This window comes from Lolium perenne, chromosome 5 (assembly GCF_019359855.2).
Source record: "Lolium perenne isolate Kyuss_39 chromosome 5, Kyuss_2.0, whole genome shotgun sequence".
Taxonomy (NCBI): domain Eukaryota; kingdom Viridiplantae; phylum Streptophyta; class Magnoliopsida; order Poales; family Poaceae; genus Lolium; species Lolium perenne.
In genome coordinates this window covers 15,738,603-15,810,691 of record NC_067248.2, presented here as the reverse complement: position 1 = coordinate 15,810,691, position 72,089 = coordinate 15,738,603, and the positions used below count along the sequence as shown (strand labels likewise).

Here is a 72,089-nt window from a genome sequence, read left to right as displayed (position 1 = left end):
TTTGTGTACTCATGAAAATTATTCGAAAAAATCTAATGTGGCATTACACCAGGTCCCAATTTGCTTACTCGCTGATGAAAATTCCTTACTTTGAAAACTAGTCACTAAACCATACTATGAATTCTAGATATTTGGACGGGGCTGAGGAGAACCACACACATTTTGCAATTCCATGTCAAGGTTATTTAATATTTTATACCATGTAGCGTGCATAAAAAAACACATTCATTTTTATTGATAAAGAGAATATACTAATATCGAGCTAATACTACTTACACATGTCATCTACAGTATCATAATGTTAAGAGTTAGTCAAGCCATCAAGGATGCACGAGATAAAGGAGCACAAAATTTAAAAAAAATAAAGGCCCATCCGAGGCAAACAATGCATCGCGGCTGCAAGAACAACCATCATCATTGACAACAACTGGAGTAATAAAAATATTCTCCGAAAGTGACGCATTTAAAAAGAAACAATGGAAAAGCATCGTTGTCCCCCCGAGAGAGGCCCGAACATTGACTTAAACAAATCATCTGTCATTGTCAGGTACAACCAATGAAAGTTGAGACCCAGTATTTTCACCCCCGAAATCAATACTCGGTGCTCACCAAAAAGCAATATCACCTTCTGTTTTCCCCTGCTTGTAACATCACATTTCAACCAAATAACAACTACATGTATTCCTGACACCTCTCATGCCTAGAGATTTTTTTCGTTTTATAGGAAGGAAATGAGATGGATGATAACAGATTATTTCTCCTAACCCTAGCTAGAGTTGAGTAGTCAAGCCTCACAAGAAATAGGTGACTTCATGCTACATATAGAATGCATTTGTAGAAACGCTATCCGACGCCTAAGGTGCAGCCAAGTAATTTTGCACTTGGCATATATTTGTGATGTTATATTCATTAAATTTTGTATTTGTACACAAATAATTACGTTCATATTGACTCATAACAGAAAAAATTGATATAAAAAATGCATTCTATGAGTCAATATAGTGTAAAAACCATCCAAAATAAGTATTTTACGTCATTTTTTTACATCATGTAAACAATAAAAAGTATGCCATGCCTATTTTTTCTTATGTTATACTCAACTTCTGAAGTAAGAAAAAATTTACGTGGCATAAAAATCATTTACGATTTGTAAGATACAAGGTGGGTGTAGGATTATTATTCTACACCCTAGGGTCAAATAGCGTGACTCTATATACTCATCAAGGCTGGGGAATAAAAATTATATGTATGAAAGGTAATCTAATCTCATCAATGAAATTTATACAATATGTGAGAAAACTGATATTCTGTTACAAATTTATTTTTGCGCTCCCAAAAGTTATTCAAAATAAAATCTTATATTACTTTCCACTAGTGTAAATGGAACCAGGTTCTAATATTTTTACTCACCAAAGAAAATTCATTCTTTGAAAATTCATTGCTAAACCATATTGTCAATTTTAGGGACTGGGGAGAACCTCGCACAGTTAGCATTACCATGTTGAGGTTTATGACTTATGTGTCATATATACCATGTAGTGTGTGTAAACAAAGCACATACCTTTTTTTTGGTATAGGGCGCGTAAACAAAGCACATACTTGAAAAATCTTTTCTTCTTTTAACTAGGGAGTGATGATTTTGTTGAGAACGACAATGGGTTACTGAATTATTTCTCAAACTTAATTAGTTTGTGAGATAGTAATTGTGATGTATTTAGCTCTTGGGCTTTGTATGCATGTGAAGCAATTGTACCAAACCTCTTGTTTGTGCCCAGCAAAGGTGCAAGGCCGACTACTGAGTACAACACGCTAGGTGAGTTGGTGAGTTCATCCAATCCACACCTGATCTTGGCACGGACTCTGACTTATATGTCTATTTGCCCACGTTGCGGCTTCGTGTGTGTTGGGTTTCGAACTGCATTGCGTTACGCTTTTGATGGGAGCGGCTATGGCAGTGCCATGATGGATGTATCCGACAAGAGCGCGGGTATAAACTATGGCGTCACTTATCAATGCACACACACACATAAACCCTGACCCTTCTCATCCCAAAGTAAGCATCTGGCTGACAACCTGTGGAAGGAAGGGTTCCTCAGGATCCTAGCTAGAGTTTGGAGTTCAGTATCATAGAGAGTGGTAGAAGAGGATTGCCACACGAGGAGAAGGTGGCGTTTTGGGAGTCAATAACCTCCAAAATAGGATACTTTCTTTATATACAAGAAAAATAATAGTTGGTAGGTGAAATATGATCTGAACACATCAAACGGAACATCCACACCGGGTGAGAATTGAGAAGGTCTTGCCTTGCAACATTTTTCAACCCCTCTAGGTTTGCTACAACAAAATTATTATTGCGTCGCCGCTTGTGTAAATGGAGGTTGTCATAATTTACATGCAACTCGTTGAACTTTTTCTCTTTAAGTGTCACTTGTCGTCACATTTAACAAATCTAAATTTCAAATTACTTGGGTCGCAGAAAAGAATAAGGGTATGTATCGAGAATGCGAACACGTGGCGATTGCCTTATATTTATTAGAATTAATTTAATGTATGCTACAGATAAAAATTGATACTGCTGGAAAAGAGTCGTATTGATAGAGACTAGCGGTTGATTTGTTGGGCATTATCGACATTTTCCTAGCCTATTTTTCTCGGGGGTAAAGATATAGTCCATAGACCGAGTCAAGACATTGTTATACTCCGCCGCACTACCCTCCATCCCTGATCGGTCGACGCGCTTTACCTGCACCACTGTACCACCGTGTTTGCCTAGTATCTCTCAAAGCGGTAAACAAAGTGTGCCAATATCTCTCAAAGATAACCAATGTGCATCTAGAGACTATGAAGAGGATTCCTCACTTTGTGAAGGGAACTATTGATACTAAGGTCTGTATAGTGATTAGAAAGATGTTGATTGGGTAGTGTGCGCAACACCATTTGCATGGCCATTGTGGTATAGTAGATCGGTATGATCCTTGCCTAGGCATCGAGTGTGCCATCGGCCGTCGGAGCACACACACACGTGCTCCCGACACCCAGGGCAAGCCCGGGGGGTGGGGGAGGGGGATGGAGGGGCAGCTTCCCTGGACCCATGAAAGTTTGGGGCCCCTTCCAGGTTGGCCCTTTCTTTTCATGTGCACGGAGACGGAAGGAGTAGAGCGCATCGAGCGCCTGGGCACCACACAAACACGTTTAGGTACCGGTTTTAATTCGCCATGTGAGACTCCTCCCTTTCAGTGATTGCATGCGCCCCTACTTGTTCGTGAATTTTGATACGAGGCCCGAAACTGAAAGAATCAATCACAGCAGTCAGAGGGTATAGTGATCTGATCTCTGAATTCTTGATGCTCTTCCACATGTAGTCTATGGCTTTATGCCCTAATTTCAGTTACAATCTCTTCTTATTTGCAGCTAGCTTATGTCTCCTAGAAAGCCTTTATCGGGTTGTGCCAAAAGGAAGTTGAGAGAGGGAAAAAAAATAGGCTGATGGAATCAAAGAGATGATCTCTTCACAAATTTTTGAAGAGTAACAAGAGCACTTCGAGAAATCCAGACGAGTTGGCACTAGTTCTTTTGGGGATCAAGATAATTTTGATCTAGAAAATGAGGTCCCTAAAGACAGTGTTAACATCGACACGGATGATAACAATGTGAGTGATCATGAGAACTTTTAATTCATCTCCAATAGAATCTCATAGTGTTGATGAGGAATCGGTTAGTGTGGATCTTTATGATCCGGTAAATTGGGCAAATCTTGATGACAAAGCAAGGGACACATTAGTAGAGAAGGGGCCTATTTAAGGTAAGATGTATGGACATGGCGTGTTTGCACCCAGGTGCACATGATCCTGATTTTTTTAGTGCATTTTAAATCCATTTAAAAATCTCAAAAAATGATGGAAAAAATGTCGCGAGTACGTCTTGATGTTCTATGTCCTAGTAAAGTCATTTCACGAAAAAACTGACATTGTCATATGTAAAAAAAAGATAAAATTTGGTGCTAATAAAAGGCTTTTTGTGAGATATTTTTTATCTTTTTTACACACGATATAAAATAAGTCGATTTTCCACGAAACTTTGCATGTGCACATAAAATGTCAATATGTGCGTGCCAAATTTTTGTTCGAATTTTTTGACACTTTAACACATTTTTTAAGGTAGCAAGAGCATATGCACATGAGATCAAATATGCATTCCAAAGATGTATACATTGTTATTATTACTGTATATGAATATGTTATCACCAGATTTTGGCCAAATCAGGAGGTGGGCCGTAAGGGAGATGGGCTTGGAAGGTTACATGTAGAAGATCTCTGAAGCGGCCTTGCACGAAGACTTTGGGCTAGATTGCCCGTGTATCTTTAGTTATAATAGATCGCATCTTAGATTAGAAGATAGAGTTTTACCTGTGCACGGTTAGGTGCACGCCTAAATTAGAAAGTCCCCTGGACTATAAATATGTATCTAGGGTTTATGGAATAAACAACAACACACGTTCAACCCAAACAAACCAATCTCGGTGCATCGCCAACTCCTTCGTCTCGAGGGTTTCTATCCGGTAAGCGACATGCTGCCTAGATCGCATCTTGCGATCTAGGCAGCACAAGCTCCACGTTGTTCATGCGTTGCTCGTACTGAAGCCTTGTTGATGGCGAGCAACGTAGTTATCATAGATTTGTTAGGGTTAGCATAGTTCTTCGCGTAACATGCTAGCGTAGTGCAACCCTTGCATATCTAGCCGCCCTCACACCTATCTTAGGTGTGGGGGCGGCACCCCGCTTGATCATCATTGAGTAGATCTGATCCGTTACGATTGCTCCTTGTTCTGCAAGGATTAGTTTAATATCTGCAATAGTTAGGCCTTACAAAGGGGTGGAGGATCCAGCGGCACGTAGGGTGTCGTTCGTTGGCCCTAAACAGGATGTTCCGGGGATCAACCTTGTGTTGGTTTTTAGGCCTTGTTTAGGATCGGCTTACGATCACCGTGCGTGGCCGCGAGGCCCAACCTGGAGTAGGATGATCCGATTACGCGGTGAAAACCCTAAATCGTCGTAGATCTCATTAGCTTTATCTTGATCAAGCAGGACCACCATATATTCGTGCACCCCGTACGAATCATGGGTGGATCGGCTCTTTGAGCCGATTCACAGGATAACCTGAGAGCCGATCGAGGCTCGTATTTAATGTTTACATGTATGCCATGCAGGAAACTAAGCGAGGCATCTCCATCACCTTCCTGACCAGGTATAGGTCAGGTGGCACGCCCTTGCACCCAGCATCGGACGTGTGACCAGAAGTGCTTTGCGGGCCGTCGCTCGGAGGGACCTCAGCCAGCCGCAGCTCTAGGTTGTTCCCGGCTCTACGGTGTTGATAGCCGCTGCCCGCCGGTGGGTTTTGGCAGTCAACACATTCTGGCACGCCCGGTGGGACCATCTTCTACATCAACCACATCGCCATCTACATCTGAGATGGCGGACGGCACGCCAGTCACCTACGAGGAGCTGCCCGACGAGCTCAAGAAGAGGTATGACGAGATCAAAGTCACCCTCGAAGCCGACCTCATCGGCTCTTTTCAGAGAACCCATTCCCATGGCATCAGATGGAAGGGGTTCTCACCGCAAGGTGCACTCGATGGGATAGACCTCTCTGCCCCGTCAGAGGAACGCACCAGGTCCCTGCGGCAGGAGATCAACTACCTGGTGGCTCACTCGCTACACCGCCACTCTGAGAACCTGTTCAACACGTTGGAGCGTGTCGCTCTTCGCGTGATCCAGGAGATCATGAGGCACCAGTACTCGCCGTCAGGACCAGCTCTCGGGACACATCAAGGAGAGTTGCCACTCCAGTCCCGTCCACCGCTGCCATATGCGTTGGCAGCACCAGAAGTGCCGGCTTCACCGGCATTCGTCGTCTACAAGATCGGTGGTGACCCTGGTGACTACCAGTTCTTGCCTGAGGCGCCTAAGGAGATCCCTCACGGGTACACGTGCACGTATGTGCCGGATTGTGTGCTTGGGCACTCACAAACCAGGCCACAACATCAGGGACTTCTGGGAAAACAGGAGGGACGTCAGCGACAGAACTTGAGAAGCAGACGTGGCTAACTAAGTACGCCACCTCGACGAACCTCCAGAGCCCAGCTCCTGCAGTTGGCTCAGAGCTGGAAAAGCAAGCATGGCTGGCTAAGTACGCCACCCCGGCGAATCTTCAGAGTTCAACTCCTGCAGCCAGCACAGCGGATCAGATCAGCACCATACTAAGAGACCAGTTCGGCATGGTGCCGAAAAGGAGGGCAATCGGCTATTCCAAGCCGTATCCCGACGACTACGAGATGATCCCACTACCACCCAAGTATCGGCTCCCTGATTTCTCCAAATTCAGTGGATCGGATGGTTCCAGCTCCATCGAGCACGTGGGCCGATATCTGGCACAACTAGGACCGGCTTCAGTGTCGGATCAACTACGCGTGAGGTTCTTTTCACAGTCCCTCACGGGATCGGCTTTCGGATGGTACACCTCGTTGCCACCAGACTCCATCCGGTCTTGGAAGCAGTTGGAAGAGCAGTTCCATACGCAGTACCATTCAGAAGCTTCCGAGTCCGGCATTGCCGATCTAGCACAACTACGTCAGAAGCGCGGAGAAACTGTGACAGAGTACATCCAGCGCTTCAGGAATCTTAGGAACCGATGTTATTCGGTTCGTATAACTGAAAAAGAAGCAGTCGAATTGGCAGTAGCAGGCCTTGCAACACAGCTCAAGGACATGGCCTCCCAAGCAGATTATCCCTCACTGGCGCACATGGTTCAGAAATCACAAGATATGAACAGCGCCACCCGGACCTGTACCAAGACAAGTTCAAGCGTGCAGTAGTCCTGGTCGATGCAGAGGAAGACGAAGTTCCTGCGGGAGACCAAGAGGTAGCAGTGGCTGAATGGGCTCGGGGAGGAGCCCCCGTGCCCTGCAAATGGGTAAAGCCACCAGGCCCACCCAGGGGATTTGATTTTGACGTGATCAAGACTGAGCAAATCTTCGACCTCCTGCTCAAGGAGAAACAGTTGACGATTCCTGAAGGTCTCAAATTCCCCACGGTGCAAGAGCTGAACGGAAAGCCATACTGCAAATGGCACAACTCGCTCTCCCATGCCACCAACGACTGCAGGGTATGGCGTCAGCACATCCAAGCGGCAATAGAGAAGGGACGACTTATTTTCAACCAATACGCCATGAAGGTTGACACCCAGCCCTTTCCCGCCGTTAACATGGTGGAGTGCACTTACCCTGAAGGTTGCCAGCCAGGATCCTCGTTCAGCATCAACATGGTAGGACCTGGAAACCACTCTGGCAAAGATGAAGACGAGGGCAGCTGCTCTCGTAGCAAGGACACAGAGGAGGCCGCTCCACGCGATCGGCTCCGTCATGATGGCAGGCGCTACGTCACAGAGGGAGAAGTGAAGAACATCAGATATCAAAGACCCCTCTCTGATCACCTCCTCAACAAGTATGTGAGTCAGTATGACCAACGCCGACGATCCAGCGATGATGATGAGAGAAACCGTCCGGCTAGAGAAGCCGGAAGACATCGTCGGCACGATCACGATGAGGAGGAGCACGAGCGCCGTGCCACGGAAAGATCAAGGGAGCCTGATGACAACGCCAGGCACTGGGACTGCCCCTTCTTCAGGCACTGCTGGGATTCAGGAATGAGCCGATTGCCCACAATCGGCAATTGCCCAGAATGCAACCAGAAGAAGAAGGAGGCAGCCAACGTATCTGTGTTTGAGCGCTTAGGGCCTCTCCCGCCACAGAGCAAACGTGCTGAGTCCCCTCGGTGGGCAGATCTCGAGGATTCCGAAGACGAGGGACAAGAAGAAGAAGAAGACAGGTACCACCGTCCAAGGTGGTGCCCTGATGGACTCAGCCGTTCACAAAAGCGCAGGGTTCAGCGTTTGCGTGGTCTGGAGGAAGCCGAAAGGGTATACTTGCATACGTTAAGGAAGGCACGACCTGATCTGGCTGCGAAAGTTCAGCGAACCCTGGACGAAGAGGGTCGTCCACGGAAAATGGAGTGGCGCCCCAAGCAAAGGAAAGCCGATGATGAAACATCGGCTGGTACAAACATGGTGCTTGTCCTTCCGACGGAGCTTAGTGCTCCACGATTCTACGATGCACTCAAGGTGGACGACAGCAGGCGCATCAAGTCAGAAGTTGGGCTGGTTTTATCCACCAGCCCGACTGCGTAGCTGAAGCAAACCAATGAGCAAACGTGGCGAGGCTGATCCTTGTGATCGGCCCCAAAAATTATGAAGGAGCATTACAGAACCTTCAGTCAGCGCTTCAAATCGATATGGAGGCCGATTCCAGCAATCGGCTAAAATTATCTTCACCACATGTTCTGCTTGTGTTCAGCATCGAGCTAATGGGCAGCGGCCACGTCGGCGGATGAAAATCAGCACGAATCCTCGCGGAGCCGATGTGCAAGTGCAGTGCCCTGGCTAACCACAAAAGCCGATATCTGCAGTCATCTGGCAGATTCGGCTCGGGGGGCATATAGTCAGATGAACATGTGCAGATAAACATGTGTAAACATGCGTGCAGTGAAACATTGGGGGCCGATTAGGAAAAATCGGCCAATAACAAAAAAAAAATTGCACAAGAAGCGTAGCCGATGCGCAGCCATCGACTCTAGTACAGTTACACAAGACCAAGACCTACTGGCTATGTGCTCAAAGTTCACATCAACATCGACATTCAGTAGGAGAAAGCTGATCAACGACCTGTGCGTCCTCGCCGGTATTCTCGCCTTGATTAAAGGCTCGGGGGGCAGCTAACTTGGTAGATGTTCTGTTTTGGGAGCCGATTGGAGTTGCATCGACTGACCCTGCATCGTGATCTTCTCTGAAAGCAGTTCAGGTGTTGCAGAAAGAAAACTGCTAAAGCTACGGAGAGGAACCGGAAAAGGAGGCCGTCGGCTTTACAGGTTTTGGACCGTCCTGTCGCTGCAAGAAAAGGAAAGGGACTCGATTCTCAAAATAGCCGATGAGTAGTCATCGGCTAAGGGGTTGCGAGAAATCATGGTCAGATATCAAATCACAGCCTGAATTTGAGAAGTGCTTGACTGGCGGTCTAATCGACATTTGAGTCCGGCTTCACGGGCGTCCAAAGGAAAAGGAATCCGATACGTTGCTATCGGTCTTGGTATGACTAGCGGAAGGAGTGAAATTGGATTAATTGAAAGAACAATTTCATTAATTCAAAGGAGCGGCTTTACAAGAAAGAGCCGATGGCTCTCAAAAGAGGGATCTGGTGCCTAGTGCACTGCTACTACTAGTCCTACTCTACTAGTCGTCGCTGTCCTCATCGTCGCCGTCGTCGAGGTCGTCGGCGCTGCTCCCAGGCAGCTCCTCGTCGCTGCTACCCCAGCCCTTGGCCGGAGCTTCGTCTTCCTCGTCATCATCATCATCCTCGCTGTCCGCCCAGGAGCGGAAGCGCTTGGTCGGCGGATACCCGATGGAGGAGGAGGATTCATCCTCCTCCTCTTCCTCCTCGTCATCATCATCGTCTTTGCTGTCCGCCCAAGCGCGGAATCGCTTGGCCGGCAGAAGCTTAGCGGGGGGAGAGGGGCCGCCCTCCTCTTCTTCTTCCTCTTCCTCTACTTCTTCCCCCTTCCCGTCGGGGGAGGTGGGTTTCGCCCAAGGATGGAGGTCGTCTTCATTTTCGCTTATCAGCTCCCCATTGATGAGGAACTTGAGGTCCTCTTCCCCATCGGTCAGAGGCAGGTCGCCCTCTGGCGCGTGATCGGAGTTCCACTCCGGCTCGCTCGAAGAGAAGGACTGGAGGGAGAGGCCGGAGGAGACAGAGGAAGAGGAAGACATCGTTACAGGGGAAGAGGGTTTTTTGGTGCCGATGGCTGGAACAGAGGAAGGGGACGAAGGGAGCTAATCGATCGGCACAGTTAAATAATGAGAAGCCTGGTGGAAATTTAATGCCATTGCAGTTTCCGAGGAAGTGATGCCAAAGCTATCGGATTTTGCAGAGAAGCAGGAAAGACGGGTCATCATGATGAAGAATACTGCGCCAGGTCTGCTCTGCCACGACATGACCCTTCGAAGGAAAAACAGAGTGGTTTTGAAATTATCATTGCCAAAACCAGGGGGCATGTGTTATTACCAGATTTTGGCCAAATCAGGAGGTGGGCCGTAAGGGAGATGGGCTTGGAAGGTTACATGTGGAAGATCTCTGAAGCGGCCTTGCACGAAGACTTTGGGCTAGATTGCCCGTGTATCTTTAGTTATAATAGATCGCATCTTAGATTAGAAGATAGAGTTTTACCCGTGCACGGTTAGGTGCACGCCTAAATTAGAAAGTCCCCTGGACTATAAATATGTATCTAGGGTTTATGGAATAAACAACAACACACGTTCAACCCAAACAAACCAATCTCGGCGCATCGCTAACTCCTTCGTCTCGAGGGTTTCTATCCGGTAAGCGACATGCTGCCTAGATCGCATCTTGCGATCTAGGCAGCACAAGCTCCACGTTGTTCATGCGTTGCTCGTACTGAAGCCTTGTTGATGGCGAGCAACGTAGTTATCATAGATTTGTTAGGGTTAGCATAGTTCTTCGCGTAACATGCTAGCGTAGTGCAACCCTTGCATATCTAGCCGCCCTCACACCTATCTTAGGTGTGGGGGCGGCACCCCGCTTGATCATCATTGAGTAGATCTGATCCGTTACGATTGCTCCTTGTTCTGCAAGGATTAGTTTAATATCTGCAATAGTTAGGCCTTACAAAGGGGTGGAGGATCCAGCGGCACGTAGGGTGTCGTTCGTTGGCCCTAAACAGGATGTTCCGGGGATCAACCTTGTGTTGGTTTTTAGGCCTTGTTTAGGATCGGCTTACGATCACCGTGCGTGGCCGCGAGGCCCAACCTGGAGTAAGATGATCCGATTACGCGGTGAAAACCCTAAATCGTCGTAGATCTCATTAGCTTTATCTTGATCAAGCAGGACCACCATATATTCGTGCACCCCGTACGAATCATGGGTGGATCGGCTCTTTGAGCCGATTCACAGGATAACCTGAGAGCCGATCGAGTCTCGTATTTAATGTTTACATGTATGCCATGCAGGAAACTAAGCGAGGCATCTCCATCACCTTCCTGACCAGGTATAGGTCAGGTGGCACGCCCTTGCACCCAGCATCGGACGTGTGACCAGAAGTGCTTTGCGGGCCGTCGCTCGGAGGGACCTCAGCCAGCCGCAGCTCTAGATTGTTCCCGGCTCTACGGTGTTGATAGCCGCTGCCCGCCGGTGGGTTTTGACAGTCAACAGAATATTGCTACACTTTAAGTTTATATTGGTAGAATTTTATATGTACCTTTTAAAGAAAATATATATACCAAGGACCCTAAATTCTAGTTTCCCTCGGACCCCTAAAGCACAGAACTGGCCCTGCCGACACCTCCCATCCCTAGGGAAGCATGGATCGGATAAGCCTTGTAAGAAGGGAGATCCTCTCTTGGTCAAAAAAAAAAAAAGGAGATCCTCTTAGATATACTTGTAGTTAAGTATCTTAGGAGAGAGTGGTGCAAAAGAAAGTGTCAGCTTGATACTCAATAACCTCAAAACTAGGATGCTTCCTTGATATACTATGCAAAAAAAAAGGTTTGTAGGTAAAAGACGATCTGACTCATCAATGAAACCTGCATACCACGTGTAAATTAAGATTGTCTTGCCTTGAGACATATTCAACCCTCGTGCACGTTGCCTCCAAGAAAGAGTAACTCTACTCACTGGTATCCTTTTTTGCAAACACTTACTGGTATCCTCCCTTTTATGTAAACGGATGTCGTAATTGACTTATTTCTCGTTGTAAATTTTCTGTTCGAATGTAATTTAGTATCTATAAAATTTCAACTAGATTGGTCGGGAAGGTACAATGATCTTTGTTGAACCCACCTATGTTACACGTGGACAACGGCATCGGCTAGCTGATCACAGTTAGCAGCAGGACACGTACACACACACCAGATCAATCGAGGCAAGGGCATTCAGAGGCACAAAACGGTTCACATCTATGGCATGCCTCTGCTGCATCCTTCTTATCCACCGTCTCCACTGTTGGCACTTCCTCGAGAGCGAGTAGCAACCACGATCTCAAGGGGCCGCTCTGGATGCAGCATGTCCTTAGTGCAACAATCTCCCATTGGTATGTCCCTTTTGGATGTTCTCGATGCTGAAGTCTGATGTGTGGTAAAATTCAAAAATACTTTGCAGCGGCTGTTCAACTTGGTTCAGTGTTTCCCTTCTTAATATCACATTTCAATGGAGCAACAACTAGATGTATTCCTGACACCTCTCATCCCCAGATATTTTTTTCGTTGACTAGGTACGAAATGAGATGGTGGAGGACAACAGATCGTTCCGCCTAATCCTAGCTAGAGTTGTATACCTAAGCCTGATGAGAAATGGGTGACCTTCAAGCTAGCTATATAGGATGCTTTTGGGAACATATATGCTCACCAACGTAGGGGGTAAAAATGTGATGTACCAAAGGAATCCAATCTATCAATGAAACTTATACACCATGTGAAAAAACAGACACGGCCTTACAGATTTATTGTTGCGCTCCTGAATATTAATCAAAAGAAAATCTGATGTGATTTCCAATAAGGCTAACCAAAAAACAGCAGGAGCAGCTGAAAAATGAATTTAGAAAGATAAGCCAGATATTCATAACGGGTCGATTGTTAGTCATAGCAAATCCTTGCTACAGCTACAAGAAAATGAAGTGCCATGGGATAAATGAGCAGTACTCCTAGTCGAATCTGAATTCCTCTTCGAGAAGAGTAGAAGAGAGGTGGCAGCGGCTCCACCCATGATGGTCGGCCGCCACGCTCTGCAGTGTACGCATACAGACACATCCCCTCCCCCTCGTCCACTGTCGTCGCATCGTCCTCCCCGTCTACATCATATCTCTCCCCCATCCACCGCCGATGACTTCTTCCGATCCTTTTCTTCTGTGGCAAATTCCCGAGGCTTGAGGCAAGTCCACCGGTCGCCAACGGACGTCGCACGCCTTCCTTTATTGATGATTCCTAGGTGTAAGACAAAGGCGCGCGGCGCTGGATCTGAGGTGACAAAAACGGGAGAGGTGGCACATATGCTTCTTCTGTATAATTACGAGCAGCGCGCTACAGATTTTCAAGGCCGGGGCTACGTCGCAGTGGCATGATATTGAAGGCGAGGTGGTGTCTGAGCCTTTTAGGGTTCGCTGGCGGCGCCCATTTTTTCGATCACGCCATTGCCAAGGTTCCCCGTATCAACCCGACCGACGTCATGGGGAAGAAATCTTGTCCGTTCCGCAAATCCAAGAACGACCATGAGGCTAGCGACTCGCGGTTCGGCAAGAAGTCGCGAGTTGGGCGATACGTCCGCATTGAGTTTGTGCGCCGCCCCTGGGAGGAAAATCGGCCGGATGCTAGCCTACCTGGAGGAGGTTGGAACCTCAACTCCAGACGTGTGCCAGTCCCTCCCCTCCACGCGAGTGCCGAGAGCACCGTGACGAGGTGTGCCGCCGTCGAGCCATCTTGCCGGCTGATCTCTGAGAAGATCCAGCGTACACGCTCAACTCGTACAACCTGATCTCCTTCGGGACGTAGGAGTTCAACGCGCGCCGCCGAGCTATGCCTCAGCGACCTCGACTACTTCGACCGTGAGATCGCCGCGGAAAAAGACAACAACAACAAGGAGGGCGAGTACGACAACGTGGACGAGGAGGACGACGCCACCGAGGCCAAGGACGAGACCTCGTCGGACGGCCATGTCCAAGGCGGAGACACTGACCACGACGACGGCGGGCCGGCATGGTATCCGGAGACCCAGCCGCAATGACCAACAGCAGCTCGACGAGCTTAACGAGATCGCTATGTCGGACGACCTCACCAGCCAGCTTTGCGAGTCGGCGCTCGCGCAGGGGTGGCCAGCGACTTCCTCCGGCCACACCGATGCGTTCCAATGACCGTGCGTCGAATCCTGCTCCTTCAACGCCCTAGGATCCGTGGCCACCTTCACCACATCCTCCTACGCCGCTGACGGCCTGGCCGAAGTTGCCGCAGGCTCCCATTCCTCCTCCACCACTGACGTACCAGCTTCCATGGTAGACGCCGGAGTTCATCGATCTCGTCAGCGACGACGAGTAGTAGCCCATAGCAAGGTTTAGCTGGCCTTTTGCTGGCCATTTTTAAGTTCTATCATTTTTATGTATTTTATTAATGTAAATTATGGGTTTATCAATGGAGAAAAAAAATTATCCATCGGCCCGCTAGAGACATCCCTATATGCAAACGGACGTGCGGCCCATTTCGACCATTCGACCTGACGACAATGGATGTTTCGCGTTCGTTTTTGTGTCCGAAATGCGTCGTCCCACTGAAGATACCCTCACGCCACAGCTAGACAATGACTGGCCGGTCGACAAAAAACTATGGCCCATTGACAGCGTATATAGGGTGAAGGTGTTGCTCGGCTCCAGCAAACCAGTTCGCCAGACGAATTAAGCGACGGGGCAAACCTTCAGCGAAGCAAAACGAGAAACACAGGAGAGCTCTGCTCGTATAGAGCAAGAGTACTCGCACTTACTTATTCTCAATTTGCACAAGCAAAACAATGGCATCGACTGATCACAGTTAGCAGCGGGACACGCATACAGTTGCATGACATGCATACACATGCACCAACAAAGTAATGATGGAAACGATGCAAACTCATCATTGTGAACATGGAGGCAAGGCATGGTAGTGACACTGCACTGAAGATATGTGGTGTCGAGCCTGTCAGGGGCCGAGGAGCCACCCCTCAGTATTGGCGCTGCACCAAAGACGATTGGCTGCACCGAAGACGAAGGCCCAAGATACCTGATTTCGAGCCCGAGCTGCAAGAGCGATTTCAAGGTGCCGCTGAATGTGGATGCAGCGTGCCCTTTGCGTAGCAATGAGCCTTGGTTGTGTCCTTTTTGCGTGTTCTCCAAGATTATGGGTGTTGTGTGGTAAAATACAAAAATACTGTACATAGGGTCTTCAACCAGGTTCGGTGTTTCCCTTCTTAACATCACTTTTCAACGGAGTAACAATTACATGAATTCCTGGCACCTCTCATCCCTAGAAAATTTTTCCGTGGACTAGGTACGAAATGAGATGGTGGAGGACAACAAATCGTTTCTCCTAATCCTACCTAGAGTTGTATAGTTGAGCCTCAGGAGCATGGTTCAAAAAAGCGTTACTAAGCGTACGCTTAAGCGTAGATTAGAGCGAAGCGGAGCCCTTCCGCTCAGCTTTTGGCCTGAGCGATAGGAAAAGCAAGGAGGGGTTCTGGAGGCGGGCTCTCGCGCGGTTTCGAGGTAGAAGCAAGAGGGTAGTTAGGGCTAGGAATCCCGTACTCGTCCAATTCCACTCACGTGTCGAGGCAGAAGCAAGAGGCGACATCATTGGAGCTCCTCCGCGCCGCTGGTCAATCTCCTCTTCCTCTCTGCCCTCTAGATCTTCCTCAAGGGCGCCTAAACAGGGACCCCTTCCTCCAGCAGCTCGTTCCCCTCATCCACTCCCAGTCTAGATCGAGGGGATTGAAGTGAGAGAGGCGGCGTGCGTGAGTGGCGGCTACGACCTGGGAAGGCTGGGAAGCAGGAGGGGATCGACTTATTTGACGTGCGTGAGGTTATTGGGCCCGTTGGAGGGGATCAATGTATTTCCTCTTGTTGGGCCTGTGAAGCCAGAGGTATCTTGTTGGGCCTCTTGTTGGACCAAAAATAACATAGAACTACCAGAGGTTATTCAATATTTCCAATTTTAGGCTTACATATGTCTGTTTTGCCCTGCACGCTTAAGCGGCGCTTAAGCTCGCTTAAGCAATAGTTCCTCTAGGCAGAGCTTCACCGCTCGCTTAGCGCTCAGCGCTTTTTTGAACCTTGCTCAGGAGAAATGGGTGACCTTCAACCTAGTTATACGATGCTTTTGTGAACATATATACTCACCAACGATGGAGGGCTAAAAGTGCGATGTATGAAAGGAAATCTAATTTATCAATGGAACTTATACACCACGTGAAAAAAAACAGATACCGCCTTACAGATTTATTATCTAGCTCATAAATATTAATCAAAACAAAATCTATTGTGATTTTGAATAGTGTTAATGGAACCACCACTAGTAGAAAAAGAGGCTTTAGTTTTTGGCTTTAAAGAGCATAAGCACCGATTGTGCTACGAATCCAAACTAAAGATGGCATTAGCACCGGTTCGAGAGGCTAGAGTTTTAGCACCAGTTCGTGCGGAACCTTTAGTACCGGTTCGTGTCACGAAGCGGTGCTAAAGGGTTGGCGTCAGTCGCGAACCCTTTAGCACCGGTTCGTGACACCAACCGGTACTAAAGGGTAGACATTTAGTACCGGTTCGTGTCACGAACTGGTACTTTATAGCTCTGCAAAATATAAAAGATAATGGTAGAAAATTTTAAAAATAATTTTTTTGACATTCCTATATGTTACGCAACCTCCTATTAGGGAAAATTTAAAAAATTGAATTTCGAATTTTTTTGCATAAAAAGTTTAGCAAAAGGTAAAATGGCATTAACTTTTGCATACGACGTCGGAAAAAAACGTATAATATATCAAAATGATCGTGAGGAAAAGTCACATCCGAATTCACCCGTGTTTGCCCGGTTAGCCAATTTTTAGATTCTCAAAATTCCAAATGAAAATATGAAAGCATGAAGATTTTAGTTTTTGCTAGAAAATTAGGATTTTATATTTTTCTATTTTTTAAATTAAAGTTAATAATTGCATCTGGCACAAAGATTACTATTACTTTTAGAAAAATTTAGATTTTCAAATTTTCAAGTTTTATGCTTGGCAAAAAATAAATATTTAAAAAATAATACAAATTAAAAAGTTAATGTTTATTTATTTATTCAAGATTATTATTACATCATTACTTTTGTTTATTAAAAAAATTATTTGAAATTAAACAATAAAGAAATGTGACATCGACCAACATATTAATATGATTGATATGATAGTATCACATACATGCGCGTGAAGCACTTGAAAGCGGGACGGGAAGGAACTCGGAAGTTAAACATGCTAGTGGTGGAGTAGTGGGAGGATGAGTGACCGAGTGGAAAGTTTGACCACGAGTAAGTAATTTGACTAGAGATAAGTGTAGTTAGAGACTAATAACTAAAATATTAGAAATTCTAAAAAAATAGAAAAAAAGAGGGAGTGGGAAATAATTCGGAAAAAATTATCTGCCGTGGCAGAGATTTATGCACTTTCTCGGCCGCATCCCCCACCTTTGTTACCGGTTCATGTTACAAACCGGTACCAAAGGTCTCCAGTCCAGCAGGCTCCTCCGTGCCCACGTGGAAGTACTTTTAATACCGATTCGTAAGGTACCAGTACCAAGGGGGGCTTTTAGTGCCGATTAATTGGTACCGAAACCGGTACCAAACCCCCTCTGGAACCGGTACCAAAGGCCGTTTTTCTACTAGTGCACGCCCTAATAGGTTTACTCATTGATGAAAATTCCATATTTAAAAACTCATCACTAAACCATATCAATTTTACATACTTTTTTTAAACTAATTTTAGATAGTTGAATAGAGGCAAATATTATGGTACCTTTTACTCCTCATAAAGAGGCAGCAGTATGAGATCATAAGAACGGATTTAGTAGCAAAGAAAAAATTAGGCCCAACAGACTTAGGAAGGTTGAGAACGTTGCCGGAGCTCGCCGCCGCCAACTCCACCGGCCATGTTGCATTTGTCAATGCTGGATGAGGGACACTGCTGCCTCCACCTCGCATGCGGCCACCTCCCACACAGATGAGCACGAGGCTGCCACCTCGACCACGCAAGATGCCACAGGCGAAACCATAGCGCCACCAGTCTCCCCCTCCCGTGTCTTCTCCCTTCCTCCGATGCCATCGGCGCCGGCCAGGTGGAGGAGAGCCCCGGCATCAAAAGTTCTCGGGTGGATGATTGTGGCAGTGACCCGCGATGGCGGCTAGGGTGGCGGCTGCGGGGTAGGCACGCGCCGTCTTCAGGGTGGCGGCCCCTAGATGTGTGGCGGTTGCTGCAGCCTCCATGGCATGCGCCGCCAATGGAAGGTGGCGGCGGCGACGGATCTAGTGCCCACCTAGATCCATCGTCGGTATGGTTCATGCTATAAACGCGACAATCAAAAACGAAGAAAGAACACACGTAGGTGAGACAAGATTTTAACGTGGAAAATCCTCTCCAACAAAGAGAGATAAAAAATCACGGGCACCAGCCAACAAAAGTTGGAGTGTTTACAAACGTTGTGTGTTATCTTATAATCTGATAAAACCTACCCGGTGACGAGACTCGCTCCGCTCGTCAAAAGTTAGCCTCTCTTTAGTATGAATTTGGATCAGAATATAATAGTTCAACTGGCGCGGGACGAGGTGGTGGCGAGGGGTGGTGGTGCTCCGTTGCCGGAGTTTTGGGATGAGCCAGATATGTTTCGGCCCACCGATTGCTGGTGGCGAGGTCAGCGATGCGTGGCTGCCAGAGAGATCATGGGAGGCGATGGTGGTGTCCATGGGTCATTCCCTTTCTGAAGGCATCGTCGATGCAGTCCTCGTCTGACCACTCGTGCTACTCCAGAGGAAAGGCTAGATTTAGGATTCCCGAATCAGACTATGGCGACGTGTTCAGTGTCTTCTCCCTCATGATCGAATCGTTTTTGGAGCAACAACTGGATGGTGAAGGCTTGTCACTACTAGGAAAAGGCCTAGCCGTAAGACTGCCATCAGTGGCGCACCATGGCTGCCGTGCGCAACTACTACTTAGCAGTGGCGCACCACAAAACGGTGGGCCACTGTTACAAAAGTAGTAGTGGCGCACCTTGATTCTGGTGCGCCATAAGTAAGTGGTGACAGGAGGCCAGATCCTCCCCCAACCTAGTAGTGGCGCACGTCTATGGGGTGCGCCACTGCTACATTCCTTACCTATGGCGCACGTTGTAGAGGTGCGCCACTGCTAGGAGGTGTCCAGAGACCGTTTAGAGATGATAGGCTTAGCAATGGCGCACTGCTGTGGTGCGCCACTGCTACATAGGTTACCTATGGCGCATGTCATTAGGTGCGCCACTGCTAGGGGGTGGCCATAGCCCCTTTTTAGAGATGAGAGGCGTAGCGCACCACTTAGTAGTGCGCCATTGCTATGTCTTAGCTTAATAGGTAAGTGATGGTGAAGCTTTCTTAGCTTAATACCCTACTCAATCTCAACTTTTTACCTCATCCAACACTCTAGGTCTCGCCGTATCGGTAACTTTGTTGGTTTTATGCTTTGTGTGTGACCGGTTCCGATCGTCTTGCACACACACATATGTGCGCGCGCGAAAATCGTCTCGATCACGTGCATGTGTGTTGTATGCGAAGCCTCCACATGTGTTGTATATGCAAAGCCTCCGATCCACACATGTGTTGCATGTGTTTGTTTGCAGGGATTTGAAATGCAAAGGTCACCGCGAAATATGAGCCATGGGTACTAGCTTCCCAAGTGGACCAATGCTTCTTCATTACCGACCCGCAAAAGCCCAGCCGTGTTATCGTGAGGAGAGGCAAAAGGAGCATCATCGGAATGGATGGAGCCGCCAACGAGCTAGACTTTGACCAGTATGGCGATCCGAAGATGGAAGATGACGACGACGATGATGAAGAACCATACACAACAAGAAGAAGCAGGACCACCCTACCTAAAGGCCGTCCATTCAAGAGAAGAAGTCTAGGAGTTCCGGGGCTAAATTATTCAACCGCGAGAAAGAAGGGCAAGAAGATTGTGAAAAGATAATTATGTATCATTTTCTTGTATGAATAACGGATGTCATATTGTTAATCTACACATTGTACCGATCAAAATAGACATATAATTTATATTTTTGGATATTTTATAGATTCTATAGTATTTTAACTATTCTACATAATTATAATTATTTATGCCTTTTATTTTGGTGTATTATGCTATTTATTATAGTGTTAAATCAATTTAATAAAAAAGTGAAAAAAATTGGGGCCGCCAGGGTTCGAACCCGGCTAGCCAGGGGTAAACGAGAACGAGAGGGGGAGCAAGCCAGCTGCGGTACAATTCGGATCTTGTCAGCTGTAGGTGCCGCGAGCCTTTTGACCTAAACCTAAAGAGGCAGTGGCGCACCCCGAGAGGTGCGCTATTGCGAAGCCTCGTAGTGGCGCACCCCTAGAGGTGCGCTATTGCTAAGGGGAGTCGGGGACTTAGCCAAATCCCGACCATCTTCTTCTCCCCATCCCCATTCAAACATTCCCCAATCCCCGCCGGCGCCCCTCTCGATCTCGATCTCGCCCCCATTCACCGGACCCTCTCCCCCTCGAATCCCCGCCGGCGACCACCTCTCCCACCGCCGGCGCCCCATCCTCTCGCCTCGTCGCTCCCAGTGCTGCACACCGTGGAGCAGGAGTAGGAGAAGCGCACGCCGCTGCGACCTCGTCCTCGATCTCACCGCCGAGGAGCCGCACGCCCTCGACCTCGACGCCGCGCTGCGCGACCTCGTCCTCGACCTCACCGCGGAGGAGCCGCACGCCCTCGACCTCTCGACGCCGCCTGCGACCTCGTCCTCGACCTCACCGCGGAGGAGCCTTCGACCGCCGACGCCACACGCCTTCCGTTGCGCATCCTTCCCGTGTAGCCGCCGTGCTCCTCCCTCCTCATCCTCTCGCTAGGTTGATCCAATTCGTTTGCTACAAATCGACATATATTGTATGCCCAACAGCGAAACCGGCTCATTTAGAAAACAATTGCCGCGAGATGTCCTTGCCCTTTGAGCTGTTTATTACTAGGAGGTTGCATGGTTGCGGTTTGGTATTTTCAGGGCAATGTCACCTGAACTGAATGATGTATGTGTAGTACGGAAACCGTTTAACCGGTCTATTGCAAGCTGTTGAACTATTGAATAGTGTGTTGCTTAGTGTAAGAGCTGAGCTCAGAAACCTAGGAAGTAGTGTGATCTTTAAGTGTTCCACGGTCCGATCAACTAAACTACCAAGTTCATATTGTAGACAGAGAAGGATGGTGTTTACGTGTGTTGCCCGACCATCTCTTTACTTTTATGAGTCCGCTTGACACATCAGTCCAATGTATGAGTTAGCACATATCTCTGTTTCATGGATGTAATGCTCTATGTTAGCTTATGATTATCACTAAAATTTGAGGCAATCTACTGCAAATGAAAAAGGAAAATGCTTTTTTTGGCCTCACCTTTGATTATCATTTGCCAACTAATCACCGAATATATTTTTGGTAACAAGGGACATAGTTCCTTAGTCTTTGATCGCAACTAAAAAGGAATTTAAACCAACCGCACTTCTTATGGACACCACATTCAAGCTTGTCAATTTTTTGGCAGGTGTCCTTGTTTGTTCTGCCAGACTATAGGCCTCCTGTTGCTGCATGTGCTATGAACTCCACAGTACCATGAACAAGCTTACTGAATTTTTATTTTTAGCATCAGGTTTCCTTTTGATTTTCTCTGTTTGAACTCCACAGTACCATGAACAAGCTTACTGAATTTTTATTTTTATGTTTTTCAAGGCAGAGTTGAGCACCTGACCGCCGCCCTCGCATCTTCCTCGACCCGGAGCAACAACTCACCTCTCGGAGACTCCACGCGACTCACGGTGAGCTTGATGCTGCTTGCTACCGCCGCTAGCTGCTTGCTGCTGCCGCTTGCTAGTCGCTTGCTGCTTGTCGTCGCTAGCTAGTCGCTGCTAGCTAGCTGCTACATCGCTTGCTAGCTGCTTGTCGTTCTTGCTAGAGTTGCCGCTGTCGCCATCGTTAGCCGTAGGCTGCCGCTTGCTAGCTGCTTGCTTCTTCTTGCTAGTTGCCGCTGTCGCTTGTTGCTGCTAGGTGTATATGGAGGAACAATTGTATATGTGCCATGGTGCTCAGCTGGTGGATTGTTTTGCATGTCTATATGGTGTCATATTATTGTGCAGGGATCGACGAGTTGCCCATTATCGCCGAAATGTTGATTCATTTCCGTTTCGGCGAAAATGGGGCACTCATATGTCCATAAATTAGCATAGGTCATGCCCAATTTTTCCGTGAAATCTTGCGCTAATTTTATGCATTTTTTCCTACTTAGTTCGAACATGACCAACAACGAAGAGGCCGGCGGCAGTGGCAGCAAGCCGTTCTGGATGCTAACCGATGAAATTGAGGTGATGGAGTCACAACCTCGCCGCGACGACGGCGAGGATGATGGCCCGATCCAGTACCGAGCGAACGATGCCGCCGAGGATGACACCAGTGATGGTGCCGCCGAGGATGACACCACGGATGGTGCCACCGAGGATGACACCGGCGCACCGAAGAAGCTACGGAGGGAGCGTCGCCCGAATGTGCTCAGCACCGTGAAGCAAGCATTCACCGAAGTGAACGCCACTGGGCATCCAACGGCGCCGCCTGATTTAGTCAAAGGGTACTCTGCCCAACTCGGGTGCATCCTCCGGAGCACGGTCTCGATCAACACCGAGAACCTCAGGCATCCTGACCGAGCGAATTTGCGCACCCTCCTCTTCAAGAAGCTACACGAACGATACGAGTTCCCGGTGGACTGCTCAGAAAAGCGTCTCATGCGGAACAAAGTGCACAATGCCGCCCTCACGAAGATGAGCACCGCCCTCGCTAGTTGGAGGACCCGAGTGAAGAAAATGATTAATAATGGTGAGAGTTACGAGAAGATCAAGGAGTCAAATCCCTCGATCACCGAGCAAGACTACGCTGATTTCAAGATCAAGTGCGAGAGCGAGTCAACGTCGGATTCTAGTCAGTGGGGGAAGGACATGCGAAAACTGAACTTAGGCACCCACAAACTTGGTCCTGGCGGTTTTAGGGTGGCGCAACCGAAATGGGACGCCGCGGATGAGGAGCGTGTGAAGAACAGCCTCGAGCCCCTCCTCCCGCAATACACAAACAAGCAAACCAGGAACTTTCTCCTGGCCCGGTACCGTATTGACCCGAAAACAAAGGAGCTCACCACCACTCCGGATGTGAAGGAGTTTGAGGCTCTTATGGTAAGGAATGCACCCGCTTAATTAGCTCCTTTATGGTTGCATTCTTATTGTTGAATCCAAATTTCTAAATGGTTCATGCATGTTCCTCCCGTAGGCTAAGGAGATCGAAAGTGAAAAGGAAGCTAGTAGCGGCGCGGGTCCACGAGCTCCTCGCAGTGTGCCCCTTGGGACAACCCTTTAAATAGGGCGTTGAATGCCCACAAGAAGAGGGATCCATTGAGTAAGCCGACGTCGGCTGGTCGTGTGGTCGGCGAAGGATGCTCTATGAAATGGTCGAGAATACTATAAGTCGGGGAAAAAGGAGAGAAAGGCCACCATCGATGAGAAGGAGGTCGCACAGCTCAAGGCACAAGTTGCGCAGATCCCGACATTGGTCGAGGAGCAAGTGCGGCAACAAGTGCAACAAATCGTGGAGACCCAACAGAGGACGCAAAGACAGCAAGTGGAGGACCAAGTGGGCACGACGCTTAGCTCCCTCATCCCTACCTTGGTTGCCGGTGCGGACGCGTGGTATGAGGGGAGGAAAAAGGGCCTCCCCGGTTCCCGGTTTCACGGGCAGCAACTCCCACAGCGTGGAGCCATCGGTGAGTCCGCAGGCGGCAACAATGGTGTCTCCGGCGGCGCCAACATTGGTGGCTCCGGCGGCGCCAACCTTGGTGGCTCCCGCGGCGCCAACCGTGGTGGCTCCCGCGGCGCCAACCTTGGTGTCTCCCGCGGCGCCATTACTTCAGCTCAATGCACCCGTCGCTGCGGATAATACGCCGCCCGGCACCGCGCCAACAAGCGGCCACTCCATCAGTTGCACGCCCGCCGCCGGCGGTGCCTCGACCTTAGCCGAGCTGGACGCCATCACGGTAACCAACCCTTGGCCAATGACTTCCATATATATCCTTGCCTTTGACTAGCTAGCCATCCCTAACGCCCTACATGTTTTCCGCAGAGCTCCGCCGTCGACGTCCCATGCACTCTCCTGCAGTTTGTGAACGGCGAGTTGATCGATGTTGCCAAGGCCAAAATTGTTCAACCGAGCAACCGTCAGTTACACGGTAAACCCATGCAACCCGACGTGTATAGGATTCAACTGGTTCGGGTGCTTAGCGGCTACGACGACGTGCTACCTCCCTTTCAACCCCATGGTGCCGACGAAGATGAGGTCCTTACCCTCCAGCATTGCTTCAATTGGTCCATGGTTTGGCCAAAGAGCCAGATTCGTTTGGGGGCGAGGGACACCACCCCACAGACAGCACCCCCAGCCGTGCCGGTGCCAAGCCATGGCAAGACCACCCCAACGGTGCCGCAATCAGCTGATGTGGACATGCAGATGGCACAGGATCCGAACGAGGACAGTACGTTCGCCAACCTGGACTGCAACTTCGATTTTGGGGTGATGGACTACGATCTCGGTAGCCAACCCTCTCAAGCTGCCGCCGAGGGGAAAACCTATTGCAACAAGCGGCGCCTATTCTGTTCTCAGGAGACGCCTCCAGCTGCCGATTTCACCGAGACTCAGCCGATAGCCGAGGTGAGAAGTGTTATCAGTCCTAACACACTGAAGAAGGCTTGCGAAGAGGAGAATGCAGTCCCAGTAAAAATGAAGCCGAAGGGACGGAAAAGAAAGAAGAAGGATGACAAGTCTGCCAGCCAGCCGTTACCTATCCGTGCTCAGGACGGGCCACCAGTGCCCAAGAATATAGAGGCGAGGGTGCATGTGTCGGGTGAGCGGATGCTAGTTCAAAGATTGTACGATGCTGCACCCGGTCCTATGCGATCTCTGGTTGACGGTGTTATGTTTATGGAGGAGCGGCGTCTCAGGGAGAAAGATAATGGATACCCAGTGTATGTTGCCAAGGTGCCCTCGGGCCATGGCTTTGTCGATAGTGGCTTCGCGGAGAATATCTTCCTGCGGTATGATGACATCTTCGCCATGCTGAACAGTTATCCGCTGCACTACACCTTCATTCGCCTATACTCGCTCAGCAAGGCGATGCGGATCATTAGAAACAAGATCCCGGACATCGCGATAGCCGACCCCTTCTACATGCGTGCCGTCCACTTGGCCACCGCCGGAGACCGGGCAGTCGCGAGTGGATACCTCAAAGACTTCTTTCTAGCGAACCAGAAGAAGTGTAACATCCTCCTGCCTGTATTTCCCGAGTAAGTCACCCCGGCCCTCACCGTACCGTTCTTAACTCGTGATTTTTTTAGATTTCAATCGTCATGTTCTTAAACATTATGTGTTCTACGCAGAGACAAAACCTGCACACTCATCTCCATAACCCCGAAGCATTCCGTGGCCACATACCTCGATGCGGACGGTAAGTCAACCACGGACTACACGAATGTCAAGGCCGTACTTGATGATGCTCTCAATGGCTACGTCAAAGCGAAAGGCAACATGCAGAGGCCAAATGTTAGGTACGGGAAGCATGTGTTCAAGCACCAAACAAAGTTTCCTGCGTCAAGAAGCCGCCTTCTAGTAACAAGGATGCCTACTACGCCCTCTATCACATGGATAAGTTCATACGGGACCAGCAGCAGCCTTACGCTACCCGAGCATCTCGAGACCGGGCCAACAAATTGGCGCGGGTCCCCGACGACGGCATCAAGCAAGACTTCTTCCGCATCCAAGTAGAGATTTGTGAAATCATCCATCAAGATGTCGTTAGAAGCGCGGGGAGTTCTTCGCCGGCTATCACCGTCAAACAGTGACATAGACACAAAGCTCCAAATGCAGGGTGACGACTACCGCTCATGGATGTGCTTGAAGAAAGGCGGCGGTTTTATCCACGCTCCGAGAAAGTCTTGATGTGCGAGCCTAGTTATGTAGTTGTGAACTAAAGACGAGCTTCTGTTGTAATAAACTTTATCCAGCACTTTACTTGCTATTAATTACTAGTTCGGCTATGTTTGTGAACTTATATATATGGCTCTGTCGTTTTCCGCACTTGATTTGGTCGTTAATTTTGTTTGCATATGCCGATGATTAGAATGGTTGGTCACTTGTACACTTGGGGGTGGAGCGAGCGAGCCTGGTGTGATGGCACAAATATCCATGTCTTGTGCATCCTACCTGGCCTCGCTCACTCCATCCCTGAATGTTAAAATTTGTTTTGACCTACAATGTATGAGGCATTCCATTTAGTTCATAGTAGCTACTTATCTCTTGTTTGAGTTGGCACTTCTTAATTGCATTTGGCCGATGATTAGAATGTTCGGTCAACTGTACACTCCGGGGTGTCGCTAGTGAGCCTGGTGTGATGGCACAAATATCAATCTCTTGTGCATCCTACCTGGCCTCACTAACGCCATCCCGGGATGTTCATATTTGTTTCGATCGACAAAGTATGAGGCCCTTGTTATTCTTCCATTTGCTTTCGTATTTTAAAATGCCGATGATTAGAATGTTTGGTCACTTGTACACTTGGGGGAGGGGCTAGTGAACCTGGTGCGATGACACAAGTATCAATCTCTTGTGCATCCTACTTGGTTTCACTTACCCCTTCTCTAAATGTTAATATTTGTTCCGACCAACAAAATATGAGGCATTCCATTTAGTTCATAATAGCTACTTGTCTCTTATTTGAGTTGGCACTTCTTAACTGCATTGGCCTTTCTTCCATTTTAGTGCCAATGATTAGAATGTTTGGTCAACTGTACACTCCGGGGTGACGCCAGTGAGCCTGGTGTGATGGCACAAATATCAATCTCTTGTGCATCCTACCTGGCCTCACTGACGCCATCCCGGGATGTTCATATTTGTTCCGACCAACAATGTATGAGGCATGCCTTTTAGTTCATACTACTTGGATCGTTTTTGAGTTTGCTCTTATTCGTTGCAAACATCTATGAGCGTGCACTAATGTTTCTTTAGCTTGTGCATATGTACGCAGATATGACGTGGTATGTCGTGTACAAGGGCAATGTTCCCGGAGTCTACAACGACTGGGAGGAGTGTCGGAGACAGGTTCACCGTTTTAGCGGTAACAGCTACAAAGGGTACACCACTAGAGCGGAGGCCGAAGATAGATACGCACGCTATTTGGCGGGAGAGAGGAGGGAGCGGAGGAGGAACCGGATGAAGACGACTATTATCGGGATGGTGCTAGTAGTGACTCTAGCTCTCTTCTATGTGATTGTACTTTAGATGATCGATCTTGTGTAACCACTAGCTCATTTGCGACTTTGTAACCCCGTAACTTGCATTGTAACCTCGTAACTTCTCTAATGTGAAATCTTGTGAATCATGTGGGGCTAATGTGAAGAATTATGTATGGATAAGTTGTGCTGTTGTTTATATGTGTTATGTATCCTGTATTGTGCTATTGTACTGTGATATACAACCTGTATAAATACCTGTCAGGATACAAAAAAATTCGAAATTCGTAGTGGTGGCGCACTAGTGGCCCATCGGTGGCGCACGTCCACTAAGTAGCGATGGCGCATCGCGCTGGATCGATGGCGCACCGCCCGTGATCCCCTCCGAGCCTAGCAGTGGCGCACCAGGAACCTCAGCAGTGGCGCACGGCCTGGAGACAGCAGTGGCGCACGTCCACACGCAGCAGTGGCGCACCGCCTCGCTGAAACAGTGGCGCACGCAAAACAGTAGCAGTGGCGCACCTCGTCTAGACAGTGGTGGCGCACTGCCCTTGACCAACAGTGGCGCACCACTTTGGAGTAATAGTGGCGCACTGCTGGACATGTCAATGGCGCACCACGCAGTGCGCCACTGGTATCCAGGCTAGTAGTGGCGCACCCCTAGTGCGCCACTACTAGGAGTTAGCAGTGGCGTGATAGCAGTGGCGCACTAGTGGTGCGCCACTGAAGGCTATATGTGGTGCGCCACTGATTGCCTTTTTCCTAGTAGTGTGTGGTGGAGTGATGTGCATCTAAGCTGCTTGTCTACTTCCTCTTGCTAGCTAGCAGGCATTGGACGGTGGCCAATTCAGATATCCGTATGATCGAAGGAAGAACGATGAAGGATGGCGGATTTGTTCTATCGCGACACTTATCTCATAGAAAAAACTCAATGCAGTTACTGCATATGTGTTTTGCGGTTTGGCCGTTTGCAGTGTTAGAGATGCTCTAATACGAGAGACGTGATGGACAACAGAGTTGGCTAATTGGAGTGGCGTGGACACACAAAAACGCCAAAATCAGGTACTGGGTTGCTCCTATTTTTTAATAAAGATAGAAGATAATTGATAAACTATTTTTTTACTCGGGAACAATAATGTTGTTGACAATGACGATGAATTACTAAATTTGTTCTTAAACTTAGTTCAGATATCCCTATGAGCGAAGGAAGAAGACGATGGAATATTTCATGGATATTCGTTTTTACAGTTTGACGATGTGGGATTATTCGGTCGGGACACTTTTGTCACAGAAAAAACTTAATACAGATAACTACATATGTGTTTTATGGTTTGGCTGTTTGCAATATCTGCTAGAGATGCACTAATATTAGAGAGACGACGGATAACAGAGTCGGCTAATTGGGTTGACGTGGACACACAAAAACGCAGCAAAATTAGGTACTGCGGTGCTCCTATTTAAAGATGAAAGATACTTGACTAAATTAGTTCTTGCACTTAGTTTGTGAGATAGTAATTGTGATGTATTGAGCTCTTGGGCTTTATACGCATGTAGAAGCAACCGTACCAACCATCTCTTGTTTGTGCGCAGGGGCAATGTGTAATGGCCGACTACGTACACGATGGGCGAGTACATCCGATCGACGCCTGAGCTTGGCACCGACTGTGAAGAGTGAGAAGTATGCGTCTATCAACCCATGTTGCGCGTTGGCTGGTTAGGTTTCGAACTGCATTATGTTGCACCCCGACGGGAGCGGATAGGACAGTGCCGTGATGCATGTATCTGTTAAGTGCACAGGTATAGACTGTGGTGTCACTTGTCAATCCACACACATGTAATCCTCACCCCTCTCATCCCCAACTAAGCATCGACCTGTGGAAGGAAGGGTTCCTCTTAATCCTAGCTAGAGTTTGGAGTTCAGTATCATAGAGAGTGGTAGAAGAGGATATCGACAAGAGGAGACGGGGTGACGATTTGGGAGTCGATAGCCTCCAACATAGAATTCTTTCTTGATATACCAAGAAAAATAAAAGTTGGTAGGTGAAGTATGATCTGAACACATCAATGGAACCTCCACACCATGTGAGAATTGAGACGGTACGGTCTTGCCTTGCAACATTTTTCAACCCCTCTGGTAGGTTTCCTCCAACAAAATTACTATTGTGTTGAAGCTTGTGTAAATGGAGGTCGTCATAATTTACTTGTTGCTCGTCGATTCTTTCCTGTTTGAGTGTCACTTGTCGTCACATTTAACAAATCTAAATCTAAATCTCAATTACTTCTGGTTAAGCATTGTAGGAGAGAGTGGTGGAGATCAAAGAGACCGACGAGAGAAGAAAGTGTCAGCATGGGATTCAATGATTTCAAACATGCGATGATTCCTTCTTTTATATACGGCTCAAAATAAAAGTTTGTAGGTGATAAACGGTCCAAACTACAAAAATAAATGAAATATGCACACCACGTGTGAACTGAGATTGTCTTGCCTTGCGAAATTGCAATCCTCTTCTGCTGGTATAAATGGATGCCGTAATTGACCTACTACTCATTGAATTTTTTTTGTTCGAATATAATTTAGCATCTTATATATCAAATCTAAATATCAACTAGATTGGTCAGGAAGGAATAGTGATCTTTGTCGAGAACACACATGGTGGTTGATGTCTACGCCCGCTTCTATTCTTGTAGACAGTGTTGGACCTCCAAATGCAGAGGTTTATAGAACAACAATAAGTTTCTCTTAAGTGGATCACCCAAGGTTTATCGAACTCAGGGAGGTAGAGGTCAAAGATATCCCTCTCAAGCAACCCTGCAATTACGATACAAGAAATATCTTGTATCCCCAACACACCTAATACACTTATCAGCTGTATAGGTGCACTAGTTCGGCGAAGAGGTAGTGAAATACAAGTAATATGGATGATTATGAGTGGTAATTGCAATCTAAAATAAAAATGGCAGCAACCAAACATGTAACAGAACTGGTTGTAAACGGTGTTTCCATGCTTGGAAACAAAGCCTAGGGATCATACTTTCACTAGTGGATACTCTCAATAATGATGCAATAATTGAATACATAGATGTTATCACTTCACGATGCTACTCTGAACCACTCTCCGGTTTGATAATGAACACAAATTCACTATGTAGGGATGCATAAGCATTCCTTAAAGTTTGCATTACCAATCTATGGACACCCCACGCTGTCACTTTGAGCATACCAGGATGGTACTAACTAGACACCACAAATCATAAGTATTTCTGTAAATTAAGCTTAAAAAACAAACATGGTGTGCACACTGTCACCTTCACACCGTTAGACAAGATGTCCCCGAAGATCACATAATAAAACCACTTGTCTAGCACAATAGTTGAAGCATAACATCTACTTATTCAACTAGATTATAAAGCTGATGATCACATAAAGATCATACATGGAGAGATAGATAGACCACATAGCTACCGGTAGAGCCCTCAGCCTCGGGGGAGAACTACTCACTCCTCGTCATGGGAGTCCGCAACGGCGATGAAGATGTCGGTGGAGTCGATGGAGATGGCTCCAGGGGAAATTCCTTGTCCCGGCAGGGTGCCGGAAAAGATACTTCTATCCCCCGGATCTTGTCTTCGTCGGCGGCGGAGCTACGGAACTTTTCTTGAACGGAGGCTTATGTTTTTAGGGTTTTCGCGTCGGGAGGAAATTATAGGCGGAAGGGAGAGGTCGGTGGAGGCTAGGGGGGGCAGACCACCCCTAGGAGCGGCCAGGGCCTGGGCCGCGCCTAGGCCTGGTCTGGCCATCCTGTGGCGCCTCCTCATCTCTCCTATGGACTTCGTCTTTGTTACGGAAAAGTAAGATCTTCGGCTTTTGTTTCGTCCAATTCCGAGAATATTTTCTGTAAAACTTTTCTAAAATATAAAACAACAGAAAATAGGAAACTGACACTATTACATCTTGTCAATAAGTTAGTGCCGAAAAATGTATAAAAGTGCAACAAAGTGAAAGCAAAACATAAATTTGTTGTAAAACAAGCATGTAGCATCAAAAATTATAGATACGTTTGCAACGTATCAGTGGTTCCTCGTTGTTTCCTTAGACTTGAGCCCATCTATGTTACATGTGCACAAGCAACACAACGACATCGACTGATCATAGTTAGCATCGACATGCACAACCGACTAATGATCGACCGATGCAAGGTCATCTATGTGAACATGGAGACAAGGCATGGTAGTGGCGCTGCACTGAAGATATGTTGTGTCGAGCCTGCCAAGGGCTGAGCCACCCCCTCGAGTGGCGCTGCACCAAAATATGAAGGGTCCAAGATACCCGGTATCGAGCTTGCTAGACGCTGAAAGAGTCAGCAGCAGCGATCTCAAGGTGCCGCTGTGGATACACCGTGCCCTTTGCGTAGCAATGAGCCTTGGTTATGTCCCTTTTGCATGTTCTCCAAGCTGGGTGTTGTGTGGTAAAATTCAGCAACACTGTACAAAGCTGTTTCATCTTCCTTCTGTGTTTTCCCTTGTAATGTCCCATTTCAACGGAGTAACAACTAGACGGATTTCTGACACCGCTCATCCCTAGATAATTTTTTCGTTGACAAGGTAGAACAACAGATCGTTCCTCCTAATCCTAGCTAGAGTTGTATAGGTTAACCTCATGAGAAATGGGTGACCTTCAAGCTAGGTATGCAATTCTTTTGTGAACATATACACTCACCTAAAAATGCGATGTATGAAAGGCAATCTAATCAATCAATGAAACTTATACACCATGTGAAAAAAATAGATACAGCCTTACAGATTTATTGTCGCGCACCTGAACATTAATGAAAAGAAAATCTAATGTGAATTCCAATAGCGTTAATGGAATCACATCCTAATTGGCTTACTCGTTGATGAAAATTTCATATTTTAAAACTCATCACTAAGCCATATCAATTTTAGATAGTTGAGAACGCGACTCAGGCGAAGCTCCCTCATTTTGCAATACCATATTGAGGTTACTTGATTTGTCACACTATATAGTGTGCACATACAAAACGTATAAATATTTCGATAGAGGGAAAATATTAATACCAACCTAATACTAATTACACCCTCCTCTGCAACAACATAATGTCGATAGCTAGTCGAGACATCAAGGATGTACTCATGTACACAGCCGGAGGACCAAGAAATAATTTAAAAAGAAACGGGGCCACCGAAGCGAACATCCATCACCATTGACAGAACTTGGAGTATGAAAAAGGTTCTCTAGGAGCAATGTCTTCAAGAAAAGAACAGTGCACAAGCACTACACGGTCCCTCGATCTTTGTGTTTTACCTGGATAGAGTCCGATCAATCTTGAGACAATGCCTTCAACATATAACTGTCATTGTCAGTTAAAACCAATGAAGGTTAAACATATGATTGTCACCCCCAAAATCAGTACTCAACAAAAAAATCACCTTGTGTTTCCACCCCTACTTGGAATACTGCTGCAAAGCACCAATTGCCAGGCTCAAAATCATCAAGCGCACAGGGCATGACCACATAAACAAACAAAAATCAGTATCCACTTCCAGTGTGAACACCCTGGAGCAGCCACACACATGCAAGATCCTAACGTGGGCACCCTCGTGCGACCAAAACCATGTCCATGCAAAGCTAGCTGCCCTGTTGCAATGGAGCTTTCTTCTCGATACCTTTGAACCGCCTTGAAATTTCCCACCTCGACGCCATGGTAATTGCAGCGATGTATTTTCTATGATCGATGTGTCCAATGGTGCCGACATATGTGTGGGTGGAGGTCCATGGACCTCTCCTAGGGCCTCACCCGCATGCAAGTTCTTCAATATTTAGAGAGATAGTATGTGTTAGTACGAGATCGCGCTATCAACTTATTTCATTTTTCTCAATGAATCCGAGGAAAAAAGCACATTATGGCCATGACCAGCTAAAGATCACTAGCCATCTCACGACGTGGACTCGAACCACAATTTCTCCTTTTAGTAGATCGTGATCTGTCGTCCTCCTCATTATAGTCCTCCTAGAATCCATGCCGAGTCTTCTTTAGTAGTAGTTGTCTGAGTTTTTCCGCTTTCTCCGATCTCCACCACTTCATCCGTTGTGGCCCGTAATGTTATAGCTTTCAGGGTTGGGTTCTGATAGAACTCTACCCGTTCCCTCGTCTTGTTCCCACCACCCCAGTTGAGAGTCGCCAGAGAGAGCCCGGCTGGCTCCTCTTCACTCCCCGGCGGCATTGCCGGCCGGCGTGGTGAAAGGAGTACAGCGCGGGGATCTGTATATATTTGTCTAGGGTTTGCTTTCCTTGGTGTTGGCGTTTTGCCGGTGTTTTGGAGTCGAGCGCTGGACCTTCTGGACCAGATCCGGTGCGCTCCGGCGGTTTCTCCTCTTCCCGCGGTGCTCCAGCGGCCGGAGCCGGAGGCGGGGAAGGAGGTCATCGCCGGCATCTCCTCGAATAAGGTCCTTGGTTGCATCTGCGATCTTGCTCTCCTTTGCAGCTTGGTTTTGCCCATCTCCCCATGTCTGCAAGGTGCAGATGGAGGCGAGGGTCAAGCTGCTGCTTGGGGACGAGTTGGGTGGCGGCCAGGAAACTCTTTACTGCAGATTGGAGTTCATCACATGGCGGCCTCAGCTCGCTGCCATGATCCTAGGCTGAGAAGGCAGCCACTCATGATGTCGATGAAGGCATCGGTTCAACCTCCAAGATGGAGGCCCTCCGAGGGATTCCTGCCGGCGTGCGACGCTCTTCTTCTCCCAAGTGGTCTCGTCCCCGGCGAGGAGATGGGCAGCTGGAGGTGGAGTCTCTGCTGTTGTGGTGGAGAAGAAGGGCTTGATTGCTCTTCCTGTTTACTCTTTAGGGCCCTTTGTGCTAATTTACATGACTATGTTGTATTTGCTATTTCTTTAGGTCCTGTTTACAATATGTACCTCCACCGTTGATATTAATGCAGCTATAGGCCTCTATGGGCCTTTCAAAAAAAAAAAAAAAAAAGAAGTGCCGCGACATTGATCATTGAATGGCAGCGAAAGCACATGGCATCTAGGAGGATTCAGTGCGAGCATCCTGTTACGTTGAAACCATGTACGCGGTCCTACACGATCACACATCATTCTGTCATTGAAGCATGCACTTGGTCAGTTTGGCGGGGGCACGCTAGAAGAGACATAACCACTAGATGAGCAAGGATGGAGGAGCACGAAAAGGGAGAAGCCCCGCCACCGCACCATCGGATGACAGCGACGACGGCGACGCTGGATCACGGTTGTGTGGCCTAAGGTGGTGGAGGATAAGCTTTTCACCCGTGTTGCTGAGGAGAACAACATGGGGGTCGATTGCATATGTACAGATCACAATCCCGTGAAAAATCCTACGAATCAAACCAGCACTGATTCATTAAATATTTCCATAGGAAATCAAATGTTTTTTTGGGCCGCCGTGAGCCATGCATGCATAGGCTCGATTGGAGCTTCTAATGATAGCCTCTTTTTTCTTATATGCAATCCAGTGGTAGCTTAATATTCGAACTATTTCAAGTGGTACAGTCAGGGCTTGAACTGACCATCAATCACACATGTATCAGAGATTCCATGATGAGATGTGATTCGATACGCTCTCTGGAGGTGCCACCGATTAGCAACATGTGCCAACCGCATAGGACAAATGCCATATTCGTGGAATTCAAATTTGGATCACTGCTGCTCAGACAGTTACTACATCCCAAATTATTGGACGGGCGATTGATCTAGGCCGGTATATCATCAGATCTCTATTATCTCAGAGTAGTTATGCTAAGCTTATCAAGTGATACTTAATTATATTCACCAGTCAACTTCCAAGGGTGTTTGCGTGTAGACAACTAGAATGGGTTAAATACGAAGTGGTTGAAATCAAGAGTGAAGGCAACAAGTGCTTTGACGCCATTCGGAGCCTCATGATCTAATATAACATTTCCACCACGTAACAACTAGTTCCTACGTTTGTAAATACATGTCTTAGGTTTATCTAAATTTTGATGTATCTGTATGCTAAATAGTGTCTACATACAACAAAATTTTGATAAATCTAAAACATCTATTTATGAATAAAGATAATAGATGTAATTCTAACCCCTCTCATCCCTAGATAAGCATGTGTTTGAAAATGGCGAAAATGAGATGGTAGAGGAATATAAATCGTTCCTCCCAATCCTATCTAGAGTTGAGTACGAGCATCACGAGAGAAAATAATTTAAAGAGTAATTAGTACGAGAACCGTGGTAGAAATGGGTGACCTCGGAGCTAGCAATAGAACAATTTTGTGATTATATATACTCACAATTGATTCGAAATAAAAACGGGATGGGTGGAATATCTTAAATCATCAATGAAACTTGTACACCCATGTGAAAAAACAGATTTGGTCTCAGAGATCTTTTGTGGCTCTCTTGCCATTTATTGGAAAGAAAATCAATACTAATATGACCTTCACTAGTTTAAATGAAACAAGGTATTTATTGATTTGCTCGTCTTTGGAAAGGTCTTCTTCAAAGACTCATTATCCAACACTTTGAATCTTCGATGATTCGACGAGGCCCAAAAGAAATTCACACACTTTGCAAGTCCATGTCGAGACCACTTAGAGCTTGTTTGATTCAAATGATTTTCAAAAGAATTTTATAGGATTCATACCCATGAGATTTTTTTCTTATGGAAGTCATTTGATTCAAAGGATTGAACTAATTTCTATGCTTTTTATTCTTGTAAGATTTTACATGTCGTGGCATATTATTCCTACATTTTTCTATTACCGTGCTTTTGAATTCCTTTGAATCAAACAAGTCTAGACATTGTAGAAAAATTCTTATGTGTATATAACAGCTATGGTATGTATTTGATCTCTAAATAAATTTCTCGCATTTTTTCAGTGGTGCACCCAAACGAATTTGCAACAAATTACTGTGTTTTCTCTGTCGTGCAGCCAAACGAATTCTGCAACTAATTCCTTCGTTTTTTATTCATGTAAAATTTCACATGTCATGACATATTATTCCTGCATTTTTCCTATTCCGATGCTTCTGAACTCCTTTGAATCAAATAGGCCCTCAATTTTTTTTTCTTATAGAAACATGAGGTATCTGTTGGCATACCTTGTTGTGGGCGGACAACATGAAACTACAAGTAAAATTGCCGTACACACTGAAAGTCAACGAGGCAACATCGAGATCAAGGTATTGGGCTCATCTTACCTTAGAGCATCCCCACTCGTTGGCGCTCCCCACGCCCAAATTCGCGAAATTTTCGTCCGGATTGGATCAATTTTTGGCATGGGGGGCAGTATATTTCCAGTCGTGTGCTCCCCAAGCGGCGTTTCTCGGGGAAAAAGAGGATGGCCCGGGGAGTCCGGACGAAAGAGGAGACACGTGGGCGTGGGCGGTTGGTTTTGCTCCATCCGGAGTCCCCGAGAGCTCCCCGGGGGGCCGGGGATGGCGTGGGATCGCCGGATGAATTTAGGCCCAAATCCGGAGGAAATCGAGGAACCGGGGGCGCGACTGAACCGGATTTCGCCGTCCGGATGTAAAAAACGGCTCATGGGGGGCTTCTCGGGGAGACGAGTGGAGATGCTCTTAGAATAGGCCTAAAAGAAGGCTTCCAGTTTGGGTGATAGAAGAACAAATTCATACCACTATGAAACAATGTCGTAATTTTAGAATTCAAATTGATAATACCAATATTGCACATTTAATCAAGGTACAGTCCGTGATTGCAGTTGCAGGATGCATGTATGCTTACATTCATTCACGGGTGATTGAATTTCTTATCCTATTCTCTCCGCTCCGTAATAACTGTTGGAGGTTTGTTTCAAATTCACTCAAATTTAAAACACTCAGATACTTATTGTATACTAGATCGGATGGAGTAATCCTGCTATTCAAAACAAGCTTACCCGTGTTGAAGATGTCGTGATGAGATGCGATCTGATACGTGCAAATTCGCCCCACGTGCCAAGTTAATTAGCATTGGGTGGAATTCGAATTTGGTTCGGTGCTCTCAGAGTGTTACTACATTCAAACCGTTGGACGTGCAATTAATTTGGGTCAGTACACTATACGGATCTGTTTTCTCAGAGTGGTAGTGGTAGTGCTAAACTAATCAAGTGGTTAAACTGAATCGCCGGTCAACTCTCGAATGTGTATTTGTGGACGAGAAGGGTCGATCGAGATGAAACTTTTGAATTCGAATTATTCACCTTGGCTAGGAAGCAGTGTTTCACCGAGGATGGATTCCATGGGCCCGAACAGAAAGTTCTTCTGCGAGAGTTACTTACCGGCAAAGTTGTAAATTTATTTTCTACTGCTAAAGTAATCATGCGTGGATTGATGGATGCGTCTCTTCCTCGTAAAATAAAGCGGAAATCCGTCCGTAGCCGTTGGATTTCGGACCATACGAATTTTAAAACTGCTGCGGAAACCCCTGTGCCCACTATCCTGTCGTACGTATATGTTCCACATGAACTCATCATTAACAAATGTGGATGCTAGATTAGATGCCTGGCCGTGCTGCGCACATGATGACTTAATCACAGTTCTAGCTGAAACGAGGCTTAATATTGTTATATTGTCCATCTAGAGCGTGTGAATTCATCGTTAGCTTTACCTAGCCACTATTCATACCTACATTTGTGGATTTCCAACCTAAAGTTGCGTTCTGAATTTGGGCTTGTATGTAGCATATATATGATCATTTGTGAGCTCGAAAAATAACTAAATAAACAAATATAGAATTGGATAGTACAATAGATGTCACGTAACTTGATATGCAATCTAGAGTGAATTCCACTTTTTACCATGTGGTTGTTTAATTGTGACACATATTACCTTATTTACTGGAGCTTCTACCAAAATATCTCATTTCGGAGACTTTAAACATGGTTTTGCCCTAATTTAACACTTTGTTTGTAATTGTTTGATAGGATAGGCATGATACGTCGATGTGGAGCGACAAAATATGTACATATCGGAGTGTCTCATACATGATTGTGTCTATTTCCTTAATCCATATATTTCATTCCTCACTATGGTCTTAATACTTTTGAACCATAATCATCACCTAACACTTTGCCTAGTGGACACACATCAGAAACCAAGATTTCAAAGCTTTTAAAATGGGCAATTTGCAAGAATTTTCATTCGACGGGTAATTAGTGTCACAAATGCATAACTAGAGGGTAAAAAATGAAATTCACTCTACAATCTAAAATAAGAAATAATCACGAACCAAAAATAACTACTCCTTATTTAGATCTACCCAGTTTCACATATACGTGTTTCAACCCCCTCCGCTTCATTCCACGACCATATTCACCTTTTTCTTAATCGGTGCACATCGTTACTGTAACACCCCGGTTTCCCGATAACCTTTTTCCAATAAAAACATATCTTTCGACTCTTAATACCCATCTTTTAATTGGTTCATTGAATCAAAAATCCGACTCCATAGTTGTGCTGGCCTCGTCAAGATGGTCGAAATGGACTACCCATACTCCAAAATCGGAGACTGGATGCCTTTTCAATTGCATATTTCTTTTAAATGGCTAGGATTATTTTGGAACTTCGAAAATATCTCTTTATTACTTTATAAATAGTTGAAAACTGTCCCTTCTTATCACCTCACAGCCGTGAGTGCCCATCCTCATCCCCAATCTTTGCTCCTTGCGGTACCCAAGTTGAGAGCTCCACCTCCTCTCTCATATGGCACCTCCTTTCTCCATCCTCCCCATGGCTTCCCCTTCAGCTCCACCTCCCTGACCCCGTCTCCCCTCAATAATCCATCTGCACCACGACCCATCCCACCTCCAAGTGCAGCTCTTGGTTCTGATCTTGAGGAAGAAGAGGAGGGAAGAAGAGGAGCAAGAGGAGGAGAAGAAGAATAAGGCCCTCCAACTTTCCCCTTCACCAAATCCCTGTGCCCTCACCATAGAGGTGAGGATCCCCATCTTTTATGAGCTCATACCCTCTGTTGATATTGGATTCATGGTGCATAAGCTTGGGATTAGGAACCCTATGTAAGGGGAATATGGGGAATTGTTGTTTTTACTGTTCCTGTGTATGCAGTGACATAAATCTACAATTTCGAGTACCCAGATGGCCGAATCAGAGGAGGCTTGTTTGGAATGATTTGTAGGTCTTGTTCCTGCGATCGTTTTGAGTGGTCATTCACTCAATTTGGTTGAGCGGTTTAGTCGCAGCGGTAAAAACAAGTTCCTGATCCGTTTTCACAAAACAGTGTTATCATAGTTGTTGTTCATAACTTTTCATGCTATTCCATGGTAGATAAATTGGTGTTCTACAGGGGTACAGCTATCTGGTATCTTGTACTTCATAGATTAACTTGTTTTACTTAAATTCCATGGTTGTTTATCTTGCTATGAATTTCCAAAGTCAGCTGTTTCATATTCTGAAATCTGTGAACAGCATAGTAGTATTTACTAGATATGAGCTAGTTAAGTTCATAATCTGAGTTTGTATAGTTGAACTTATTTGTAGGTATGTTTCTTGTGAATCCATAGCCATATCATTTGCTTCGTTCCGAGCTTCAAACTCTAGTTTTGAATTGTTTTGTGAAGGGGCAGCAAAGGGTTGCTTCCCCGGGGTTGCGATTAGGATCGTGTATGTGCTTGTTTGTCATGCCTTGCTATGGTGCAATATTTGAGCCTTGTATGCATGTTGTTACAGCAGGTTGCAGCACCACCCCGCAGGAGGTAGCCTCACACCACCTCCCTCGCAACGGTTGAGGCGAGTACACCGGGCAATCCAAGATATATTCATTTCTATAATATGCCCATGTTTATATGATTCACTTATATTCATGCAATGGTGAACATGACATTTCCTAGTGTACATTCCAATGCACCATACCACTAGTATGATATAGGGATTGGTTATTCTTGGTTCTTATTGATACAAAATCCATCATGGGCGTATCTTCCCAATTCCAAGGAATGATCCTCGCTTTGCGAGCGTATGGTCCTTCGTGTCCATCCCCATGTTATGGTCCTCTCACTTGGTGAGATGGAAAGGAGTTGTGGTGAGACGTCGCCCCTCCTCAGCTTGCCGGCAAAAGCTCAGAGCCTAGTCACGGTCTTATTCGATTGCATTGTTTCCTCATGCATACCTATTTCACTCCAAGGATGGGAAGTTCGAGCATTACTTTCACATGTGCAGAGATGGAGTCATGTTCTTACTTTCCAATATTGACCATGCTTATGTTGTATACTTGCTGAGTCTTGCGACTCACCCCTTGTGGTTTTGTTTCAGGTACAACTTATTGATCGATGGTTTGCAAGTGGTTGGAAACGCGTAGCTCCCACGGATGTGCACTCACAAACTACACCACCCTTGCTTTCACCTAGCTTTATCATGACATCTCACATGCTTTGGCTTATGGTTCATGATCGCTAGGTTTGCTTGATGTGTATAAAGTATAAACCTTGTTTGGTTTGTAGTCGTGACCATCTGGGTTGTTTGTCTGTGGCGTAGCAGGGTGGGACTTCATCATCTAGCTCCGTATGTGTTGTATGAGCTTGTTTATGCTTCCGCTTGTAGTACTCTTATAAATATATTGTGTTTGTTTCAATTTCCTGTTGTGGATGTCCGATAGTACAGGGAAGGTGCTGCCGGAGCTTTCCACTAGCATGTTAAGTTTTGTTGTGGTTGTGGTAACATCCTTCTTACAAGGAGGGGTGTTATAGTTGGTATCAGCTAAGCTATAACTTTGCTATACATGTGTAAGCATGTATACCAAAGAAAAGATCTTAGGACCTGTGAATACTTGCTTGCTTGCTAGATGTTGATTGCTTATTAATATATACAAAATTCAAATTGACGAGGACGTCAATTCTTTTGAGGTTGGGTGAAATATCCCAATTCTCCTACTAGTATGTTACAACGTTTTGTAATAAAACTTGATTAGATGGTTAAATAACATTAAAACTTGACACACTGGTGCACAGTAGGAACGATTTCCTTTCTGTTATGTGCTTGCAAGCCTTATTTCTTGTGCATTGATTGCTTGTAGTGTTTTTATAAGGCTTCTTAAGCAGTCTGTGGTTCGAGTAGTACTCGTTTTCGGGTCTCTTGGGTTTATATTTCAATCTTAATTCTGTTTGAAGTATGTGTTCTTATATTTCTTTACTCATCTTTTCTCCTTGTGTTCCTTAGATGCCAAAGGGTAAAGGCGGTAGAAACCGGGTACCTTTTGCCCGGGCAAAAGCTGCTGCTGATGCTAACCCCCGAGGTCGAGGACGCAAGCGTGTCCAACCTGCAGTTGAGGAGAGTGGTGATGAATCTGTTGCAGATCCTGATGTTGCCAATGATGCTGCTCCACCACCCCAAGCTGAGTGGCGTGAGCTGATGCAAGAACTTCACACACTCCGTCAGCAAGCCCAAGCCCCAGTTCATGCTCCTGCCAATGTTCAGGGCATAATGAATGAGCCTTTTGGCCCCAGACAAGTGAATCCTCTTCTCACTTGGTCTATGGTACACTCTGACACTTTTAATGGGACCGGCTCTCCTGTTGTGGCAGCTGATTGGTTGCGCATCATGGAACGACGCCTTGAAGTCATGCAAGTACAACCAACCCAGAAATTGATGTTTGCTGCCATCCAGCTGAAGGGCAATGCAGACATCTGGTGGGAGAATGTTCGTTCTTCTCTACCTCCAGAGCATGGCACACCAACTTGGGAGTTCTTTCGAACATAGTTCATTGAGAAGTACTATCCAGCCTCCTATGTTGAGAGGATGGAAAATGCACTCAACAAGTTGAAGCAAGGTAATAGAACCATCCAGGACTATGAAACCGAATTTAATGACATCGTTCGCTTTGTGCCAACGGTGGTTAGTGATGATAAAGAGAAGGCAAGGAGGTTCAAGGATGGACTAGAGCAGCAGTATCGTGTTGTGCTTAGTGCTGCTGGATCCTCCAGTTTTTCTTCCTTGGTTGAGAAAGCCAAAAAGATAGAGTTTGAGTTACAGAATGGCTCACCTCCAGCCCTAGCTTCCACACAAGGTGGCCCTAGTAACTTCTCTACTCCAGGTGGAAACCAGAAGCGAGAGTTTGGTGATGGTGGTAGGTCTAATCGCCGCTCTGGGAAGAAACCTAAGTATGTGCAGTCTACCTCCCAGAACTTCAAGCCAAAGATGCAAAAGGCCCAATCCTCCTCTAGCCCACGTGTGTTTTACCGTCCAGTGCCAGGGCAAGGGATGATGTGTTTCAAGTGTGGCGAAGGCCATAGAGCCAATGAGTGCAATTGGTCTGGTATTTGCAATGGTTGTCACAAAAGTGGTCACATGGAGCGGGTTTGCAAGTCGAACCCCGCTAGCATCATCAAGTGGCAGCCAGTGTCTTCTCAAGCTGAATCTTCATCTGCACCTGTATCCTCTCATGGCTCTGTCCAAGCAATGAGGAATGTTCAAGCTCCGCCTTATCCGTATGCTGCTTGGGGACCTCCTCCTCAAGGATATTACTGCCGACCAACTTTCACAGGGCCACCAAACTATCCAGCACCCCATGCTCCTCCAAATGTCCCGCAGATTTGTGCTTCACCTGCACCAGCCGGACAGAGTTTTTATACACTACCTTCATCATCCTCAGCTGGACGTCCAGATGTTGTCACAGGTACTCTACCAGTCAACTCACTCGAAGCTCTAGTACTATTTGATTCTGGTTCTAGCTTCTCATTCGTATCGCTAGACTTCGCGAATCGGGCAAATATGTCTAGGCAAGAAATCTCGCAACCAGTGAGAGTTAATTCCCCGGGTGGACTCCTTTCTTGTTGCGTTGTGTGTCCTGGTTGTGAAATTTCTGTTGAGGATGAAGACTTCACTGCAAATCTATTCATCCTTCAATTCCAGCCTTTTGATGTGATTCTTGGCATGGATTGGTTACAAACTTACAAAACGGTGATCTCTTGCTTTTGGAGAATCATCACCCTTGACTCACCCTCTGGGAAAGAGTGTGTCTACCAAGCTAGTGCACCTCCACAAACATTGTCGGTGTTGGCTAGTCTCTTTCCAGGCCAACCATCTCCAAAGAGTGGGATACTGTGGACTCTTCTTGGAAAGCCGAGTACCCCCTTGTGCATCCAAGAAATACCAACGGTGTGTGACTACCCTGATGTCTTCCCAAATGAGCTTCCAGGCATGCCCCAGAGCGGGACACTGAGTTCTGCATTGAGTTGATTCCTGGTACTCAACCCATCTCAATAGCACCATATCGTCTAGCCTCGACCCTTTCAGGAAGAGCTTAAGAAGCAATTGGACGACCTCCTCTCTAAAGGACTAATCCGAAAGAGTGTGTCCGAATGGGGCGCACCGGTTCTCTTTGTTTCCAAGAAAGATGGTACCTGGCGCCTATGTATTGATTATCGTGGTCTTAACCGGGTGACAATCAAGAACAAGTATCCACTCCCTCGCATTGAGGACTTGTTTGATCAGTTGAAGGGAGCCAAGGTATTCTCTAAGATTGACCTACAATCTGGCTATAATCAAATTCGAGTTCGAGAGCAAGATATCAAGAAGACTGCCTTCTCTACCAGGTACGGGCATTATGAGTTCAAGGTCATGTCATTTGGTCTGACGAACGCCCCGGCCTGTTTCATGGAGACAATGAACAACATGTTCCACCCCTACCTCGACAACTTTGTGGTTGTCTTCATTGATGACATTCTTATTTTCTCCAAGACGGAGGAAGATCATGCTCGTCATCTACGAATTGTTCTTGAAACCTTGAGGCAACAAAAATTTTATGCCAAGTTGAAGAAGTGTGAGTTCTGGCTTTCAGAAGTTGGCTTCCTCGGCCATGTGATCAACCAACATGGCATATCTGTTGACCCAAGTAAGATCTCCACCGTAGTTGATTGGGCAAGGCCAACCAATGTTAAGGAAGTAAGAAGCTTCTTAGGCTTTGCCGGTTATTACCGTCGGTTTGTGAAGAACTTTTCCACCATTGCCAAGCCAATGACTAAGCTGACGCAAGTCAATTCCAAATTCCTTTGGGATGAAACTCGTGAGAAGAGCTTTTGTTATCTGAAGGAGCGATTGGTGACCGTTCCCATCTTGGCGCTACCTGAACCAGGTAAGCGTTTTGCCGTATACTCCGATGCATCACAACTTGGACTTGATTGTGTGCTCATGCAGGATGATAAGGTCATTGCCTATGCATCCCGGCAGCTGAAGCCACATGAGCAGAATTACCCAACCCATGATCTAGAATTGGCTGCAATTGTTCATGCCCTCAAGATATGGAGACATCATCTCTATCGCAAGGCTTGTGACATGTATACTGATCACAAGAGTCTCAAGTACATCTTCACTCAGAAAGAGTTAAATCTCAGGCAGAGAAGGTGGTTGGAACTGATCAAGGACTACGATCTTACCATCGACTACAAGCCAGGCCGAGCCAATGTGGTCGCTGATGCTTTGAGCCGAAAAGTAGTTGGTCCTATAGTGGCTACTCTTCCATCTGAGCTAGAGAAAATGGATATTTCCTTTTGCTATGCGGGCACCGCACAAGCAGAAATCCAATTAACCCTTGAGTCTGACATCGTGGAGCGTGTTAGACAAGCACAAGCACAAGATCGTTTGCTGATGCAGGCAGCGAGGCGCGTCCGAGAAGGAAGGGTGGGTCCATTCACCATTGATGGTAGAGGAGTTGTGCGATTTCAAGGTCGCCTTTGCATTCCGCAAAAGGCCCTGGTGAAAGATGATATCCTCAAAGAGGCACATCGCACTCCTTACACAGTCCATCCCGGTGAGACCAAAATGTATCACGATCTAAAGCAGAACTTTTGGTGGAAGCGTATGAAAGTCGATGTGGCGAAGTATGTGGCTTCATGTGGCGTTTGCCAAAGAGTCAAAGCCGAACATAAAAGCCATGCTGGAAAGCTGCAATCTCTTGAGGTCCCGGAATGGCCATGGGAAGATATCACCATGGACTTCGTCATTGTCCTACCCCGCACTCCGCGAGGTAAGGATTCCATTTGGGTTGTTGTGGATCGTCTCAGCAAGTCAGCACATTTCATTCCAATCCGTACCACAAACACAGCTAGTCAACTAGCTCCAATCTATACACGTGAGATTATTCGTCTCCACGGTGTGCCTAAAACAATCATCTCTGATCGTGATGCAAAGTTCACCTCCAGATTCTGGGAGAGCTTGCAGAATGCCTTGGGTACCGAGATCCGATTTAGCACGGCTTTCCACCCTCAGACGGATGGTCAGTCTGAGCGTACCATCCAAACCCTCGAAGACTTGCTCCGCACATGTGCCCTATCATGGCAAGGTAATTGGGAAGATCACTTGCCCCTTGTGGAGTTTGCATATAACAATAGCTATCATGCAAGTATCAAGGCTGCACCCTTCGAGGTTCTCTATGGACGAAGGTGTAGGTCACCTCTTTGTTGGGACTCGGTAGGCGAGCGGGCAGTTCTTGGACCGGATTGGGTTCAGCAAACCGTGGATCGTGTGGCGGAGATCCGCCAGAACATGCTTACCGCACAAAGCAGGCAAAAGAGCTATGCAGATGTTAGACGACGAGCTCTGGAATTCCAGGTTGGTGACCAAGTGCTTCTTAAGGTGTCGCCGACTAAAGGAATTGTGAGGTTTGGCACCAAAGGAAAGCTTAGTCCTCGCTATGTTGGGCCATTTCCTGTGGTTGCTCGAGTTGGAAAACTCTCTTACCACCTAGAGTTGCCACAATCGATGCGTGGGGTTCACAACGTCTTCCATGTTTCCATGCTTCGGAAATACCTTGAAGACTCCGAACGTCTCATTCTTTCCGAGCCAGTCATCATTGAGCAATATCTTACACTCGAGTCTCGTCCTTTGAAGATTCTTGATGAGTCTGAGCGTGTGTTGCGACACAGAAAGCTCAAATATGTCAAGATTCTGTGGACAAATCAAACGGAGCGAGAAGCAACTTGGGAACTTGAGTCCCAAATGCGTGAAAAGTACCCAGAATTGTTCTCTGATGGTACGTTTTAACCCTTAACAAATCTTATTGTTGTGTTCTATATGCTTGCTTAAGTATCTATAGTAGTACAATGAGATAAAGAACTCGAGGGCGAGTTCCCGTTAAGGTGGTGAGACTGTAACACCCCGGTTTCCCGATAACCTTTTTCCAATAAAAACATATCTTTCGACTCTTAATACCCATCTTTTAATTGGTTCATTGAATCAAAAATCCGACTCCATAGTTGTGCTGGCCTCGTCAAGATGGTCGAAATGGACTACCCATACTCCAAAATCGGAGACTGGATGCCTTTTCAATTGCATATTTCTTTTAAATGGCTAGGATTATTTTGGAACTTCGAAAATATCTCTTTATTACTTTATAAATAGTTGAAAACTGTCCCTTCTTATCACCTCACAGCCGTGAGTGCCCATCCTCATCCCCAATCTTTGCTCCTTGCGGTACCCAAGTTGAGAGCTCCACCTCCTCTCTCATATGGCACCTCCTTTCTCCATCCTCCCCATGGCTTCCCCTTCAGCTCCACCTCCCTGACCCCGTCTCCCCTCAATAATCCATCTGCACCACGACCCATCCCACCTCCAAGTGCAGCTCTTGGTTCTGATCTTGAGGAAGAAGAGGAGGGAAGAAGAGGAGCAAGAGGAGGAGAAGAAGAATAAGGCCCTCCAACTTTCCCCTTCACCAAATCCCTGTGCCCTCACCATAGAGGTGAGGATCCCCATCTTTTATGAGCTCATACCCTCTGTTGATATTGGATTCATGGTGCATAAGCTTGGGATTAGGAACCCTATGTAAGGGGAATATGGGGAATTGTTGTTTTTACTGTTCCTGTGTATGCAGTGACATAAATCTACAATTTCGAGTACCCAGATGGCCGAATCAGAGGAGGCTTGTTTGGAATGATTTGTAGGTCTTGTTCCTGCGATCGTTTTGAGTGGTCATTCACTCAATTTGGTTGAGCGGTTTAGTCGCAGCGGTAAAAACAAGTTCCTGATCCGTTTTCACAAAACAGTGTTATCATAGTTGTTGTTCATAACTTTTCATGCTATTCCATGGTAGATAAATTGGTGTTCTACAGGGGTACAGCTATCTGGTATCTTGTACTTCATAGATTAACTTGTTTTACTTAAATTCCATGGTTGTTTATCTTGCTATGAATTTCCAAAGTCAGCTGTTTCATATTCTGAAATCTGTGAACAGCATAGTAGTATTTGCTAGATATGAGCTAGTTAAGTTCATAATCTGAGTTTGTATAGTTGAACTTATTTGTAGGTATGTTTCTTGTGAATCCATAGCCATATCATTTGCTTCGTTCCGAGCTTCAAACTCTAGTTTTGAATTGTTTTGTGAAGGGGCAGCAAAGGGTTGCTTCCCAGGGTTGCGATTAGGATCGTGTATGTGCTTGTTTGTCATGCCTTGCTATGGTGCAATATTTGAGCCTTGTATGCATGTTGTTACAGCAGGTTGCAGCACCACCCCGCAGGAGGTAGCCTCACACCACCTCCCTCGCATAGCAGTTGAGGCGAGTACACCGGGCAATCCAAGATATATTCATTTCTATAATATGCCCATGTTTATATGATTCACTTATATTCATGCAATGGTGAACATGACATTTCCTAGTGTACATTCCAATGCACCATACCACTAGTATGATATAGGGATTGGTTATTCTTGGTTCTTATTGATACAAAATCCATCATGGGCGTATCTTCCCAATTCCAAGGAATGATCCTCGCTTTGCGAGCGTATGGTCCTTCGTGTCCATCCCCATGTTATGGTCCTCTCACTTGGTGAGATGGAAAGGAGTTGTGGTGAGACGTCGCCCCTCCTCAGCTTGCCGGCAAAAGCTCAGAGCCTAGTCACGGTCTTATTCGATTGCATTGTTTCCTCATGCATACCTATTTCACTCCAAGGATGGGAAGTTCGAGCATTACTTTCACATGTGCAGAGATGGAGTCATGTTCTTACTTTCCAATATTGACCATGCTTATGTTGTATACTTGCTGAGTCTTGCGACTCACCCCTTGTGGTTTTGTTTCAGGTACAACTTATTGATCGATGGTTTGCAAGTGGTTGGAAACGCGTAGCTCCCACGGATGTGCACTCACAAACTACACCACCCTTGCTTTCACCTAGCTTTATCATGACATCTCACATGCTTTGGCTTATGGTTCATGATCGCTAGGTTTGCTTGATGTGTATAAAGTATAAACCTTGTTTGGTTTGTAGTCGTGACCATCTGGGTTGTTTGTCTGTGGCGTAGCAGGGTGGGACTTCATCATCTAGCTCCGTATGTGTTGTATGAGCTTGTTTATGCTTCCGCTTGTAGTACTCTTATAAATATATTGTGTTTGTTTCAATTTCCTGTTGTGGATGTCCGATAGTACAGGGAAGGTGCTGCCGGAGCTTTCCACTAGCATGTTAAGTTTTGTTGTGGTTGTGGTAACATCCTTCTTACAAGGAGGGGTGTTATAGTTACCTTTTTAAGTTGCAAGCATAGAGTTCCTATGGATTATAGATCAGATTGAGGGGAATCAACTATTGGCTGGGCGGCTATAAAGGATGGTTATCCTACCTCTCCAAGGGTCAAATCCTAGATTTCACAAGGACATAGTGGATGTACTAGCACCTTGGTGTGTACTAGTGCATTTGTCCTCGTCCTAGCATTTGAAATGTCTATGGAAACTTCGACAAAAATTAGCAACACTCGTGCAACCCAAGAAAGAAAAGGCAAATTTTACTATAAGTAGCATCACTATTCACAATTAGGTTGAATCACATTTCAAGAAGAAATGCCAAGCGATAAGAGTTATGAGGCCACTCTGTCGGCTATCCTACCGCAACAAAGGCTAGCGGCTCCTAGAAAGGAAAACCACTACTCATGCACTAGCAACTGCTTCGACGTTGGTGGCAGGAAAGCAAACGCTACGAAATAAGCCCGCTAGCCTACACCCACTTAGACCGAAGAGTTATCCCATTGAAACCACGTCATTTTGGTGACACTACGGAAACCAAAATGCCAGCGTCACTCCTGTCCAAATATCATTGCACTCTGGCCGCGTTGTTGTTTTGGTCGTCCACCATTGGAGGAGACGGTGCCGGATTACGACATGCACTCAGGCTTGCCCAAGGAGAAAAAAAATGTGAACCCACGCCTCGTGGGAGAAGACGTGATCGAAGAGGAGGTGATGGATCGTTTTCGGATCCTAATCGCATAGAGATCCCGACGCCGATTGGTGTAGTCCACACCGCTGGAGGTGGTCCGCTGCCCGACTCATGTTGTGTGAAGTTAGCCGCACAAAGAACAAGCAACTGTGCGGATCTCGAGATCTCAAAATCTTCTTCGCCCCCTCTGCCTCGATGCTACCATCAAAGAAAGCCAAACCCAGCATGCTAAGAATCGGTCACCTCCCACTTCCGAGCCAACGAATCGTCTACCAAGGTGTCCAGCTATACCGCCGTGACTTTATCCCAAACCTTGCCAATTTCATTACAATTGTTGCTGGATAGGTTCGGGCCACAGGGCATAAACCACGCTCCTTGGAGCCCCTCTTGCACGATGCGTTTTGAAACGACACGTACTCCTTCCGTTCCAAAAATAAGTGTCGTAATCTTTTCTACATAGAATCTACACACTGAAATGCTTATAGATACACCCGTATCTAGAAAAAATTCGTGACACTTACTTTGAAACGGAGGTAGTACTAGTTTTACTCCCCCGTTCCATAACTCTTGTCGCAGATCCAAATTTGTCTACTACTAGTATTTACCAAATATTTCTACATTAGATAAATCCAAATTTACGAAGACAAGAATTACGGAATGGTGGTACGTTTCACCATTTTCACGTGATCATTGCAATTCAATTCAGTTGAACACTACATCGTCGTGCGAGTAAGACAAGAGCTTCAGTTCAAACGCGGTGGTCGCCGCCACCGAAAATTCGAACCCGTCCAAGCGGGGTCAGGACTCGGCCGCGATCCGATCGTGGCCGTCCATTTCGAACCCCCGATCCACATCCCGTTGCGTTAACCCTCCACGACCTACCCCCACACTTCCTCGACCACCTCGCTGCTGATACCCAAAAATCCATTCTTTCTCCCCCCTTCCCCTTCCCCACAGTGTGTGTGTGAGAGAGAGTTCTAGAACCTTCTAGAACGGACAGCGCCACTGCGTCCAGCTCGCTGCTCCGGCGGCCCGACGCGTTATACCTAGGTAGGTAGGTCCGGTTCGGAGGCGCGCGAGCCCGATCTGCGGCGCCGGAGTGACGTCGACTGTTCCGAATCCCCAAATCTCGAAATCTTCAGCCGCGGCGACCACCCCTGGATCTCCGCCCGCGGACGAAGAAGAAGCGTCTAGAGCCGGCGGCTGCGGCGGCGGCATTACACCATTCGCCGCCTCGCGATACTCCTCGCCACCGCCGCCGCCGCCACATCCACCACCTCCTCCAGGCTCGGCATGGTGCGGGATCTCGGCGCCGTCCGGCGCGCCCCGGCGAGGCCTTCTCCCGCCCCGGAAGCCGACGAGAACGCGCCGGCAGACGGCTCGCTCGCCGCCGCGGACCCCGACGCCGCGGCGGCGGCCGCGTCCCGCCCGCCCCTCCTCGCCATCCAGCCGCCGGCCCCGGCGTCTTCATCATCCGGGCTGAAGCGGAAGCCGGAGCCCCCCGCGCCGACGCCCTCGAAGCTCCCGTTCCGGACCCCGGAGAAGGCGGCGGCGCGGTCCCGGTTCGGGTGGGCCCCGCCGCCGCGCGCCGACGAGCTGCCGCACCCGCCGCGCGCCACGCCGTACGGCGCCACCACGCCCCGCGCGCACCGCGCCAGGGCGCCGGCGGCCTCGTCCGAGGGCGGCGGGTCCGGGCAGAGCACGCCCACCAAGAGCGTCTCCAAGCCGCCGCCGGCGTACCACGCGGGGATGAGCGGGTCCAGGGCCATGGCGAGCGGCGGCGGTGCGCGGGCGCTGGGGTTCCCTATGATGGCTCAGTCCAGGGGCACGCCCGTGTCGTTTGGGCAGGCCGCGGCGGTGTGTTCTGCCGAGGTGCCGCATTTCGAGCTGCGGGAAGATCCCTCCTTCTGGATGGACAACAATGTGCAGGTATGCAATCTGTTTTTTTTTTTTTCTGATTGATGCAGGCAAGTATACATTGTGTACACCCATTTACCTCACGTTACAGATTGATTCGGTCCTGATTGATAGCCCCAGAATTTCATTTTGTGCACTGAAATGGGGAAAAATAACTACTTCTTCCAACCTAGGTTTAGTCAGTTACTATTCTGAAGATGGCTGAAATATAAGTTTGCTGACTGCTTTTTCTTCCTTTTTGAGTCAAGAACTTTGTTCGCAGTTATAACGATATACGCATGTACTTAAGCTTTAAATTATGAATCAGCACATACGTTGGAGACTCAACTTCGCCATCACATGATTTCCGCATCATCATACACATTCTTTACACATGTGGTTTATTTTCCAGGTCGTCATCCGTGTCCGCCCGCTAAATAATATGGAGAAAAATGCGCATGGTTATAATCGGTGTTTGAAGCAAGAAAGTGCTCAGCGTGTCACATGGATTGGTCAGCCAGAAACCCTCTTTACGTTTGACCATGTTGCTTGCGAAGGAGTGAGCCAGGTCAGCCTGAAAAACAATTTGATGTCATGCTTTGGTCCGATTTCTTCGACTGTGAGAATAACCGATGGCTTTTGCACTGGCAGGATGTGCTTTTCCGTGTTGCTGGCTTGCCAATGGTTGAGAACTGCATGGCTGGATACAACAGCTGTGTCTTTGCTTATGGACAGGTAGTTAGAAATGTTTTTGTTTTATTCGTTCACCATGAAGAACTGCTTTCATGCTCTTGAGTCTTGAACCCTTTAATTCTTTGCGCTGTGCAGACTGGAAGTGGAAAAACATACACGATGCTTGGCGAAATCAGTGATCTGGAAGTGAGGCCTAGCTCAGAACGTGGAATGACACCACGTATTTTCGAGTTCTTGTTTGCCAGGATCAGAGCGGTAACAGATTCCCCATGCATAACATATTATTTATTGTTGGCCACATGATTAAGTATTTCATATTTTTATGAATCTTGATCATGTTATGTGTTCAACCTGAAACTGCAGGAGGAAGAGAGCAGGAGGGATGAAAAACTTAAGTACAACTGCAAATGTTCTTTTCTTGAGATTTACAATGAACAAATTACAGATCTTCTTGATCCTTCATCCACAAATCTCCCTGTACGTTGTCATGCTATTGCTTAAGCCAATATGACTTATCGATACAACACCATTTTTTGTGATTTTACAACATGGGATCTCATGTGCAGCTCCGAGAAGATATAAATGGAGTCTATGTAGAAAATCTGACTGAACTTGAAGTAGGCTGTGTCAGTGATATAATAAAACTTTTGATGCAGGTAAGTAAATTTATTCTTAGATTTTCTTTCTTGCAAATATTTTACCACAGGCTGCCAAAGAATTTGAATTAATCAGGCTTTCCTAAAACCTACTTCAGGGTTCTATGAATAGGAAAGTGGCTGCTACAAATATGAATAGTGAGAGCAGCCGCTCTCACAGTGTGTTCACATGTATTATCGAGAGTAGGTGGGAGAAAGAGTCTACGACTAACTTACGGTTTGCAAGACTGAACCTAGTTGATCTTGCTGGGTCAGAAAGGTAAGTAGACAATATTCTCACTGGTCTCACAGTTTATTGTGCTAAGTGAAATATCAATTTATCTACCTAAAATAGGCAGAGGACATCTGGTGCCGAAGGTGAGCGGCTGAAAGAAGCTGCTAATATTAACAAATCGCTCTCGACATTGGGGTTTGTATTGAATATCGAACTCTTAGTTGTTATGATAGTATGATAAATGATTTGTCTGTGCTATTGCTCATCCATGTGTTCTTTCCGGAATTGTGAATTGCAGTCTCGTGATAAGGAACTTAGTGGATCTTACAAATGGGAAGCAAACACATGTTCCTTATAGAGATTCCAGATTAACGTTTCTTCTCCAGGTAACAACCTTGAGTTACCATATTATTGTCGTCTTTATTGTTGCGTTCCCTTGTACCCTAGTAATAATTTACCCCTCCTTTCGCAGGATTCGCTCGGTGGAAACTCCAAGACCATGATCATCGCAAACGTCAGCCCTTCATTGTGGTAATGACTTTTATACTTGCATTCAATCCTACTTGGACAGAGTTCGAGATGTAGTTTCGTATCCTCATACTTTTTTTCATTTTTTGGTGTGTTAAAATAGTTCCAGCAATGAAACACTCAGTACCCTAAAGTTTGCTCAGCGTGCAAGGCTCATTCAAAACAATGTAAGTATTTGTCTTTCGGATCAGCATTCCTTTCGAACATATCTTAGGTTACTAACCATTTTCAACTTCTTGTCTCTTCAAATTTTAAGGCGGTTGTGAATGAAGATGCTTCAGGAGATGTTCTAGCATTGCAACATCAAATCCGTCTCCTAAAGGTGATGCCTGCAGAATATTAATCACGCTTTTCTTTCCATATAACATTATTCTTAACTGAACGAGGTTCCTTATATGAATCAGGAGGAGCTAGCTGTTGTCAAGCGCCAACGTGTTACTAGAACGTTACCATTCACTACTGATATTTGTGGAAGATCCGGTGGTAATGCTGACGATGGTGCTGATCATATGAGTGTGGACGAGGATATTTACAGTGATGCCCATAACATACAGTCTTTGCAAGATGTAAGAGTTTCAAATAATCAGGTAATACATTTTTTTCAGGATTTCCTTAAATTGTACTCATTATTTCAGGGTCCACATGTTGGAAACCCACAACGTTAACCTATCTTAATCTTGTTCTAGGCTATTAAGCTATTAACATTTTAGTTAAACTCAAGTCAAGTTAAACTGTAGCCCTCGTTGGAGGCGTATATCTGTATCAAACTCTTCTTTGCAATGAAAAGAAACGCGTGTTTTCTCGAAAAAAAGTCATGTTCATTATCACAACAAACGTCTTTTATTGAGTGACTGCTGAGTTTTTCCTACATCTTACTGAAGATACATATTGGAATCATGGATTAGACTAATGCTGTGTGTGTGTGTCATGGAAAATCCTTCGTAATTAAATTATCTTGATGCAGAGATCACTGGAAGAAGCACTAGGAGGAGCATTACGAAGAGAATCAATGGCAGAAACTGCAGTAAAGCAACTTGAAGTTGAAATTGAGCAGTTGAACCGATTGGTACCTTTTAGCAACAACAGAAAAATTATGTAGAAACTATCTATAATTTTCTTAACAGGTCCTGTAATGATTTCCATTACATCTTCTTAGGTTAGTCAAAGAGAGGAGGATACAAGGTGTGCTAAGATGACTCTGAAATTTCGAGAAGATAAGATTCACCGGATGGAAGCTCTTATTCATAACAAATTGCCAGCAGAATCATATCTACTGGAAGATAACAAAACTTTGTCACAAGAAATAGAATTGCTTCGTACAAAAGTCGACAAAAATCCGGAAGTAACCCGTTTTGCACTTGAAAATATTCGTTTATCAAACCAACTCAAGAGGTACATATAGTCTATACCATCATGCATGAATATTCGTTGCATAGTACTAAAACATTTCTGATGTATTTGTAGGTACCAGAAGTTCTGTAATGAAGGGGAGAGGGAGGTTCTGTTGGATGAAGTTTCCAACCTTCGAAATCAGGTTTATATTAACCTTCACTTTGTGATTCTAATTAGTACTGTACTAGGTTTCTTTAATCAGTATTCCTTGTGCTGATAGGTCTTGCAAATACTTGAGGAGAGGGTACTAACTGGGCACAAAAATTACATTTCAGACAAGTTTGAGGTTTAATTCCTGATTAGCTTTTCTTCCCACCTTTATTTTTCCTACAGATTGGCTTACATATATGTTAATCTTTATTGGTATTTTCAGGACACAGAACAACTTCGCTCCAATTTAGTGAGTGAGCCTGAAAGTTTACCTACAGAGGTACCTTTTCCCCTCAAGAGAATGATTTTATCTTTGGTTATGATTATGTTGTCTGAAACTGCGATGGCCATATGTTGATGGCATTTGTGAAGTGATGTTGGTCTTTGTTTGTTTCTCAATTCATTTTCAGTTGAGAAGGACCTGTCAAGAGTTGGAAACCTGCAGGAATGAGCTGCAAGGTTGCTTAGAATCAAATGAAAAACTAATAAGGTAATTGTTTAATCACATACATCAGAGCTAGCAAACATTTTGTTGCTGAAATCTATTTTGTTCAGCAACTATATTTTTTACTTCACAGGGAAATAACTGATCTGCAAAACGAATTGAGTACCATCAAATTGACAAAGAGGGAGGAATGCTGTAGTTCATCTGAGGTATGGACAATAGCTTCTCTGAAATTGTTGTTGTTATAGTGAAAAATGAGAAAACCTGACATTATGTTTCTGATTTTATGGACACTCCAGTGTCATTCTCATGCATGTGCGAGAATGGAAGATTGTTCTCATGAGGCTCTCATGGGGAACACAGAAGATATATTAATCCTGCAGCTGGAGTTGGACATACTTAAATCAATTCTTGCAGAAGAGAGGACATCCCGTGGAGAGGTTCAGGAAAGAACTACCATCTTAGGTGATGAGCTGAAGGCGGCAAATTTACGTATCCTTCATGCTTGCAAGCAGAGTGATGCCATAGGAAGCGAATTGGATGATGCAAGATCTGTTATTGAAGCTCTTGAGTCACAGCAGATTTTGTTGATAAATGAACTAGATGAGTTGAAGGAGAATAATCAGCAAAGCATTGAGATTCTAAAGAGGAGGGACAGACAAATTTCAAGATTAAATACTGAGCTTGACAACCACCGTAAGCAGATTCTGTTGGCTAGTGCAGAGCCCAAAATGCATCTTTTGAAGCGTTCCGAAAATGAAGATTCACCTCTGCAGAGAAAGCTGAAAAGGATGCAAGCTTCTCTTGAGAAGGCACAAGACTTAAATATAAGGTACCAAAAAGATCAGGCATCTGACAAATTTGCCGAGCAAGAAATGGATGAAGTCTGTAGACAGGTTGAAGTTGAAACAACTGAGGTGATTATGTGCTTACAAGAAGAGCTTATATCACTCCAACAGCAATTAGATGCTAGTAACAAAAATGAGTTACTGGCCAAACAGAGCCTAAATGATCTTCAACTGGAAAGAAAAGAGTTGAATGATAGGCTTCTTGGCATGATGAAGGAGAAGGAGTGCTTTTGTAAACTAACTGAGGAAAAAGAAAAGAAAATTCAGCTGTTGACCAATGACTGGGAGAGCTTACAGGAGGAGCTTGTGTTGCTCCAACAACAGTTAGATGCTAGTAACAGAAATGAGATGTTGGTTAAACAAAGCCTAGATGAGCTTCAACTGGAAAGGGAAGAGTTGAATGGCAGGCTACTAGGAATGATGAAAGAGAAGGAGAGCTTTTCTACACTAACTGAGGAAAAAGAAAAGAAAATTCAGCTGTTGACCACTGACTGGGAGAGCTTACAAGAAGAGCTTGTATCGCTCCAACAACATTTGGATGCTAGTAACAAGAATGAGCTGCTGGCCAAACAAAGCCTAGATGAGCTTCAAGTGGAAAGGAAACAGTTGAATGATAGACTACTTAAGGAGATGAAAGAAAATGAAAGCTTTTGTCAACTAACTGAGGAAAAAGAACAGAAAATTCAGGTCTTGACCAATGACTGGGAGAGCTTGCAAGAAGAGCTTGTATTGCTCCAACAACAGTTAGATGCCAGTAACAAAAATGAGCTGTTGGCCAAACAAAGCCTAGATGAGCTTCAACTGGAATGGAAACAGTTGAATGATAGGCTACTTGAGGCAATGAAAGAAAACAAAAGCTTTTGTGAACTAACTGAGGAAAAAGAAAAGAAAATTCAGATGTTGACCAATGACTGGGAGAGCTTACAGGAAGAGCTTCTATCGCTCCAACAACAGTTAGATGCCAGTAACAAAAATGAGCAGTTGACCAAACAAAGCCTAGGTGAGCTTCAACTGGAAAGTAAACAGTTGAATGATAGGCTACTTGTGGCGATGAAAGAAAACCAAAGCTTTTCTGAGCTAATTGAGGAAAAAGAAAAGGAAATTCAGCTCCTGACCCATGACTGGGACAGATTAGCTGCCGACATTGAAAGCTTTCTTGTGAATGGAAATGCTTCTCTTGATGAGGCCTCTGACCAGGTTGCCTTTATTTCGGAGTCCTTTTCTCAAAGAAGATGGGTTGAGGATAAAGTCCAGAAGATGTGTCAGGGTATAGCTGACAGAGAGAAGTTACTTGAAGAGCTCCAAAGCCGGTTGAAAGAGGCAGATGACATAAAATGCGACTTGGATCTGAAGTTGAGATCCTTAAGAGGAGCAATGGAGGCAATAAATGAGATGCATCAACAGGAAAGGAATGATCAAGAAAAATCAATTGCTCTTTTAAGATCTCAAGTATCTGAACATGTACAAGCGAAGCAACAGTTACTTGAAGATCTTCGGAGAGTAGACCTTCTGTTGGATGAATCCATTGCAACATTTGTGCAGAAGGAGGTTCTTGAACAAAACTATGTATCATCACTGAAGGGGATGGAAGGAGAGATCCATCATCTAGAGACTCAATTAGACGACTCAAAGAAACTTATAGCTCATTCATTGAGTCAGGCCAAGGACAAGGAGCAGACATTTGAGAAGCTAAAAAGTGAAGAAAATACTGTTTTGTTACGAATGTCGTCAGATGTTCTGAAGGCAAAGGGTATTATACGTGAGTTTGGAGTTGGATTCAACATGTTGGAGTCAAGCCTTTCTGTGGACCCTGAAGAAGTTTGTCAAAATTCACACTTGAATTTGGAGGACCGGGTAAGATAATGCTCTTTTATTTGGTATCAAGGTGAACCAAACAACTACTACCTCTGTCTATAAATAGACGTCTAAGATTTGTCTAAATCTAGATGTACCTAGACGCTATTTAATATCTATATACATAGATTTATACAAACCTCAGACATCTATTTATAGACGGAGGGAGTACTATTTATGTCAGTAAGTTCCTCCTGTTAATCAATATATGTATTATTGAGAGTATCAATTTTTGAAAATTCATGTCATGAACATATTTTACTCCATTTTTTAGGCTGAACTTAAAACATTTGGAGCCCTTGAAGTGGGAGAGCAGTGCAACGCTGCGACCCTTTGCCAACTTAGTAAGGAGATGCAGTCTGCAGTTTATGAATTGCAGACATTGCAATCTCAAATGGCCAAGCTGCTGCAAGAAAAGAAAAATGTGAAAGAAGGCCTTTTCCAGAGTCGAGAAACTGTTAAAGATCTAAGTTCCGAGGTCATTCAACTGAAGTCACAAATAACCGATCAACATAAGTGCTATGAAGCTAGACTGAAAGAATTGGAAATAAAGATGCAGGAAAAAAACGATGATGCTACAGCATCACTTGTTTCATGGCATAAAGAGAAAGAGGTAACACTTTATAAGCCATTAGGCTTTCATTGAAAATTATTGTCTGTAATTTCTTTTGTGGTTTACTGGACAATGGATTAGGCTTCAGTTGGATTTGTAAATGAGCATATTCAAAGCAGACTTTTTTCTACGTTGCCCAAACATAAATAACACAGTAGACTTGTCTCTCTTTCCAGTAAAAAAGACTCCTAATAAAAAAGTACATGTAGGGATGCATCATTTGTGCAAAAATCTTTGTGCCTCAATGCGTTGATACATGATGAGAAGTGGATTACGTGAAAGTGCTCTGGTTCAGTAGATGCACCACTATTATTTTGCCCTGCAGAACAGATGAATGTTGTTATTTATTCTTTATGTAGAAGTAGCAGAGGTTGTATTTACAGATGGAATGTTGCATTCAATTTCTTGAGGTCGATCTTGATTCCTGTTATAATTGTGATAATTCATTCAGGCACTTGAATTTGAGATCTCAGAGGCAAAAGGTCTTGCGCAGCAGAAATCATTTGAGGCTTTCACTCTTATGGCCCAGTTTCAAGAAGCGCATTTAACCATAGCTGATGCAGAGTCTACAGTCAAGGCACTGGTGGAAGCGAATGGAAACGCAAAACTCCAAGCGGAGAAGTTCAAACAGAAGGAATCTTTGTTTGTTACTGAAAAGGATAATTTGCTAGGGGAGATCAGTAGTTTGAAGATGCTGCTGGATGTGAAGGAACAAAGTTACATGGATATGGAAAAGAAATTCGAATCAGGCCTGCTTGAAGCTAATGAGGTAGCTCTTGAACTGGAAGATGGAATCAGACACCTGAAGAATTTGCTGTCAGAGAACCTTGAGTTTGTGTCTTCTGATATCAAATGGATGAGGTCAGAACTGCGGCAGTTCGTGGAGTTGGTAAGAACTTGGTTGGAGGAGAACTGGTTAGAGATGATTGGAAAAGATTGTGCTGTTTCTGTGCTGCACCTCTGCCATATGGGGATTTTGTTGGAGAGAGTTACTGGGTTGCATGCAGAAAATGGTTTCCTTCAGAGTGGAATCTCTGAATCTAATTCGTTGATATCTACACTGCGAGAGCACAATGATAAAGCAAAGAGTGAACTGGAGATGTGCAGTGTTCTCAAAGGAAAGTTACTACTCGACATCAACCACAGTTTTGGTCGTATTGCAAAGAAGGAACAAGAAGCAACTGAACTGAACTCAAGATTGCATTCTTTCGAGAAAAAAATTCTGCATTTGCAAGCACAAGAAGAAGCAATTCTGGCAAGGTCAGATTCCATGTATAATGAGATATCTATTTTGACTGAAGAAATTGATGCTACCAACAGGAGTTCTTTGACAGCTCAATCCAAAGAAAAGGAAGAGCTTCACAATCAATTGGACCAAGCTTTGCTTCTCAATGGAATGTTAAAAGACACAATGCTTGAAGTTCTAAGTCTGCCTGAAGTGAATAGTACTATACCCGCAAATGATATGAAAGAGTGCAATGAATTTGAGTTGTGCAGTTGGCTTGTAAACTATCACCATGAGTCAGTTATGATCAATACAATTGCAAATGATATTGAATCTGTTGTTTTGGCTTCAGAATGGGAACTACATATAGGACAACTGCAAAAACAAAGGCTTATTTTTACTGAAGTACTTGAGGAACTGAAGACAAAAGCAACTTTGTGGAAAGTTGATCAGGATTTGGGTAGTCTTGCAATTCATGCTTTACATGAGGAGAACAGTAGTATAAGGATTGATTTGAAGAACCTGAAGCAGAGCAAGGATGAAGTTATGGATAGCCTACATGCAATAAGTGAGGAAAACCCAAAACTTAAAGATGTAGTTAGCTCCTTGGAGTCCAACATCAAATCCCTTCAAGCAGATTTAGATGGAAAAGTCAAAACTCTGATGGAATCGCAGTGCTCCCGTGCAGCCTTGTGTAAAGATCTTGAGTTGAAAGCTGAGATTATTGAACTCGGAATTTCAAGAGAAAATGCTTTGAGGTCCGATAATGATTCACTGAAACATGAAATGCTGGATATTCTGCGCAAGGACCGGTGCATGGTTCATTTGGTTTCTAATATAGATACAGAGAAGTTATCTGCCTCCATTCAAGCATGTTTGGAACAAATTACCACTAAACTACAAGAGTACATTGATGAACAATTGAGCATGGTGATGAAGTTTTCCGATGAATTAGACTTGGTTCAGTTGTCTGTTGAGGAGTTGAGCACCCACAATTCTGTTTTACAGTCTGAATTAGCAAGGAAAGATGAATTGGCAATGGGCTTGTCATTTGATCTTAGCCTACTACAAGAGTCGGCATCTGTTGCAAAAGATCAAGCAGATCAACTTATTGAGTTAAATGAAACAATTAAATCATTAGAACATGAGGTTGCTGCTAAATCGGATGACCTTGACAATCTTTTTTCTGGAAAGCAACTACTAGAAGCTCAAATCATGGAGGGCAATGAAAAGATCTCTGTGCTAGAGGTGCAGCTAGCAAATACAGTTGGTGAACTAAATGCACTTTCTATGGAGAACAGTGAATTGAGATCTCAGCTCAACCATATTGATCGTATCAGCTACACTATGAAAGAAGAGTTGGCCCTTAAAAGTAATGACACTGAAAGAATGGAAGAAAGGTTGATTGAGCTGACAAATTTACTTGATGAAAGGAGCATCTTGCTTCAAAATTTGCAAAGTGACTTCTCCAAGCTTTCAAATGAGAAGAAATGCTGCGACTCTCAGGTGCTTATCTTGAGAGAGAAGCTGGAAATGGCTCAGGCAGTGGCGGAAGAAAGTGAAGCAATTGCTACAGAGGCTCGAGAGGTGCTCAGCTAGCTACTTCATTTCTTTTTTCTCTCTTAGTACCGCTTACATTGTTTTCTTGTATGACCCTTCTTTTGTACATTTACAGATAGCGGATGAAAGGAAGACACATGCTGAAATGAAAGATGAAGAAGTCAAGCTGTTGGAGAGTTCAATCGAGGAGCTCGAAAGTACCATATTTGCTCTGGAAAATCAGGTGAGCTGTCTACATATATTTCAGTGTTGATTGCTGCAGTAACTTTTCTTAACAATAACACTGGGTATTTCCCTTAAGGTTGGCAACATCAAGGAAGAAGCGGAGCGGCAAAGAATACAGAGAGAAGATTTAGAAGTGGAGCTGCAGAAAGTCAGGCACCAAATGCCATCCACATCATCCTCTAGGAAATTAAGGAGTTCTATGGAAGATGGAATGGTTGATTCAACTGACTCACTCAGGTTTGCATGATTACAAGCTTTGTTACCAGTTACGAATTTTGCAGTTATTAGTTCACTTGCTAGGTGGTTGAGCCCACTGCCTTGCTTTTTGCCTGGATTTTCCTTGTATTCTTGATCAAATGCAGAGCTCCTGCCGTAGTTCTTGAAAAAATGATGACAGTTGGCTTAAGTTTTTCCTGCAGATACTCGAGTGAGATTCATACTGAGCTACTGGGTGCTCAGGAGAGTATCAGAATACTTAAAAAGGAGGTTGCTGAAAAGGAATCAGAGGTAATGGTATATTCTATAACCATTTATAGCCTTTTGTTTCAAAAAGGTGCATTCATTCCATATGTAAATGGTTTAGTCTTTCGGCCTATAGCCATTTGTAGCATAACTGTTATCCAAATATTGGTGGTCTCAATATGCAATGTCTTTTCTTTCTAGATTGCTCAGTGCAAGTCACATATATCAGAGCTAAACCTACATGCCGAGGCAGCAGCACGCGAATATAAGCAGAAGGTAAGCAATTTCATCTGTCTGATTTATTTCAACCAGTGAAGTTATCAACAATTTTCAAGAAAGCTAATGAAACGTGATTTGGTTAGTTCATGGAGCTCGAGGCTATGGCACAGCAGGTCAATACTGACAATACATCCACAAATGCTTGCTCTGCGAGACCAGAGAAGATTAGCTTGAAACCTAGAGGTTCAGGTTCCCCATTTAAATGTATTGGCTTGGGGTTTGTACAACAAGTGAATTCTGAGAAAGATGAAGAACTTAGTGCCGCAAAACAGCGTATTATGGAACTTGAGGGCATAGCAGCTAGTCGGCAACGGGAGGTGAGATTTCTCTAAAAGTTCCAATTCATTCTCTTTATTCCATTTGTAGTTTTATTAACCTATCCTTTTTCTTACGTAGATATTCATGTTGAATGCGAAATTAGCTGCAACAGACAGTATGACACACGATGTGATTCGTGATATGTTGGGAGTTAAGATGAGTATGACTACTTGGGCGGTAAGAATGCCTATTCTCTCATTTCGGTTTATGCATTTAAACCAATTTAGTTTTGTAACATGTGCATATCGTATTCTAGACTCTAGCTGACAAACAGCAAAAGATGAGTACAGAAGAGTCAGCTATTTATCAAACTGAAGAATCCAAAGATGAGCTCCTGAAGTTGAAGCAGCGGCTTAATGAATTCATTGACGAAAGACAGAGGTAGATACTTCACCATCGACGAGCTCTTCAAAATCTGAATTATAAGTTATATGACCATCATGTCAATGCCTTTGCTACAGTTGGATTGATGAGATAAACCAGAGACAATCAGAACTTGGAGCTGCTCGCATTACTATAGAACAATTACGACAAAAGGAGCATTTTATGGTAGCTGAAGTTGACTTGCTGAAGGTATGGCAATTAAGGTTTCCACTACAAAAGAAAGGACATATTTCTTTCTCTCTTGCCATGGTAAGTGTTGCTATATTAATTGGCTGATATGTTGTAGGCTGAGAGTGCAAACTACAAAACCATAATTTTTAATCTTGAAGATGAAGTGAAAAAGCTTAATAGACAACAGAATCTTCAGCTGCGAATTAATCACCATGTCAAAACAAAGGTATTGAGTACTTCTTAAACTGTCCTGGTATATCTGAATGTTGCTGTTTCAGCGTCTAACCATCTTTCGTAAAAAAATTCACTCTTTGATAGGAAGAAAATGTCCTGCTGAAAAAGCAGAATGAAGAACTAAGTGCAAAGCTGCAGCAGCTAGGGGCCACTGTTACCCGCACAAAGCAAAAGCTTGCCCGCTACATGGTCTCGGATGGAAAAGATCCACATCAACAGATCGAAGAGGAAGAGGTTTTGAGGAAGAAATTAGAGGTGCGTCCACTTCGTTTCCATCTGTTCAGAATTGAGGTCGGTACAAGGACACTGATACTTACCCTGCTTGTTACATATCAACAGGAAAGCGAACAGGATAGAAGCAAACTCGCAGAAAACCTATCGAGTTTGTGTACCAGTGTTCTGAAGGTATGGGTATTTCTACTAAGAAGCAAAGCAGCGTCCTCATGTAGTTGATGCGAGCTTGCTCCAGTTACATGACCAAACATGAATCCTACTATTGCAACAGGTAGCCAGAGTTAGAAATCATGAGTCCGAGGCGAGTCTTCTGAAAGCAATGGAAGCCTTAAATCAACTCCAATGCTCCATTTCCTCCTTGGAGAGCGAGGTTGAAGATCTTAAAATAAAGGTAATAATGTGCATCGGTGCGAAAAAATATTTCCATTCTGACCTAACTAAATGTTGTCATTTACTGACTCGGAAAAAATGATCTTCTGCAGTGCAAACTATTGCGTGAGAAGGCTCGATTGTCCGATCTCCGGAGCGAATCGTCCTCTCGGAGCTCGGGGGCGAAAGAGGGCTCCAGAACGCCAAGTGTGTGCAGATCTCCGAGCATTTCGTCTTTCCGATGATTCGATGATGGCGAAGCAAGTGTACATAATACCATAGTCTTTTGCTGGTAGGTCGTATGCATCCCCTAGTACAGGTGAAGGGAGGATGAGAATCTGGCAATTGCGATTGCTGCTGTTGTAATCTCTTAATCTACTGCTGAACGATGCAGCATTTAATTAATGAAATCCAGTGCAATCATTCTTTATTGCCCCTAAAACGTCTAATACTGTGGCACAGAGGGACTTTGTTTATGTAATGAATGGAACCGTGCTCTTCTACACGAGTCTCATAGTCAGAGATGAGTGATGCTGCACAGTTTCAGATCAGGATATTTTCACAGTGACCAGTCAGTCTACCACCATGGTGAAAATTTAACAAACTATTCCATGGTTTGGTCATGACCTAGTTCATTTGGCTTGAAAGCCATGAAATTTCATTCAAGGTAGCTCATTTTCGAGAAGATTTTTCTAGAATATCTGATATATTTGTAGTTTGCAATTTTCCCTAGCAACTAGGTAACATGAAATGACACTATGCGAAGGTTCACATTTTTTTTTGTTTTTTTAATTACTTGTGTTTGATTCAACATGTGGCCAAAATGGCAGGCATACATGTTCTTACCTAGGGCCTGAATATTGCAAAACACTTTCTGGATCTATGATGAAATAGGTAGTTTTGAACCTAAAAATGTTTTTGTAAAAATTCACGACCAAACTATCAAGCACCTGTAGTTTAAATTTGACCCGCTTCCACCTGAATCGGCAACAATTTATCTTTTTAGTGAGAGGTACCTAGGAAGCTTTTGAGATGAAACCATATGGCTATTTTTACATACAATGTGATATAGTATTCTTTAAATTTTAGGTTGCCTAATCGTGGAATGAATTCTTTGTAGGTGCTTCACAAAAAAACATTTTTCAACACTGCGAAAATGAAAACTGGACTATTTGTGCAAATAAAATTAAAACACCAAGAACAACATTGATTGTCATCCCAAGATGCACACATGTGCACAATATAAGGTCATTTTAACAAACTATTCCATGGTTTCCTTCATGGCATAGTTCATTTGGCTAGAAAGTCATGAAACTTCGTACAATGTAGCTCATTTATGATAAGTTTTTTTCTAGAATATCTGAGACACTTGTAGTTTGTAATTTTCCCTAGCAACTAGGTAACATAACATCATACCATGCAAAGGTTTCCCTTTTTTTGAATTACCTGTGTTCGATTCAATATGTGGCTAAAACGACGGGTATGAATGTTCTTACCTACCCTCCTTTATCACTGAGCGATCATTTAGGGGCCTTAGCTGGTGATCCGGGCTGTTTTCCTCTCGACGATGAAGCTTATCCCCCATCGTCTCACTGGCCGACCTTGATCCCTGTTATTTTTGGGTCATATCTAGTATTCAGAGTTTGCCTCGATTTGGTACCGCTCGCGCAGCCCGCACCGAAACAGTGCTTTACCCCTAGATGTCCAGTCAACTGCTGCGCCTCAACGCATTTCGGGGAGAACCAGCTAGCTCTGGGTTCGAGTGGCATTTCACCCCTAACCACAACTCATCCGCAAAACACTTTCTAGACCTATGTTTAAATTTAAACTATGTGCCTGAGCAGCTTGTTCCTGCAGAAAATATAGATGAAAGTGGTGTTGAATTTTATCAAAATCATGACCTACAAGTCCCTGTGATCGACTTACCAGCGCATGCAGAAAACGATGCGCATGCGGGCAAGCCCGAGGAGGATTTGGTGGGTCTTGGGATGCCGGCCAAGGCAGATTCTCCTACCACCTCGGGATTGTTAGTAATGTATAGACTATTTTACTGTATATTTTCAGTGTATGACGGGCTTCTCTGCGACTAGATCATTGAACATATATTGAGAGGAAAAGAAGTAAATTATATTTGTTCTAAAGAGAACATATATGAATTTACAACTTGTTGACATCTAGCATTTCATGCTAATATCAAGAAAAAAAGATGTATTATAATATCTTAGCTTTACTATTTACTAATCCTCTAAAAAGGAATCTTCACAGGCTCCGGTATGCTACTCTTGCACCTATGATGGGCAGCTTCCAAAATCACTTCGTTGCATGGTTAGTGGCGAACTCCTCAATCTCAAATACGAAATGCGCTCGAGACTGCCAAAATCATCTCTACATGTTCAGATCAAGTCCAATGTTCATCCCGTTGTACGCAATCGGTGCGTACATCCACATTTCATCGGAGCTCAGGACCTGAAAATTGAGAGAACAAATTGGTCAATCGAAATGCCATCGTGGAACAATCTTAATGATCTGAAGTGCTGAATGAAGCAAATCCTCACCTTGATCTGAAGCTGCAGAAACTTCACATACTGAACTGCCTCCTCAAGCATGGTGCTCATATCTACTTTAGTTCCGTTGGGCACTAGGGTCTGCAGTGTCTTCAGCCTCTCATTGATCCTCTCCCTCCTCTTCTGCTCAAACAAAGAACAACATTAGTATGTTTCACATTCAGTTATGGAAAAAATATTACTTCCTCGGCTGCAAAAGAGATTATAATTTGTCGTGGGTATGTACCCTTGCATAGAGGCTCTGGGGATCAGTTGCGGCTCCACGGCCAGCCCGGGCCTTGCCTTTCGGACTAACATCGCCAGCTTCTGCTGACTCTTGAGAAACATTCGAGTCATTGTCAGAGGTGCAGCAGCTCGCTTCGGTTTGCTTGGCCTTCTTTGCTCGCTTCGGTTCAGCCTTTCTTGCGCACTGCTTCCGACCCTGTAATCAATCAGTTACAGTCAGTACCCTGTAAACAACTTTCTGAAACATAGCTGGTGAATACAATGATCAGTCATCCTCAGGACTTACCTTTGCTTGGCCGTTGATTTCTTCTTTAGTCGAGTGCTTTCTCTTGTTAGTACCACCGACTGAATCGAGATCCTCGCAGCTGGACTCACCATTCCCATATAAATCATGGGAAATGTCTGGGATCATATTCAGATACTCAGTTGCACCTTGCTCCTGGACCAAGTTGAGGCCATCTGATGCAATGCAGGAGCTGATGCCCAGGGTCTCACCGGAGTCACCCAAATAGTAGCTCATACACTCTGATGGGACACCAAGGCTACTAGTGTTGCTGTCACTACATGCACTTGGGTTAGGATTACACTCATAGTAGGATTGCTGGGAAGGCTGGTACCAAGGAAGATTCTGGTGGCCTTCCTCGGCGTGGGAGGGGAAGGTGCCTAGCAACTGTGCCATGATATCCGACTCCTCGCCCTGCGGCGGTAAGTCAAACATGGTCCAGGCAGCCTCGGAAATCAGGCCTCCAGCCTCCATTGAGATGTGAATTCAGGACTTGGGAGTGTTGGAGGCAAGGGATGATCTGGTGAGTGTGGTTCGAGGCACTTGCTACTAAGGGATGAAGACAAATGCACAACTGTTCAGGTGCTTTTATACTGTTCAGAATTCTGAAAGTCGTAAGAGACAACATCTGCAGAATTTTTTTGAGAAAACATCTGCAGAATTAATATAATGTGGCAATGATTAAACAAATGGTGGTCAATGTGTGGGACGAAGTGTGTGGTGATAAGTTAACGCTTAGCAACAACCAAAGGTATGTTCTGGAGATGTGAAGAGCTGAAGACGACAAGTTAAGAGAATATCAACTGCTAGTTGGTAGGCAAGACAGTGACTTGTCCAAGATCACAGTTATGTGGCCTGTCTGAAGAATGCACAATGATTGCAGACAGTTTACTAATCATTGGTCCATGATTCATCGAGGACAAGCAAACAAAGTCTATGATCTCTGAACCGGAATAGCAAGAGTTTACCCCAGAATAGAATAGAATGGAATAAGATCAACACAACTGTGTACTCATGGTTGTTTTGTTTCAGTTAGATATGTGCGTGTGTTAGTTAGCGCGATCGAATAAACAAAAGAAGGATATGCAAAGACAGGCCTGCACGAACATGGTGGAAGGAATCTTAACATTCTTAAGAACTCAAAGAGGATACGAAAGCATACCCCACGGATATCGCCTTCTTCAATGCTGCACGGTTCTTGCACCTTGTGCCCACAGCAGAGACATTGATGGTCAACACTTGCAATACTATAAAGGATGTATTCTGAAATACTTGCCATAACAGCATTTTACATACTCCCTCCGGTTCAAAATAATTTTCCAACACTAGTTGTATCTACAGACTAAAGAACATGTCTAGATACATTTTTTTTTGGGCAATTATTTTGAACCGGAGGGAGTACCATAGTTGCATCCACCTTGTGATTTTTTTCTGAACTGAGCTTACAACACAACCAAGCTTGTGCCTACAGCATCAAACATTACAGTGAGATATGGACCACCACAATATAGAAAAAAATGAAAGAATCTATTCCATAGGTTGTCGTCACATGATTTGTTAATTCTAACCTGTCAGAAGGCCAACATGGTAACATATCAGCAAGATTACTACAAAGCCTGCAGAAAACACAATCAGATCTTAAATTCAGATTATGGCACGTTTTAACAATCAATGTGCATGTGCATCATCAAAATGTATGCCACAATGTATGTCTCCCTTTAAGGTGTCAGGTTTGCGCATCATCCGACATCAAGATCTGATCCTGATATCGTCACCGGTTAGGAAGTTATCTGCATATATAACCAGTAATCAATAGTTGCACATGACTCACATCCACCAAATCACAAATCAGCTGAACTTCTGTCATGTCCTGAGAAAGGATTGTATGCCTCTCTTTGGTAAACAGGAACAGCTAAGCTGCTCGCAAGGACAATGATTCAAAGGGACAATATATGGTTTGTTTATGCCCCATGATCCTTACCCTTTAGCTGTACCAAAGAAGCACGGATGCCTTAGATTGGTACGCGGCAAAGTTGCATGCATATACATAATAGAAGGCGTAACCAAGCAAGCATTTATAACGGCAAAGAAACGAATAACTTGGTATAAGAGCATTATCAAATATAGCGTCACATTTATTTCCCAACTTTGCGAAGGTCAACTTCATAGCATGGGGAAGCCAAATTGCTTATGGGATTGTTCCCTTTGGAACATCCTATAAGACATTTTCTTAGTATTTCTTAGCTTATAAAACCTATAAGGGTTAATTATTGGTTTGCCACTACAGCCCGCGCATGACTCAGTTTTGCCACTAGAGCAGAATGGTGCTCAGTTTTGCCACCGCTTCTGGCGCAGCTGCTCTGTCGAGGCCAAACGGCCAGGCTTCAAACGTTTCCGTCTCTTGCCGTTACTGAAAGTGGGGCCAGATCTTACAGGTAGGACCACGCAATGACAAATAGGTGAAGACCGAACTACCCCCTGCTCCCGCATACAGCAACACACCGATCTGCTGCACCCACCACCATCCGCGCCCCTGCCGGCACCACCTGCGCCGCCACGACCTGCAACGCCACCACCTGCGACGCCACGACCTGCGACGCCACCACCTGCGCCGCCGCGCGGCCGTCCCGCGTGGACACCTTCTCCACCGCCTCCAGGAGCACTTGCTCTGCCCCCACCCCCTAGCGACGTAGTCGCTCGTTCCGCCACTGCGCCCTCCACCTGCTCGACGCAATGGCTAGTGGCGGCGACGGCCTTGGCGAGGCAGGCGTGGGGCCGGAGACCCGCCGCGTCCACGACTGGGTTCCCGAGGGGTAAGCCTTGTTCCTATTGAGCTTTCTTGTGTAATGCAATAGTCGATTTGACATGGAGTGCTCATTGCGTTTGATTTTGCTTTTGGTGTGCTCATTGCCTCTCTATTTTTGGTTGATTAGGATGGAATTGCGGTTTGCTTTCTTGGTGAATATTAGAAGGGAGCGATTCATTGTGGATGCAAAGGATCAAAAGAAATTCCAAGGAGGGTTTGATTATCGGTCGCCAATGGATTGTAATTGGAGTTTTAGACAATTTGGCGAGGTAATTTGCGGGCCATATCCTTGGGGTATGCATGATGAAGTGGAATTCAAATACTACGATGGCGGAATTCATTGGGTGAAAGTTAGTAATGATGAAGAGCTCGCTACCATGTTTGCTAAGCATAAGGAGAAAGAGCAATTTCATGTGAGGCTGCAAAATGATGTGGTTGTGCCGGCAGTTGGAACTTCTCGGACAGATTCATGTCGTCGTAATGGCAGCTCTAGCCAGAACAGTTCAGTTAGGGGAGCTTCAGTTAGTGCACGGCGACGTGGTGGCTCGTCAAACATGGGCACCGGCAGTAGGGTCCCAAGAGAAGTGGAGCCTGAATACATCGATGATGAAGAGAGGCTATATTCAGTGAAGTGAGCAAAGTTGACTATGTGCATAATAATCTTGCAGAGTCTTTCAACTCAACGATCCGAAAACTAAAGGGTCTTTATTTGGCGGATTTGCTTGACAAGATAAGGGTAGAATACGTGCAGAAATTTCTTGTTCGAGCAGGAATAGCCGAGGCAAAATTCATGCGACACATTATAATCCCTTCTGTGATGAATGAACTGAAGCAGAAAACAAGAGGCTTGGAAATGGACATGACTCGTTGCTCAGCTACGACGGCAGAGGTATCATTTTTGGATAAAGAGAAGAGGGAATGGAGATATCCAGTGGATTTAGAAGCTAGAACTTGCAGTTGTAGGCAATGGCAGATAACTGGGTTGCCATGCATTCATGCCTTGTTTTTCATCACTACTCTGTCAGGTCAAGCAGGTAACATACAACAGTATGTGCATGATTACTACTCTGTTGCAAAGTTCAAAGCCACATATGCACATGCCTTACCTGCTTTGGAGGGAAAACAACAATGGGATCCAGTGGACCCTGGTTTTAAGCTTTGCCCTCCAGTTCTGAAGAGAGCAGCAGGTAGACCGAGGAAAAGTAGAATAAGACCTCGCAGCGAAGGAGCTGGACTTGGACCGAGGAGACGTAAGTGCACAAGGTGTGGTGGGTCTGGTCATTTCGCTAAGTACTGTGATAACGCAGTAGATCCAGCGTTCAGAGAGTGTTTTGATGTTTCAAATAATGAGCAAAATGATGATCAAAATGAGGATGCAGTGGAGGCTACAAGTGATGATCCAAGTGATGATCCAATTGATGATCCAATTGATGAGCCACAAAATGATCAAATTGATGATCCAATTGATGATCCGATTGATGAGCCACAAAATTATCAAAATGATGATCCAATTGATAATGGAAATGATGATCCAATTGATAATGGAAATGATGATCCAATTGATGATCCAATTGAGGAGAAAATTGAGGCTCCAAATGTTGGTGTCCAACCTTCTGTGGTTGTGAGTTCTACTTGGTATATAAATCTTTCCAATACTAGTGTACATTTATCACTTGACACAATCTTACCACCCTTTGTTTTGTACAGCTCTGTTGTAGGTTCGAACAAAGTTGTGGCAGTGAGCTCTAAGGTAGTTAAGGTGCCGACAACCAAGAGGAGAAGAAAAGAAGCAATGAGCACAAGGATCACAAGGAGCAAAGTAGTGGCAAGAAGCGCAAGGACCAAGAAGAAGCCGCAACGCTTTGTAGATGAATGAGTGGGAACCAACTAAAGTTCATGAATAATGTTGTATTTGTGTTTGAATGTTGTTGGAATGATTAGAGTACATGTTTGAACTATGTTTGAATGATGTTGGAGTGATGAGATTACATGTTTTGAGGAACTCATGTCAAAATGTGCTAAAAAAGAGCTCCAAAGGTAGGGTAAATGGCCTCATTTCTAAGCAAGTTTT

At 45.2% G+C, this 72,089-nt stretch overlaps 2 protein-coding genes across 2 annotated transcripts; one reads left to right on the top strand and one right to left on the bottom strand.

Moving 5' to 3' along the window:
* The first annotated feature begins 50,531 nt into the window (after positions 1-50,531).
* Positions 50,532-64,660, top strand: LOC127298901 (kinesin-like protein KIN-12F). The gene is made up of 36 exons (XM_051328770.2): positions 50,532-51,319; positions 51,699-51,854; positions 51,938-52,021; positions 52,115-52,234; positions 52,343-52,456; positions 52,546-52,635; positions 52,734-52,894; positions 52,970-53,044; positions 53,148-53,235; positions 53,322-53,380; positions 53,481-53,544; positions 53,634-53,699; positions 53,782-53,964; positions 54,342-54,443; positions 54,534-54,769; positions 54,842-54,911; positions 54,990-55,055; positions 55,143-55,199; positions 55,330-55,409; positions 55,498-55,573; positions 55,664-58,066; positions 58,341-58,679; positions 59,131-61,491; positions 61,580-61,687; positions 61,766-61,926; positions 62,109-62,196; positions 62,353-62,427; positions 62,514-62,747; positions 62,827-62,925; positions 63,005-63,129; positions 63,210-63,321; positions 63,419-63,529; positions 63,622-63,792; positions 63,877-63,942; positions 64,043-64,162; positions 64,254-64,660. The coding sequence occupies exons 1-36, from the start codon at positions 50,684-50,686 to the stop codon at positions 64,383-64,385; spliced, it is 9,288 nt and encodes a 3,095-aa protein (XP_051184730.1). The 5' UTR covers positions 50,532-50,683; the 3' UTR covers positions 64,386-64,660.
* A 1,668-nt stretch (positions 64,661-66,328) lies between these two features.
* Positions 66,329-67,749, bottom strand: LOC127304553 (uncharacterized). The gene is made up of 4 exons (XM_051335204.2): positions 67,216-67,749; positions 66,931-67,125; positions 66,696-66,827; positions 66,329-66,606 (listed from the first exon to the last, which is right to left on the bottom strand). The coding sequence occupies exons 1-4, from the start codon at positions 67,684-67,686 to the stop codon at positions 66,526-66,528; spliced, it is 879 nt and encodes a 292-aa protein (XP_051191164.1). The 5' UTR covers positions 67,687-67,749; the 3' UTR covers positions 66,329-66,525.
* Positions 67,750-72,089: the final 4,340 nt, after the last annotated feature.

Bases quoted from the DNA above. Each gene is read 5' to 3' on its own strand.
- LOC127304553 (XM_051335204.2), bottom strand. From the start codon at position 67,686: ATGGAGGCTGGAGGCCTGATTTCCGAGGCTGCCTGGACCATGTTTGAC. The intron at 67,126-67,215 runs GTAAGTCCTGAG...GATTGATTACAG, and splicing joins AAATCAACGGCCAAGCAAAG to GGTCGGAAGCAGTGCGCAAG. The intron at 66,607-66,695 runs GTGAGGATTTGC...CTCAATTTTCAG, and splicing joins TTCTGCAGCTTCAGATCAAG to GTCCTGAGCTCCGATGAAAT.
- LOC127298901 (XM_051328770.2), top strand. From the start codon at position 50,684: ATGGTGCGGGATCTCGGCGCCGTCCGGCGCGCCCCGGCGAGGCCTTCT. The intron at 53,236-53,321 runs GTAACAACCTTG...CTCCTTTCGCAG, and splicing joins GATTAACGTTTCTTCTCCAG to GATTCGCTCGGTGGAAACTC. The intron at 62,748-62,826 runs GTGAGATTTCTC...TTTCTTACGTAG, and splicing joins CAGCTAGTCGGCAACGGGAG to ATATTCATGTTGAATGCGAA.